Consider the following 72,089-nt stretch of genomic DNA (forward strand, 5'->3'; position numbering starts at 1 on the left):
GGTTAGTTAGGTTTAAGTAGTTCTAAGTTCTAGGGAACTGCTGACCTTAGAAGTTAAGTCCCATAGTGCTCAGAGCCATTTGAACCATTTTTGATGCTTATGAGCGATGTATATCCTATAAAGGCATCATTCATAACCTGACGGACCTTGCATCATACCATGAACATTTGTACAGGATAAAGAAACATGCGAAAATTGTGTGTGCATCTGGCGGTATAAGTAAAGCAGACTATTTTGTAATAGCGTCCAGCCTACCAAGATTTTTAGACTGAAATAACGCTTTGGTACAGTAAGTGACACTGTTATAAACAAAGACGAAAAGCACTCGGTGAACGAGATACCAAATAACATACATGGGAGAAATCTTAGAACATATTTAGAGTCTAACCAAATGTGATAATACTGAAATGAGTAATGCGATTAAATGAATGTTACCGAGGATTCACCAACCTCTGGGTTAATTGTCACACAGAGAACAACCAGAAGCAGTGGAAATGCGACGAACAATGTGGCAGCTATGGCAGGATCGGCAGAATGAATGGGAACTTACAGGTGACTTACGTAGGTCTCCCAACAATAGCTGGGTCCGGGGGTTTGAGTTGTGAATCAGGTAGATTCTATTGAGACAGTGGCGCTAACTCACCCGTGATTCCATCTCATGGCTAACGTGCTGTAGGTTCGAGATTATATATGGATGGTATGGGTTTCCTGCGACTCGGTTGTAGAGATATAGCGTACTGTCCCCAGCGATCGGGAACTCAGTCGCACAGAAGTAATGGTAGCGTGAGTAACGCATGTAGAATTTAGCAGCAAAGGTTTCCTGAAGAATATATCTTCCTTATCCCGATGTTTCCCAGTGGTTAATGTTGGAAACTGACAATAAGCCATCTGCTGCGATTGAAGTGTAGCTGGTTAACAAACGTAGTATCATGGTTTAAGAATTTAGGGTGTTCCACTTTTCATTTATTACTTTACAAATTTTCTGTTTTCTTTGTAATTCATTTCACTAATTACTAAAAATGCTTAAATTAAATATCTTCAAGTTGCATGTAACTTTTTATAGCTACGTGAAAATGCGAGTCACATCGAATTCTAGTTGTTGGGTGTTGAAATTGTAATCAATAATAAATAAAGAAAACCAGCATTGCGAAGTTAGTTTCGTAAATGGCCGTCTACTCGGCGCCATTAGTATACGGTTCACTTTCGACTTTTTGTGTGCACCGAAGCACCATTTTCATTGCTGAAATGAAAGTTGTGGCCCTTACGTAGACAGTGGTGTTCAGACTTATCTGCTTGAAATCAGAACAAAACAGTAAGAATAAACGTATTTGATTTCGCGACTGATTAGGGACAGAATGTCAGTTGAGGTGCTCGGTGGCGAAAATTAAGCATGATGTTCCAGAATTTGATTCAACCATCTAATAATGGCGTCAGAACAATTCACGGGTCTTGAGAGTTCTATGAGTTCGAGATGCTGATGCGTGAACCATTATCGTCAAAACTGTAACTGGAAACAGTTTTTTTAACGAGTGATCTTTTTTTTTTCATTCTTCACCCTATAGTACCCGTATCACTTTCCAACACCCATAGTTGTCAAATTTGAAACGAACGTTCATGGCTCCACCTATTTAGTAAATTTCTTAGCTAAAACTTTCGGACATGAAGTTTTTCGCTTTGTACTTGTTAAATTTTCTGTTTGCAACGTTGGAACAATCTTTTCAGGATGGCATTATGTTGAAAGAACAGCATCTACAAGAGCTACCAAATTCAGAAAGCAATCTTCATTAATCATAGATGTCTTGTTTCTTACAGAGTTCCGAAACCGTCAATACTTAGATGTTCATATAACGAAGAACTGTCTGAAGTGCAACGTTGCATAACACTTTCTTCTTGTAACGGTAACCATTAATGCCTCACAAGCACCAGTGCAAACCACAACTGGCCAAACAACAATAATTTTCTCATTTCCTTACTTAATTCCGCAGCTGATTGTTTCATTCGTGAAAGTTAGAATGCACTGAAACAATAGTTTCGCCCCAACGACTTTCGTAACACAAACTTAGCTTCGCAATGTATTGTCTCCGTGTGAAACAGATTTAAAGGAGTTAACGCGGAGGATGTAGAGCTAAAGCAGGTGCAGAAAAATTACTAAAGGCGGCTACATACGAGCAGGTAGAACTGTACAAGTTTACATGTCAGATAGCTATGACATCTGGTGAACACACAACACGATGCAAGTAACTTATCAGTTTGTCGGTTCATCATGGCTCCAACAGACGATACTCCAACGGTACTTGATTTACATTGCTAGTTGTTAAAATTTCTGCTCCAGGAGGGATAGCAAATCACGAAATTCTACTTACTGTACCTTTAAAGTATAGTAGGAAGAGTACTTCATTAAATTTGTAAGGGACTTGAGGGTATGCAAGGTTTGGTTACTGGAGTCGGAAAGGCTCATTTTTAGGTTAGAGCCAGGTTATAGATAGAGTTCCTGAAAGAGGTTACAACAGAAGAGGACCATAATATATGCCATTTATATGCAAAGATACAATTAGTTTGTTTCACCAGAACATTATGGGGTTGAAAAAAGAAGATAGCTTCTTGTAAACAAGAAGGTGTTAAAAATTCTGCAATGATAGTGTTCTGTGTGTCTCTGAACGCCATAAAACCACAGGGATTGAAAAGTTAAATATAATGGACCATAAACTAGCATCATTTTCTTGTGTAGGACTTACAACATACGTAAAAGTTGAACACAATGTCAAAAATATTGACACAAGCAGTTTTTGTATAAATCAGAGCTTTGAAGCAGGTGCTTGTGAATTGTCGCTGCAGAATACTTGTCTTGCAATTGTAACAGTCTGCAGGTACCGTGTAGGAAACTTTCAACTGTTTATGAGAAATCTAGGTGCAATATTGAGCTAGCTTTCAGACAAGAAGAAAGAGTAGTTTGTGGATATTTTAGCGTAGATTTAAAAAAAGAAACGGACAGGAAAAACTACCTGTAGTCATTATTTAGCTGTCTAAATCTTATTTCAGAGGTTAAATTTACAACTCGTGTGCAGCAATATAACACTGATTCACAACATTTTTATAGACAATGCTCAGGCTGAAACCACTAATATATACCCAGTAATTAATGGACTATCTGACCATGATGCACAAGTAATGGAAATAAATAATACGCTTGACACCCCTGAGGCAGGTTCATCAAAGCATTGAGGCTTATTAATGAGAACAGGAAACAGTGTTTTAAGAATTATTTAAGTGGTATATGTAGAAATATACTAATGTCAAATTTATTCCATATAAAATTTGTCAACAACTGAAAGCAGCTTTACTGAAAAGTTATCCAAAAAATCTATTAAAAATCGAAGAAACCAGGGAAAAACTAAGGGAATTAAAATCACGTGTAAGAGGAAGAGGGAAATTTATATAAAGGCCAAAATAAGCCAAGATCCGATATTATTTGCATACAAGTAGTAGTTTTAAAATTTAAGGAAAGTCACCAAAAATTCCAGAAATATGCATTTCGTCAATGAAATTAATAATTCAGATAATAGGATTAAAACTAAATGGGATACTGTCAAATTGGAAACAGGACAGCCATTCTGAACAATCATAACAATTAAACAAAATGCAAGTTGCAAGTACTTTTAACACTCGCTTTCTAAATGCACCACGAAAAGTACGATTAAATAGTTAAGTTGAAGCAGCTACATCACATACTAAAAATGTCATTCAACGAAACTTTAACCAACTAGAAGTAGCAGCAAAATCTTTAACTGAAATCAGTAGAATTATAAAAATTCTAAGAAACAAAGGCTGACATAGTGTTGACGGAATCTCAAGCAGGATTCTGAAAAGTTCTTATAGTTAATAAGAAACATCCGTAGTAAAATATGTAATGGACGACTGGCACAGAGAACTTTCCCCACTCATGTTAAAATATGCAAGTGTTAAGCCTTTTTATAAGAAAGGTGATAAAAAAAGCACAAGTATCGTCCAATTTCCCTACTGATATCCATTACTTAGCATATCACTGTTTCTGTTCCAGATGGGTTAATCAATAAGAACGCGAGTCGCACATTCACCCAACAAATATTGGAAGTCTTAAATAATAAAATATCACCAGTTGGCATTTTTTGTGATCTTTCCAAGGTATTTGATTGTGTATATCATGTTATACTCTTAAAAACTCAAGGTTTATGGAATTGATGGCTTTAGACACAACTAGTTTGAATCATACTTAACAAACAGAATGCAGAAATAATAATAATCCAGACAACGTTGTAAAGGTAGAAAATTTTAGGGCCTGTGTAGAAAGCATAGAGCGAGCCCGCAGCGTTTACTTTTGGGTCAGCCCTATTCCTTATATATGTCATGTAGCGTAAGAACAGGAGTCAGGAAAATGGTAGAATGATCCAAATTTTTGGGTGTACGTATTGATGAAAACTTGAACTGGAAGAAGCATATTAATAACCTTTTCAAACCACTTCAATTACTACTTTCACTCTTCGTACAATTGCTGGTTTAGGAAACAAACGAATCAACCTCTTCACAGATTTTGTATATTTGCATTCAATAATATCTTATGGGGTAACTCATTACTTAGAAAGAAAGTGTTGATTGCATAAATGCGAGCAATAAGCATAATCTGTGGTGTTCAGCTGTGGTCGTCACGTAGGTACCCGTTCAATGAGTTGGGCATTTTAACTGCAGTATCACAACACATATATTCGCTGATGAAATTCGTCATAAGTAATCCCTCACAATTTGAGTAGTGAGATTCACTAGAGGAAAAAAGTGGCCTTTATTATCCAGTATTAAAGTTGTTTGTGGCACGGAAAGGCGGTCAATATTCAGCAGCGAGAATTGTTAATCATTTGCCCAATACCATAAAAGCCTAACAGGCAGCAAATCAAGTTTTAAATCTAACCTAATGCCACTTCTCCTGGACAAATCTTACTATTTCAAGGGCAACTTTCTGATTAAAAACTCATAGCCTGTAAATCAAACCAGTTTTTAAGTGTGGGAAGAAGTGATAAATGTCTTCGTTAATTTTAACACTCATCAAGTATCATGCACTTCATACCTGTAAATTGACTCGTTCCACACAATTTCGCTAAAACTGTCACTGAAATGATCTATGAAACATGTAACTAAAAAACTAAAAAAATTTGAAAATTAAAAATTAATTTAGCACTTCGAGCTGCCATCTCTGCGGCAGTTGAGATTGGATATCAGATCAGGATGTGTCATTTCACACTGTTTCAGCTCTGTGCTAAAGTTCATCAGTTGTAGTGCCTGGCAAAAGGGTGGCATACCAACCTCTCTGCAGCCCGTAGCCAGATGTATCCAATGAGTCGTGGACAGGGCGACAGCCGAATACCCTCTGTACCAAGGAAGGTCAGGACAGCAGGGGCAATATGAGGTCTTGCGTTATCTCGTTGAAGTATACTGTCATGGAAACAGAAAATAGGACACAGCTTCCGGTCTTAACATGTTAGACATGTAACGGCTGCTGTCTAAATTACTGGCTGTGCGCACCAGAGGTGATCGTGATGTGTACCCAGTGGGACATCACACAGTCACGCCACGTGCCGTGCTCGTACGACGATGATGGATGTTCGTTCTCTTTAATGTCTCCACACTCGGATACGCTCAGGCTGTACATGGAATGAGGACTCATCTCAAAATACGAGGTGGTGCCAGTGCTGTGTCAAGTATTTTTGTTGGGCACTTACTGCTAACAAGCCAAGGGGAGCTCCAACGATGGTCGCCGTGCAGGCAATCCGTGCAGCCCAGGCGTTGCAGTACTGTCCACATGGATACTGACAAGACCATTTTCAAGCTCAAGATACGTGACGTGGCTGTACGATCCTCCACAACCGTATGAACAATGTGACTATCTTGGTCATGTTGAGCACCACAGCTGACACTACATCTACATGACTACTCTGGAGTTCACATGTAAGCACCAGGTAGAGGCTTCTTGGGACCACCTTCAGACTATTTCTGTACAATTCCACTAACAGCACACTTAAATCTTTCTGTACGAGCCCTGATTTTTGTTATTTTATTACGATGATCAAATCTCCCTGTAGAGGTTGACGACAGTAAAATATCTTCACATCTAGAGAGCCGCCCGGGGTGGCCGAGCGGTTCTAGGCGCTACAGTCTGGAACCGCTCGACCGCTACGGTCGCAGCTTCGAATCCTGCCTCGGGAATGGATGTGTGTGCTGTCCTTGGGTTAGTTAGGTTTAAGTAGTTCTAAGTTCTAGGGGACTGATGACCTTAGAAGTTAAGTCTCTTAGTACTCAGAGCCATTTTGAACATTTAGAGGAGAAAGTTGTTGATTGAAATTTCGTGAAAATCTCTCGCTGCGACGAAAAACGCCTGTTTAATTATTGCCACCCCAACTTGCTTATCATACGCATGAGACACTCTTCCCTATTTCGCGATAGGGCCTAATACAAAACGAGCTGTCCTTCTTTGAACATTTTCGATGTCCTCCGTCAATCCTATCTTATGCGAATCGCACACCGCACGGCAGTATTCTAGTAGAGTACAAACAAGCATGGTCCAAGCAGTATTTTTAATAGACGTGCTCCATCTTCTAAGAGGTAAGTCAATAAAACGTAGTCTTTGGATTGCCTATCCCACAACATAATATGTGTGATGGTTCCAATTAAAAGTTTGCGTAATCGTATTTAGTTGAATTGGGAGCCTTTAAATTTGTGTGATTTATCGTGTAAGCAAAATGTTACGGATTTGTTTTCGTACTCATGATGAACACTTTTCCTTATTCAGAGATAATAGGCACTTTTCGAACCATGCAGACATCGTACTGTGACATCACAGCCAGACATAAAGAATTTTTCGCCATATCAAGAGAAATAATTACTAAATGACAGTTTAGTATGCTTAAGTCAAAGGCAAACAATATTAAATATTATTGGGTCCAACACCTACGTAATGCAGCTATACTTGAACCTTGTAATTAGTGCTGAGATAAAACTCACGCAAAGATAATACTGTTAGAAAATTATAAAAGAACATGCACGAGTGTGAAAAGCTCTCTTGTTTCTCGCTCTCTTTTTATCTTATGCTCTTACTCTCTTCTTACTGGTCTTGAATGGAATTAGGTCTTGGTCGATGAGCTGTACTAATAAATGTGAAATTTTATTTACGTGCTCGGACTGAATATTCATTTAAGCATAAAAACAAACTGTGTATTACGACTACGTTATTCGAACATCCTTCTTCATTTTAGATAGAAAGAAAAATAGATTTCATTCAGAAGGAAGTTAAATGCGGAAGCGATTATTTCAAAAGTTCTCTTGCATATTACATTTGTTTCTCGATGTTCGATAGTTTCTTTTAATACAGTTAGTACGATAGTAAACTTCATTTCCTTTCAGCAACGGGAAAATACCAAACGAATCGTTTCCAATCTAACTGCGGGCCATAGCCATTTTCCAGTTCAAAAGTAAATGTAAGTTAACAGTATTACGATCATTCTTCATTTTAAAGAAAGTAAATGAGATTAAGCAAAAGAGTATCAGTCCCCAGTTTTCTTACAACGATACCGCCAAAGATAGTTTTCAGAAAATAAATTGCATAACAGTTCATCCTCTTGAATATCTCATACAGAATATAAAACAAATTTCACGCAACTACACGCGGTAATGTTACAGTGTCTAAATCATTTTGCACCTGGTTTTGATCTTCTGATGATTTAACAAGGCGATAAATGAGATCCTCATCTGCAAACCATCTAAGGAGCTGCTCAGATTGTCTCCGAAATCGTTTATGCAGATCAGGAAGAGGAGAGGACCTCCAACACTTCCCTGGGGAACACCGGATATCACTTCCATTTTACTCGATAATTTTCCGTCGAGTACTACGTACTGTGACCTCGCTGAGAGGAAATGACGAATCCAGTCGCACAACTGTAGCGATACTCCATAGGCACGCGATTTGATTGGAAGTCTCTTGTGAGGAACGGTGTCAAAATCGTTTTGGAAATTTAGGAATATGGAATGAAGTTGAGATCCCCTGTCGATAACACTCGTCACTTCGTGCGAATAAAGAGGTAGTTGTGTCGTACAACAACGATATTTTCTGAATCCATGCTATGTGTAAATAAATCTTCGATGCAATTCATTAAGTTCGAACACAGTATACTAAGCTGTATTATTACAGATTTGTTGTGCTACCACCAGTTTCGTTCCTAGAACATCTTCTGAGTACCGAATTAGCTTTAACACAACTCGGCAACTTGAAGATGTTCTAAGAGCGAAACCGGTCGTAGCACAATAAACGTGTAATAATACTCCGCGCACGAGGTGGTTTTCAATAATAGTTAAATGAACGAGTGTTGATACTCCTGGAAATTTTCTTGAAATCCTTTATGATGTTAAATGTGGCTCTCAGAACCATTTGCTTCCATAAACGCTTAACTGTTATTGAATTTCGACGAACGGCAGCAGTAATATTGTGAAACGATGAACCGCAGTCTCTCAATACGCCACGATCCTGCCGCTGTGGAATAACGCCACGTGCTGGTACACGTCTGTCTTTCTTCCACGTGGCATAACAAAATCATCTCACAAACAACATTCAAATGAAATTTCTGAAGGAGATAGCCACTGTGTAATCTTTCCTTGCGTACAAAATGTAGATACCTGCTACGTGCAATTGTCCCGGAATGATAATCATTTGCATATCCAAGCGTGAAACACACTTAACAGTAGTTAGACGCTCCTTGTACGCCCCTTTATGCTGTTGCATTTTTAACGGCCACCAGTGTAGTTGTGGTAAGGCAGGACTGATTTAAACGTAGAAAAAAACGAGTTGTCTGCTGTAAATGAAGAATGCCCTAAAAAGGTAAGCTACGAGAACTGGAAATCTCTCTCAAAGATTGTCATATTATTTACGAATGAATGATGAAACATATTTTAAGCTCCTTTTGCTAGTCCCTCAAGTGACTGAAAAGAAACACAATTTCACAAGAAAATCGCTACTAAAGTCAAAATCGCCTTCACAGTGTTTCGATCGCGATGAAACCTCTCCTTTGAAATATTAATGAATTACTGTGCTGGAAAACCTCTTACGTTATTTGCTTTTCAAACACCTGAGCAGAACTGAACGTACTCAGCCATTACTCTCTTTAATTATTCTGGTCAACACTAAACTGACATACGATATTTTTACCGAAACGCAATCTGACTTTCAAAAATCCCTACAAAAGAATGGCCCCGACTAACAATAATCTATACCTTTCATTAATCACTTACCTCATAAAAATCTTAGTTACTCGAACTACTGCAATACAGCGAGCGCCAACACTGCCAGCTAAATAAAAGATTCTAACTACTGAAGGCACTAACTACTGATAGGCATAGTTAGCAAATGAAAGATTTTGATAGAGAACAAACAATGTACACTCCTGGAAATGGAAAAAAGAACACATTGACACCGGTGTGTCAGACCCACCATACTTGCTCCGGACACTGCGAGAGGGCTGTACAAGCAATGATCACACGCACGGCACAGCGGACACACCAGGAACCGCGGTGTTGGCCGTCGAATGGCGCTAGCTGCGCAGCATTTGTGCACCGCCGCCGTCAGTGTCAGCCAGTTTGCCGTGGCATACGGAGCTCCATCGCAGTCTTTAACACTGGTAGCATGCCGCGACAGCGTGGACGTGAACCGTATGTGCAGTTGACGGACTTTGAGCGAGGGCGTATAGTGGGCATGCGGGAGGCCGGGTGGACGTACCGCCGAATTGCTCAACACGTGGGGCGTGAGGTCTCCACAGTACATCGATGTTGTCGCCAGTGGTTGGCGGAAGGTGCACGTGCCCGTCGACCTGGGACAAGACCGCAGCGTCGCACGGATGCACGCCAAGACCGTAGGATCCTACGCAGTGCCGTAGGGGACCGCACCGCCACTTCCCAGCAAATTAGGGACACTGTTGCTCCTGGGGTATCGGCGAGAACCATTCGCAACCGTCTCCATGAAGCTGGGCTACGGTCCCGCACACCGTTAGGCCGTCTTCCGCTCACGCCCCAACATCGTGCAGCCCGCCTCCAGTGGTGTCGCGACAGGCGTGAATGGAGGGACGAATGGAGACGTGTCGTCTTCAGCGATGAGAGTCGCTTCTGCCTTGGTGCCAATGATGGTCGTATGCGTGTTTGGCGCCGTGCAGGTAAGCGCCACAATCAGGACTGCATACGACCGAGGCACACAGGGCCAACACCCGGCATCATGGTGTGGGGAGCGATCTCCTACACTGGCCGTACACCACTGGTGATCGTCGAGGGGACACTGAATAGTGCACGGTACATCCAAACCGTCATCGAACCCATCGTTCTACCATTCCTAGACCGGCAAGGGAACTTGCTGTTCCAACAGGACAATGCACGTCCGCATGTATCCCGTGCCACCCAACGTGCTCTAGAAGGTGTAAGTCAACTACCCTGGCCAGCAAGATCTCCGGATCTGTCCCCCATTGAGCATGTTTGGGACTGGATGAAGCGTCGTCTCACGCGGTCTGCACGTCCAGCACGAACGCTGGTCCAACTGAGGCGCCAGGTGGAAATGGCATGGCAAGCCGTTCCACAGGACTACATCCAGCATCTCTACGATCGTCTCCATGGGAGAATAGCAGCCTGCATTGCTGCGAAAGGTGGATATACACTGTACTAGTGCCGACATTGTGCATGCTCTGTTGCCTGTGTCTATGTGCCTGTGGTTCTGTCAGTGTGATCATGTGATGTATCTGACCCCAGGAATGTGTCAATAAAGTTTCCCCTTCCTGGGACAATGAATTCACGGTGTTCTTATTTCAATTTCCAGGAGTGTATTTACCTTAACAGTGTCCAAAAGTCATAATATATATCAGTTCATGACAGCCAGTCTTACAAATTTACTCTCTCTGATGGATACACGTCCAGATCATTCGCTCTCAAAACTCCGCCATCTCACGCCCCACACCCACCACTGCTGGCGGCTCACCTCCAACTGCGCAACGCTACGCGCTGTTAACAGCCAACTGCCCAACACTACAATAGTGAATATTCCAACAATGCCAACCAGCCACAGACTGCACACAGCACAGCCAGTGATTTTCATACAGAGCGCTAGGTGACGTTACCAACATAAAAACCTAAACAGCCTACTTACAGTGAAAATACTAAAGATGGGAGTACTAGCTTGGTTTTCAATAAACGACTAACGTGGAAATATATATATATATATAATCCGAAACACTGCCAATAAACTAATGTAATAAGAGAACGTTATACCATGTATGTGTATGGTGTCTGTTCTTTTGGGCATGTCCGAATGAACAGTCGCTCTGGTGGATCATGACAGCCGTGAAGAATGAAAGTTCAATGAATTGCGAACATCAGCTGCGTACGGGGCGTTGATAGAAATCAAGGGGGAGGGTTGAAAATGTGTGCCCACCCGGGATTCGAACCCTGGATCTCCTGCTTACTAGGCAGGCGCTCTAACCTCCCTTTTTTCTGATCTCATTTTGTTCGCTGTTGTTCGTTGCATTTGTTCGGGGCGGACGCCCCATGACACCGGTTCAAGATCACCGTTGATCCGTTCACTCAGTATTATTATTATTATTATTATTACAGAGGGCAGCTAACCCTCTGACTGAACACGCTGAGCTACCGTGCCGGCGACACCTACGCCACCGAGGACATAGGAATTAGCGCGGCTGCGCTGACGTATCTCAAGCACGCCCCGCAGCAGACCCACACTCTCAACTTACTCCACACACTACGAAAGTAGTGCTCCCTGTTCATTAATCTCAGTGATCGTGGCAAGCCCTATTCCTGCACGAGTTCGAGCGTATATGTGCATCCGCACAGAAATGATACTTGGCTTGTGATCGCCGTAGTTATATGTGTATGCTGTCGTGATTCACCATGGTATGTGTTCTTTAATGTCCGAAAGAACAGACACCATATACATATAATTACGGCGATCACAAGCCAAGGATCATTTCTGTGCGGGTGCACATATACGCTCGAACTCATGCAGGAATAGGGCTTGCCACGATCACTGAGGTTAACGAGCAGGGAACACTACTTTCATAATGTGTGGAGTAAGTTGAGAGTGTGGGTCTGCTGAGGGGGTGTGGCGGGGGGGGGGGGGGAGGGGGGGGACGTGCTTGGGATAAGTCTGCGCAGTCGCGCAAATTCCTGTGTCCTCGGTGGCTTAGGAGTTACAGCGTGTTCGATCAGAGTTAGCTGCCCTCTGTACAAAAAAAACTGAGTGAACGGATCAACGAACTTGAGCAAGCGTCACGAGACGTCCGCCCCTAACAAATACGCGACCGATAACGAACAAACTGAGATCAGCTGAAAAAATAATAAAAAAGGAGACGGAGGGGGGCTAGAGCGCCTGCCTCGTAAGCAAGAGATCCCGGGTTCGAATCCCGGTCGGGCACACATTTTCAGCTCTCCCCGTTGATTTCTATCAACATCCCGTACACAGCTGATGTTTGTAATTCACTGAAATTTCGTTGCGCTATCTGTTTTGCTGGAAATAAAAGAAGAGACAGATTTTCAAAAATATTAAATGAACGACGAGACGGGCCGACTTGGTGTCCGCCACCTTAGTCGGCTGCGCTAACGTCACTGCTCGACGCCTGACGTTCTACACTATCTGATCAAAAGTATCCGGACGCCTATGAGTGGACATCAACTGTTCCTCTGGCGTACGCAGTACACAACACTGTAAGATGTCTTCACATCCTTCCGTATTTAGCGTTTTCTTAAGAGCAATAAGGAGACCAAACCTAAACCACGAAAAAGAAACTCATTCCGCAACACGACCTCCTCTGTGCTTCACTGTTGGTATTGCACACGGTGGCAGATAACGTTCTCCAGGCAATTTTCAAACCCAAACCCTTGAACCGGACTCCTACGGGACACAGTATGATTCATCATTCCAGATCACTCTTATTCAGTTATCTACTGTCCCGTGGCGTCGCTCTTAACATCACCTCAAGCGTCGCTTAGCGTTGACTACAGATGTATGTGCTGCTCGACCACTGCGATCCCTCTCTAGAAATTTGGAAATGACCAAATTGCTGAGGTCATCGGTCCCTAGGCTTACACACTAACTGACATAACTTAGACTAACTTACGCTAAGGACAACACACACACACATATATATATATATATATATATATATATATATATATATATATATATATATATATATCCATGCTCGAGGGACGACTCGAACCTCCGACTGCGGGAGCCGCACAAACCGTGACAAGACGCCCTAGAGCGCTCGGCTACCCAGCGCGACGCATCCCTCTCTTTTTAACTCCCTACACACAATTGCTGTCTTCTCTGGACTGGTGGTAACACTTTGGAACTCACAACCGCCCTTCGCAATGGTCGATAGTCCCTCTCTGTCAGTACGTGAAATCTGTCCAGTCTTGGTTTTTGTTTGTCTGTCTTTCGATTACCAATTCGCAGTCATATCACCAACTACCGACTTGAGCATCTTTAGAAGAGTTGAAATGTGTTCGATGGATTTGTTTCTCGCAAAGGAAACGCCCCATCGCATCCCCCCCCCCTCCTCCAGATTTACTGGTAAGACGTTCCTATGGATAGCTCGTCAAAAACTGAACGCAGATTATACATGAAAACAAGAAGAAGGTGTACTGAACTGTGAAAAAAGAAGCAAAACAGAAACAGTGACAGTTCAAGCTCAACATGTGGAACATCAAGCGAACTGCAAGAACCACGGCGTCATGGTTATGTAGTCACGGTGATGGAGTGAAAAGGGAGAGATCCGTGTTCAAATCTCCCTAGTGCGCCTTTTTGTTCACAAATTTAGAAACTGTCCGTCCAGTCATTGATGTGTCTGTTAACTGTATTCAAATTTGTGTCTGTGTCGTGGTGTAACGTCCATTTGCAACAGCGAGGTGTAGGGATAGGACTTCCAGACGTACATACCTCCTATTTGTTCTACGCAAGTACAACATGTTAGGATTCTTGAGTTCCGCTTTGGAAGTTTCAACTCCTGAATTCCTTTTTTGTAACATAGTTCACACTCGTTTATCTGTTGTTTTCATTTCTGTGAGAGGAAAATGAGCCATCTCGCCTGCTCTCACCATTCATCACATTTATTTGCGACGGTAATACACTACTGGCCATTAAAATTGATGCACCACGAAGAATTTAACCGACAGGAAGAAGATGCTGTGATATGCAAATCATTAGCTTTTCAGAGCATTCACACAAGGTTGGCACCGGTGGCGACACCTACAATGTGCTGACATGAGGAAAGTTTCCAATCGATTTCTCATACACAAACAGCAGTTGACCGACGTTGCCTGGTGAAACATTGTTCTGATGCCTCGTGTAAGGAGGGGAAATGCGTACCATAACGTTTCCGACTTTGATAAAGGTCAGATTGTAGCCTATCGCGATTGCGGTTTATCATATCACGACATCGCTGCTCGCGTTGGTCGAGATCCAATGACTGTTAGCAGAATATGGAATCGGTGGGTTCAGGAGGGTAATACGAAACACCGTGCTGGGTCCCAACGGTCTCGTATCACTAGCAGTCGAGATGACAGGCATCTTATCCGCACGGCTGTAACGGATCGTGCAGCCACGTCTCGATCCCTGAGTCAACAGATGGGGACATTTGCAAGACAACAACCATCTGCACGAACATTCCGGCGACGTTTGCAGCAGCATGGACTATCAGCTCGGAGACCATGGCTGCGGTTACCCTTGACGCTGCATCACAGACAGGAGCGCCTACGATGGTGTACTCAACGACGAACCTGGGTGCACGAATGGTAAAACGTCATTTTTTCGGATGAATCCACGTTCTGCTTACAGCATCAGGATGGTCGCATCCGTGTTGTGCGACATCGCGGTGAACGCACATTGGAAGCGTGTAATCGTCATCGCCATACTGGCGTATCACCCGGCGTGATGGTATGGGGTACCATTGGTTACTCGTCTCGGTCACCTCTTGTTGGCATTCACGGCACTTTGAACAGTGGACTTTACATTTCAGATGTGTTACGACCCGTGGCTCTACCCTTCATTCGATCCCTGCGAAACCCTACATTTCAGCAGGATAATGCACGACCGCATGTTGCGGGTTCTGTACGGGCCTTTCTGGATACAGAAAATGTTCGGCTGCTGCCCTGGCCAGCCAATTCTCCAGATCTCTCACCAATTGAAAACGTCTGGTCAATAGCGGCCGAGCAACTGGCTCGTCACAATACGTCAGTCACTACTCTTGATGAACTGTGGTATCGTGTTGAAGCTGCATGAGCTGCTGTACCTGTACACGCCATCCAAGCTCTGTTTGACTCACTGCCCAGGCGTATGAAGGCCGTCATTACGGCCAGGGGTGGTTGTTCTGGGTACTGATTTCTCAGGATCTATGCACCGAAACTGCGTGAAAATGTTATCACATGTCAGTTCTAGTATAATATATTTGTACAATGAATAGCCGTTTACCATCTATATTTCTTCTTGGCGTATCAATTTTAATGGCCAGTAGTGTATATTCTTATTACATTACCCACATTCTCTAACCAATGTATAGTATGACAATTGCCAGGACTACAGATACGTCAATAACCAGATGGAAACTTCACAATTGTGTAACAAAAATGGCGAACGAGGAACCACTTGGCAGTCCATCACCTTGACCACACAAACACGACACCGTGGTTCCTGCAGTTCGCTTGATGTTGCACATCCTTAGCTTGAACCGTCCACTGTTTCCGTTTGTTCCTTTTTTCACAGTTCAGTGCACCTTCTTATTGTTTTCATGCTTGATCAGTGTTCAGTTTTTGATGAGATATCCGGTTGGCCATTTTACCACTAAATCTGAGAGGGTTGCAATGGGGAGATTCCCTTGTTAGTGACCAAGCCATTCTGCTGTTACCGCTCCGCTACAGACAACTCAATACTCCCCGCCTCACTTTATACTGGCGGCCCACCCCTCGTGACATCTAGTGGTCACTTCGCGTTACATAGGGGTGTCAGGGTACTTTTGACCAGGTAGTGTATGTTCGGAAAATGGGCGGCGGTTCTGCAACAAAGTAATTAGTGCTGCTACATTACGTTACATGCTTATAATTTTTTCCAGTTCATAAAATATGTTCAGAGAGCCCATCACGTCGTTTCACTGACTGTGCCACTCTTTCGAATGTTCCAGGGTGTAGCTGAATCACGGACGGGCTGCACGCACATCTTGTTCAAAGTATCTGAGAATCAGATGCCTGCAAAAGTATGAAAACCGTGAGGCTTAAGTCTGATAGTGGAACTGGCCAAGCGCAAGGGCCTTCTCGTCCTAACCAACTCCTGGGGTAGATGATGCTGAGGTGTTGACGAAAGAAGGTTAGAAAGTCGCCTGGTTCTCCCTTGTGCGGCAGCCACATTATCTGTCTTATTACTAAAGGTACATTCTCCAACAAAAGAGGCAGAGAGTTCTGCAACAACTGAACATACTTGCAGCCTTTAAGAAGACGTTTTGACAAAACAAATGGCCCAAATATTGATGGCAAACCGTTGCTGACGGAACGATTCAAGCACTTTCCCTAGATTTTCTGTATCCTAAACATGACGGTTGTGTACCGGGTGATCAAAAAGTCAGTATAAATTTGAAAACTTTATAAACCACTGAATAATGTAGATAGAGAGGTAAAAATTGACACACATGCTTGGAATGACATGGGGGTTTATTAGAACCAAAAAAACACCCCATATTGCTAGACGCGTGAAAGATCTCTTACGCGCGTCGTTTGGTGGTGATCGTGTGCTCAGCCGCCACTTTCGTCATGCTTGGCCTCCCAGGTCCCCAGACCTCAGTCCGTGCGATTATTGGCTTTGGGGTTACCTGAAGTCGCAAGTGTATCGTGATCGACCGCCATCTCTAGGGATGCTGAAAGACAACATCCGACGCCAATGCCTCACCATAACTCCGGACATGCTTTACAGTGCTGTTCACAACATTATTCCTCGACTACAGCTATTGTTGAGGAATGATGGTGGACATATTGAGCATTTCCTGTAAAGAACATCATCTTTGCTTTGTCTTACTTTGTTATGCTAATTATTGCTATTCTGATCAGATGAAGCGCCATCTGTCGGACATTTTTTGAACGTTTGTATTTTTTTTTTTTTTTGTTCTAATAAACCGCCATGTCATTCCAAGCATGTGTGTCAATTTGTACCTCTCTACGTACATTATTCCGTGATTTATTCAGTTTTCAAATTTATACTGACATTTTGATCACCCGGTACTTCTATGATGCCATCTGTACCTAGGGACGGTTAATCATCGGAAAGTACTGACAAAAGAAATCCTATAAATATGGTGGAGTACTGCAATAAAAAGCGCCAAAAGCTTTCCTGTGGAGAAAAATCTGCTGCCTATAATCTATGCACACGTTGAAGGTGCTAGGGCCAGCATCGTATTTCATGCAGGATACAAAACACTCAATGCCGGCAGGCAGCGTGCCTCGGGCGTGTAGTGATGTTGCTCGCAGGATCGCTTAGAGCCTATTGTTTGAGACCTAGTGTAGCAAAATTTCGCGGCCGCCCAGGTTATTCATCTAATTCTTGGAAAACATCATTAGCATACTCGTACGACTGGGTGTTCAAACGTAATTCCTCCCAACCCTTCGAGCTTTTTAAATGAAACAAAAGTTGTTAACATTCTACATCTTAATACTTCCTGTCTACATATTTTCAGACCTCTGCCGCTAAGGGCTCCGAATTCTAGCGTGTAGCATGGCGGTGTGTAACCTAACTAGGCTGCTGTGTGAGAAACAGCGTGGTGTAATCGAGTTTCGAATTCGGAGAGTTCGTCCACACATACAGCATCCTGTCCTTCAGCACGGCAAAGCCAGATCACACATGAGCGCTGCGGCGTTTGCAACCATCTGACGCTTCAGGTTTACTGTCATGGCTCATTCTCCATACAGTCCCGACTTGGACCCGTCCGATTTCCATCTGTTCCCAAAACGTAAAGAAATCCGTCTAGGACTTCACTTTGATAGTGATGAAGCGGAGGTGAGGTTGTGGCTCCGTCACGAAAGTCAAAAATTATACAGTGACAGAATCAAAGAACAGGTTTCTCATTGGGAGAGATGTGTTCGTCGCTGGGGTGACTACGCTGAGAAATAAACATGCAGACATGAACAATAAAGTTGTAGAATGTTAATAATGTTAGTTTTATTTAAATAACTTTAAGAGTTTCGCATCGCAGACATTACTTTTCAGCACGCCCTCATACTAGTTACTAGTTGCTTTAAAGGTTACTATTATCAGTACCTTATCGAATTAGTGAGTTGCTGTCTTCAGTCGAAAGACAGGTTTGATGCTGCTCTCCATGCTAATCTATGCTGTGCAAGTCGCTTCATCTCTCCATAACTACTGCAGCCTATATTCATTTGATCCTGCTTACTGTATCAGAGCCTTTGTTTCCGTGTACAATTTCCCACCTCCCCCCCCCCCCCCCCCATCCACCAACACTTCTCTCAGTTATTAAACTAACAATTCCTTCATGTCACAAAAGGTGTTCTGCCAACCGATCCCTTGTTTTAACCAAGTTGTACCACAAATTTCTTTCTACCCAATTCTATTTAGTACCTCCTCATCATCAGTTACATGATCTACCCAGTTAGTCTTCAAAATTCTTCTGAAACACCACATTTCAAAAGTTTCTATTTTCTTCTTTTCTGAACGGTTTATTCTCCACGTTTCACTTCCGTTCAACGCTCACTGCAGATAAACGGCTTCAGAAAGGTCTGCCTAACATTTCGAAGTTAGTAAATGTCTCTTTGTCAGAAATCCTTTTCTTGCTGTTTCTAGTCTGTATTTTATATCCTCTCTAGTCCGACCATCATCAGTCATTTTTGAGACCAAGTAGTACAATTTCTTGACTACTTTTAGTGTCTCATTTCCTAATCTAATTCTCTCAGCATCGCCTGATTTAATTCGACTACACTGCATTATCCTTGTTTTACTTTTGTTGATGTTCATCTTACAACATTGCTTCAAGACACTACTCATTCCATTGAACTATTCTTCCAAGTCACTGGCAAACCTAAAGTTTCTGTTTCTTCTTCCTGAATTTTAAGTGCCTTTCCTAATTTGTCATTAGTTTCCTGAGGCATGAATAATTGTTATAACTGGATCGAGCTGCGTTTCGATTGTCCACTGCGTTTGATCTAAATTCTTGTGTGTTACGTCTATGGAGAGTGAGTACGTGAAAATTGTACTTTGATTTTTTTTTTCAGTAGCTCCAACTACACAAACTGCTTTGTTTATTTCCCTGCTTTGACATATTTTACGTATTATTTATGCAAATTTTATGGATGTTCATGCGCTCTATCCTGAGCCCATAAGCATACATACACTGTCATATCAGCCATCGCCTTTCTCCATTGGGCTTTTTCGCGTGTGTATACTTTTCTAAAACGGAGAATATTAGCACATTCACTTGGCGTCTGTGTCTGACTGCGTGAGATATACAAACTGGCCGAATAGCCACACACAAACATAACCTGGGGCCGTTAAGTGCGTAGACTGCACTGACGGAGCAACAGGTTCCGTCCCCCCTGACCCCAGCTGCCGGCAGACGTGTACAAATGTGCAGTGTGCAGCCTGTACTCTGTCATGCTGGAACCACGTGTTGCTGCTCTGCGTGAGGTGCTCATTCCCCAAGATTGGCAGGGAGGAGCTGTTTCTTAAATACTAGGCAGGAAGTAGGTTGCTAAATAACATCTACCTACTCATGAGCCAAGAAATCACAGTTGTAGATTCTATTTTACAATGATTTTCTTCAAATGAACCTACTGTCTATGAGTATTTTGTGAAAATCTTTTGTTTGTAATACTGTTGGATCTTTTTTTGCTGGTGTACAAGATAGATACAGGGTGGTCAGAAACGGTCTGAAAACTAGTAAGGGTTTGCAGGGTAGATCCCGTTGAGAAATAATTGTTACGCAAAAAATTCAGTCCGTTGCCCCGTTCCGAGTTAATTAGCATTGAAGTTAGCCAATCAGACCGTCGCACGTGCAAATTCAAGCGGCACACCAGAGATGGTGTCGCCAAACGTATTCTTCGTTTGGTTTCCTAAAATCGAACAAGAGAGCGACGTAAAAAATGGACATGGGACGGTAGTGCGTAGCGAACCCTAACTAGAGGTTGAGCAGTCTAGTGCGCTATCATCTACGGGAGAAACAACTGATACTATTCGTATCTGGTGCGCAGCTTGAAATTTCGCACGCAACAGCCTAATTGGCTAACCTCCTTAGCAATTAACTCGGAAATAGCGCAACATACCGAATTTTTGTCTTAACAATTATTTATCAGCACAACCAGTCCTGCAACAACCTTACAAGCTTTTCAGACTGTTTCTGACTACTCCATATCGACAGAAAACAAACTCTCACATTCAAGCTGAATGTAGTAATGACAATTCCAAAGAAGGCAGGTGCTGACAGGTGTGACTATTACAGAACAATAAGTTTCAATAAGTCATGGTTGCAATATATTCACAGGAATAATGCACTGAACAATAGAAAAGAACTGGTGAGGCCGATCTCGGGCAAGATCAGTTTAGGTTCCGGAGCAATGTACTAACACGCGGGGTAGTTCTGAACCTGTGACATATCTCGGAAGACAGGTTGAAGAAAGGCAAACCTACGTTTATAGCATTTGTAGATTTAGAAAAGGCTTTTGAGGCTGTTGACTGGAATATATTCTTTGAAATTCGTGAGGTAACAGAAGAAAAATGCACGGAGGGAAAGCTCGCTACAGCTTGGATAGCAACCAGACTACACTCGTGGGAGTCGAACGCGATGTAAGGGAGGCAGCAGTGAAGTGCGTACTGAGACATGGTTGTAGCCTATGCCGCATGTTATTAAATTCGTCCACCGAACAAAGGAAACTAACGAGAAAATTGGAAAAAAGAATTAAATTTCAGGGAGAAGAAGCAAAAATTCCGATGGCATTGTACTTCTGTCAGAGATGGAAAGAACACTATGTGATTAAAAGTATCTGGACATCCACAAAAATATATGTTTTTCCTATTAGGTGCATTGTGCAGCCACCTACTGCCAGGTACTCCAGTCAGTCACCTCAGTAGTCATTTGACATCGTGGGAGAGCAGAATGAGGCACTCCGCGGAACTCACGGACTTCGAACGTGGTCAGGTGATTGATTGTCACTTGTGTCATACGTCTGCACGTGAGATTTCCACACTCCTAAACATCCCTAGGTCCACTTTTTCCGATGTAATGGTGAAGTGGAAACTTGAAGGGACACGTACGCACAAAAGCGTACAGGCCGACCTCGTCTGTTGACTGACAAAGGCCGCCGACAATTGAAGAGGAGCGAAATGTGTAATAGGCAGACATCTGTCCAGACCATCACACAGGAATTCCAAACTGCATCAGGATCCACTGCAAGTACTATGACAGTTAGACGGGAGGTGAGAAAACTTGGATCTCATGGTCGAGCGGGTGCTCATAAGCCACACATCACGCCAATAAATGCCAAACGACGCCTAGCTTGGTGTAAGGTGCGTAAACATTGGTCGATTGAACAGTGGAAAAACGTTGTGTGGAGTGACGATTCACGGTACACAATGTGGCGATCCGATGACAGGGTGTGGGTATGGCGAATGCCCGGTGAACGTCGTCTGCCAGAGCGTGTAGTGCCAAAAGTAAAATTCGGAGGCTGTGGTGCTATGGTGTGGTCGTGTTTTTGATGGAGGGGACTTGCACCCCGTGCTGTTTTGCGTGGCACTATCACAGCACAGGCCTATAGTGATGTTTTAAGCACCTTCTTGCTTCCCACTGTTGAAGAGCAACTCAGGGATGGCAATTGCATCATGCAACACGATCGAGCACCTGTTCATAATGCACGTCCTGTGACGGAGTGGTTACACGACAATAACATCCCTGTAATGGACTGGCCTGCACAGAGTCCTGAACTGAATCCTATAGAACACCTTTGCGATGTTTTGGAACGCCGAATTCGCGCCAGACCTCACCGAACGACATCGACACCTCTCCTCAGTGCAGCACTCCGTGAAGAATGGGCTGCCATTCTCCAAGAAAACTTCCAGTACCTGACTGAAAGTATGCCTTCGAGAGTGGAAGCTGTCATCAAGGCTAAGGGTGGGCTAACACCATATTGAATTCCAGCATTACCGATGGAGAGCGCCACGATTTTGTAAGTGCTTTTCAGACAGGTGTCCGAATACTTTTGATCACACAGTGTAAATTGGAGGAGAATTGAGCTGGACTGCATAGTGCCATGAAAATAAGTTATAAGATAAATACTAACAAAAGTAAAGCAATGGTAATGGTATGTAGGCCACCCCTTAACCGAGCGGTCAGTGCCTCTGACTGCCATGTAGTGGGTCCGGGTTCGATTTCCGACCGGGTCGGAGATTTTCTACGCTAGGGGACTGGGTGTTGTGTTGTCCTCATCATCATCGACACGCAAGTCGCCCAATGTGGCGTCGACTGAAAAGACATGCACAACATTGGCCGAAACTTCTCATATGGGGACTCCCGGCCATCAATACCATACGATCATTTCATTTCAGTTAAATGTAGTAGAATTAAATTGGGTAATTCGGGGCGAATTATATTAGGAAATGAGACAATGAAGGTATTAAATGAGTAGTGCTATTCAGCAGCAAAGCGACTGACGATGGATGAAGTACAGAAAATATAAAATGCAGATGAGCAACAGCGAAAAACATTTAGTCGGACATATACTTGTCAGGAAGTTTTTTCTGAAGGTATTTTTTTGTAGTGTAGCCTTGTACATGGGTGAAACGTCGGTCATAAGCAAATCAGACAAGAAGAGAACAGAAACTTAAAACGTGGTATTACAGAAAAATCTTGAAGATTATGTGGTAGGTCGAATAACTCATGAGGCAACAAAGAATCTTCAATATGGTAATCGACAGAAGTATGGAGTATAAAATTGTAGAGGAAGAGCAAGGCGTTACAACAGTAAGCGGATTTAAATGTATGTGGGTGGCAGTAGTTATGAGATGAAGAGGCTTGTACAGGAAGAGACTAGCGTCGGGAGATGCGTCAAAATAGTCTTCAAATTGCTCTCTAGAATACGATAAGGCAAAATATCTAGCATGTAGTGATTCTTCCAAACAATTATTAGTGAAAGCAAGCGCGCTGGGAAGAACTGCTTCCGACAAGAATAGCTTGCTCTTAGTCACTATTACGATCCTGTACCTTCATTAAGGCCGGCGACGTAAGAGCTGCACTCGTGAATGGAGGCGAGAAGTAGTTTGGTACCACGCGAGATTTCACATGTGTGGCGCTTAGTTAGTTGCAGTGAACCGGGTGGATATATATATATATATATATATATATATATATATATATATATATATATATATATATATATATATAATGCCTCTTCATGTAAACTAATTAAGGAGCTGCCACGAAATTTTGTGAAGGTAGCCATACTGGCGCAGTGTCTTCTGGAAAACAGCACACTCTTGAAAATTAAAACTTATCCAAGTTGTATAAGTCAATTGCCTTCTTTTTCAGTACCTAAAAAATTTGTAAACTGGTACGCCAAAATATCATGACCAAGCCCGCCGCGACATTGGATGCCGCCTGGTCGTTGCGGGCACGTGACGCGGTAACAAAAGTATGTAAGCGGAGCAGACACCGACGGGGGATCACCCTTGCGAAGATATGGGCTACAAAAGGGGAAATCCATTGACATACACCAATGGAAGATTATTACTGCGCAGAGCCTGTGAACGAGTATCTCGAAAACGGCGAAGCTGGTCGAATGTCCACGTGCTACTGCCGTGAGCATTTGCGAAAAAATGTAGGACAGTGAAACAACCACTAGGCGCTAAATGGTTGGACGTCCACGATTCTTCGCAGAACGCGGAGTTCGGAGGCTTGTCTGCTCCGTAAAGTAGGATAGATGGTGATCTGTGGCTTCTCTGCCGAGAGTGCACAATGCCAGGGCGCGCACAAGTGTTTCGGAGCACACCGTTCATCGTAAGTTCTTGAACATGGGATCTCCACAGCAGACCACCCCTACGTACTCACGTGTTTACCCAACGACGTCGTCAGTTACGATTGCAGTGGAAACGGGACTATCGGGATTCGACTGTTGAGCAATGGAAACATGTCAGCTCTTCGGGTAAATCACATTTTTGCTACACTAGGTCGCTGGTCGTCTCCACAAACGCCGCCATTGAGGTGAATGGTGGGTCGAAACGTGCAGCATGGCACGGACGTAGGCTGGTGGGAAAGGTATTTTGCTATGGGAGGCATTCTCCTGCACTTGCGTGGAACCTGTGGTAGTAATCAAAGACACGCTGACAGCTACGAAACCACCTGCATCCCTACATGAATGATGTCTTCCCTCGGCGTCGATGTCATCTTTCAGCATGTCTCGGAGCCAAAGCCGCGCTACAGTGATTGGAGAAGCATCACAGTAAACTCGCGTTGATGCCACGGCGACCAAATTCGCTTGATGTAAATCCTATGGGACCCATCTGGGTCGCTATCGGGTGCCATCACCACATACGCAAATCAGTGGCCCGTTATTTCCGAGAATTACATGACCTATGTGTATACATATAATGTCACATACCTCCAAAAACCTACCAACAAATTGTCGGATCCCTGATACGCAGAATCAGTGATGTATTTCATTCCAAAGACGGACAAATAAGCTATTAAGCAAGTGGTCATAACGTTTTGGCTCAGGTGTGTATATGTGCAACTACGGAAAAAAAGAGGCTGAAAAAGGATGAAGACAAAATGTAAAACTTATCACTTCTCCCATGGATCGTTTCTTCACTGATCTCTGAGCTTCAAGCGAAACCTCTAGCAGTGCTTGGGAATGATCCGTCTACCTATGAAAAGTTCTCGGGCTTCCGGCTGCGTGATAGTGTTAACTCCCGACTTCGTCGTATGACATTCGTCGAAACGTCACGAAACTCTGCCATACCCGAGAGCTTTCAAACAGTGTGTACACTGGGATAGCCTACATTCATACAGGCGTCTGTCTTACAAGGGGAGGCCGCCAATTGTGAAATTGAGATTCGATTCATAGCGCGCATAATAAAAGCTCATGGCCAGAGGTGTAATGTGGCAAAGCACCAAGATGCACTTCTCAGCCGTTGTCGAGAAAATCGACAGTTAAAAGAAACCGTTGCGGTGAAATACACTCTACGATTAATAATTTTCTACAGCCTTGGGGTGCAGCGGTAAGTGCTCGGGTTCGTAATCCGAAGGTCGCCGGATCGAATCTCGCGCCATGCAACTTTTTTTTAGTATTTGTTTTTTGTAATTCAAATATATATATTCCCGGCAATCATTTGCAACAATTATGCATATAATAAGTTGTTGAAAGTCGTTTGTCGTGGAAAAACTGGCGACTTCGAACATGATTATGTTTTCCGCAAACATAGTTGTATTTCACAAATGTTATTAATTGTCCTCATAATGTTTACACGTGTAGTTAACGGAAGACGTAGGAACGATATTCCGAAACGAATACGTATAGTATAAGTCAAACGTTCGAATTAGAGTAGAGACCCACGATATATATTATATATATATATATATATATATATATATGAATTACAAAAAACAAATACTAAAAAAAAAAAGGTTGCATGGCGCGAGATTCGATCCGGCGACCTTCGGATTACGAACCCGAGCGCTTACCGCTGCGCCACGACGCTGTAGGAAATTATAAATCGTAGAGAGTATTTCACCGCAACGGTTTCTTTTTACTGTCGATTTTCTCGACAACGGCTGAGAAGTGCATCTTGGTGCTTTGCCACATTACACCTCTGGCCATGAGCTTTTATTATGCGCAGTATGAATCGAATCTGAATTTCACAATTGGCGGCCTCCCCTTGTTAGTTCTTCAAACATAATACACTCTCTCTTTTACACATCCGGATAGCAGTGGGCGTTTGCTCCCTATACGGAGACTCATTTGACCTGGCCACGGTTTTGCAGTCGTCTAGGGTCCAAGCTATTGGTCACGAACCCAGGAGAGGCACTGCAGGCGATGTCGTGCTGTTAGCAAAGGCACTCACGTCGGTCGTCTGCTGTTGTAGTCCATTAACGCCAAATTTCACCGCACTGTCCTAAGCCTTATGTTCGTCGTACGTCCCACTTTGATTTCTGCGCTTATTTCACGCAGTTGCTTGTTTGTTAGCACTGACAACTCTAAGGAAATGCCACTGTTCTCGGTCGTTAAGTGAAGGCCATCGGCCACTGCACTGTCCGTGGGGAGAGGTAATGCCTGAGAGTTGGTATCCACGGCACACTCTTGGCACAGTGGACCTGTTAATACTGAATTCCCTAATATTTCAGAAACGGAATGCCCCATATGTCTAGCTCCAATTACCACTCCGCATTCAGAGTCTGTTAATACTCATAGTGCGGCATTCACACGAATCACCTGAGCACAAAGAGAAGATCCGCCAGTTGACTTTCCTTTTATACCTTGTTGTACGCAACACTAGCGCCGTCTGTATATGTGTTTATCGTTATCTCGTGGCGTTTGTCAAAAATGGTTCAAATGGCTCTAAGCACAATGGGACTTAACATCTGAGGTCATCAGTCCCTTAGACTGTTGTTGTTGTTGTGGTCTTCAGTCCTGAGACTGGTTTGATGCAGCTCTCCATGCTACTCTATCCTGTGCAAGCTTCTTCATCTCCCAGTACCTACTGCAACCTAAATCCTTTTGAATCTGCTTAGTGTATTCATCTCTTGGTCTCCCTCTACGATTTTTACCCTCCACGCTGCCCTCCAATACTACATTGGTGATCCCTTGATGCCTCAGCACATGTCCTACCAACCGATCCCTTCTTCTAGTCAAGTGGCTCTGAGCACTATGGGACTTAACATCTGAGGTCATCAGTCCCCTAGACTTAGAACTACTTAAACCTAACTAACCTAAGGACATCACACACATCCATGCCCGAGGCAGGATTCGAACCTGCGACCGTAGCAGCGGCGCGGTTCCGGACTGAGCGCCTAGAACCACTCGGCCACCGCGGCCAGCTTCTTCTAGTCAAGTTGTGCCACAAACTTCTCATCTCCCCAATCCTATTCAATACTTCCTCATTAGTTATGTGATCTACCCATCTAATCTTCAGCATTCTTCTGTAGCACCACATTTCAAAAGCTTCTATTCTCTTCTTGTCCAAACTATTTATCGTCCATGTTTCACTTCCATACATGGCTACACTCCATACAAATACTTTCAGAAACGACTTCCTGACATGTTAACAAATTTCTCTTCTTCAGAAACGCTTTCCTTGCCCTTGCCAGTCTACATTTTATATCCTCTCTACTTCGACCATCATCAGTTATTTTGCTCCCCAAATAGCAAAATTCCTTTACTACTTTAAGTGTCTCATTTCCTAATCTAAGTCCCTCAGCATCACCCGACTTACTTCGACTACATTCCATTATCCTCGTTTTCCTTTTGTTGATGTTCATCTTATACCCTCCCCTAGACTAGAACTATTTAAACCTATATAACCTAAGGACATCACACACATCCATTCCCGCGGCAGGATTCGAACTTGAGACCATAGCAGCAGCGCGGTTCCGGACTGAAGTGCCTAGAACCGCTCGGCCATAGTTGCCGGCTGACGATTGTCACCTCAGTGTAGAATAAGCCATTTCAATGCACTGGCACATTGAAGATTGATAGTATGATTTGCTAAAAGTTATATATCACTTAATGACATATCGACAGTTTAAAGTATTCAGGACAGTTAGGCATTGTATTCTAGTGATAAAGCTCCTACGTGGAAACCGAGAGGTCACAGGATCGAATCCCTGTGGAACCAATGAAATTTTAAATCTGCCTTTAATCTAACCTTGACCTCTGAAGGATGAGAGCTGTCGCCAAGACCAACACACGAAGGTTGGAACTTAAATAGTGGGAACTATTTATTCACAACAGATACAAAAGAATTACATGTTTGCACCTGTTACTGTCCTTCAAAGTAGTCACCAGTGTTGTGTAGAACCCGTTGTCAGCGATGTGGAAGGCGCATTATACCGTTAACAGAGTGTGTTCTGTTGATGGTGCGAATGGAGCGGTCTACTGCCTGTCGAATCTGTGGAACAGTTCTGAAGCTAATGCCACGAAGTGGTTCCTTCATCTTCGGAATCAAATCAAAGTCACAAGGACTTAAGTCTGGGGAGTATGGTGGATGGTACAGTACTTCCCAGTCCCATCGACCGAACAGAACAGCCACAGCTTGCACTGTATGTGCCCACACATTGTCGTGCAAAATGATGGGTGGGTTGCGCAGAAAGTGTCGCCGCTTCTTTTGAAAATCTGGTCGCAGGTGATGCTCCAAAAACGAACAGTAATACTGTGCATTGACAGTCTGCCATGGAGGAATGTAATGCATTAGGAAAACGCCATCACAGTTGTACATGAGAATCACCATAACTTTAGACCGCTCCATTCACACCATCAACAGAACAGGCTCTGCTAACAGTATACTATGCCTTCCACATCGCTTGCAATGGGTTCTACACAACGCTGGCGACTACTTTGAAGGACAGTAACAGGTGCAAATATGTAACTCTTTTGTAACAGTTGTGAATAAATCGTTGCCACTATTTAAGTTCCAACCCTCATATGTTTGGTTTCCAAGTAAAACTGTAGATCGCCTTTCCCTCATTTTACAACTCATGTAAATTAGGGACAAGCAAGTTATCGAACCAGCGTCTTATTGAAAGACTTGCACACGGCCATTGATCCACACGCAATTATTATCATAAAATTAAAGATGTAGACTAAGGTAATGTATGCCAGACACAGCAGAGTGGGTAGAGACATTGATTGGGACAAGAGAAATTGTTGGTTCACGTTCTGATTGCTGCAAATATTTCTTCACTATAGTGGCCAGCACGAAAGTGGAGTCCTCAAGGTCACGGCTGCTGCCTGCCGCCAGCAGAGGCTGCAGGCTGTGATTCGCCCGTGTAGGTACCGTTAGCGGTGCGGTAGGTCAGAGCAGCTGAAAGCTCAGTGCTACTGTGCTATGACGGGTGTTCATGTCTGATCTGTGTCCTACTGTCTCTAGAAAGGTGCTTTGATGTGTATTCAGTGGTGAACAACAATACAGGAGCGGTCGGTGTGCGTAAAGGGCGGAAAGACATTCGTAAACAATCGAAAATTATCATATCGATGTACTCAAAGTTTTTACTGATCTGGCCGACAATGAAGAAGCGAGGAATAACTTAAATTTTGCGCAAATTCATAAACTTACTGCTAAAGCGTGTGTTTTCTCCAAGTCAACTGTAGGCTGTATTAGCAAATCTGTGTCATTGGCTGAATCTCCAGACATGAATGAGTGTTTCAATTCTCCAAGAAACGGGTACAAACGTGAACGGAAATCAGTCGAATTTGATGATTTTAACAAAGAGATCGTACATAGAACTGTACTTGGGTATTACGACAGAGGAGAGTATCCAACGGCTAAAAAGTACAGGCTGACCTCCGTGAAAAAATTAATTACTCGGGCTCAGAGACCTCTGTTATCCGTCTTCTCCGCTCCCTTGGTTTCCGATTCCATAAGTGTAATAACGGATGGAAATTCTTAATGGAACGCAGAGACATTGCAGCAGCAAGAGCGAAGTTTTTGGGTACAATGTACTTCTTGCGTGCTAAAGACACCAGGCCTGTTGTGTACTTGGATGAAACTTGGGTTTCACAGAACCACACCAGTAAGTATATATGATACAACTCCAAAGGAAACGGCGGTTTGAAAGTGCCTACTGGTAGAGGTGGCTGATTAATCATCGCCCACGTTGGTTCATTAACTGCAGGCTTCATACCAGAGGCCAAACGTAGTTTTCGTGGTGGAAAAAGTTCTTGCCTATCCGATTACCATTCAAAAATGAATGAAGAAGTTTTTAAGAATTGGTTTATTCGACGGTTGTCTGCGCTGGAAGAAAGGTCCATTATCGTGGTGGATAACGCCAACTACCACTCCATTCAGATAGAAAAGCTGCCACGTTTAAATTGGCGCAAGCCAGATATTATGGAATGGTTAAAGAGAAAGAATGTTTCATTTCCAGTCGATGAAACGAAGGCTGAACTCCTGTCTAAGGGAGAAATCGTAGGTGCCAAAAAGACTTACGAATTAGATCAACCGGCAAAGGAAATGGGACACCAAGTGGTACCTCTACCACCATATCACTGCCAGTATAGTCCCACTGAATTGATATGGGCCCAAGTAAAGCGAGAAGTAGCGAAAAGAAGTACTATTTTCAAACTTGCTGATGTCGAGAAGCTAATACACGAAGCTCTTGACAATGTTACTCAGCAGGACTGGGAGAGGTGCGTAAAACACGCAGAAGCATTGCAATAAACTGATTTCTTGAACCAGGATTTAAGAGACACCATACTGGAATATGTGATGATACACCTGGCTGAAACAAGTGACAGTGAATCTGAAGACATGGAGCCAGGAGATCCTTCAGTTTAGGTAAGTGCCGTCTATGTAAAAAGCTAACTAGATTTAAATCTTTCAGTCATAGAGGACATACTGCGAACGTTTTTCCCTTACAGTAGACGTCTGATAAATTTATCACAAGTGGTGGCGATTAGTTTACTCGACAGTAACTGTAAATTAAAATAAGATTGTCAATTCTGCATTAATTAACAACAGTTTCTCCGAAAAACCTCTATCGAATGTCTTTACATTCGGATATAATCTTACTGCATTCGGTTTACTTGTACATTCGAAATTCAACTCCTTTTTTTTCATAGAAAGAGTTACTGGCTGTTTCGTAGTAAGGGTAATGCAGTTCATAAAACGACAAAACGTTGTGGTGCTTCTGTATCGACTGTGTATATAAACAGTGCAGAAACATCAGAACTGTCCCAGCACCTATTCTGATTCTCCAAGAAGAGCATAGATATCTATGATATTTGACGACTTTTACAAAAAGCTAGAACGTAGAATTGTATTACTTTAGTATGGCAGAGGATAGTATCCGATGGCTAGAGAAATACAGGAAAATGTCCGTGATAAAACTGATTATTTTGGCCAGTCACTTCAATGCACTGTCTTCTCCGTCCACTTAGTTTTTAATTCAGAAACTGTAATGATGGACGAAATTTGTAACACAAGACAGGTACATTGGAGTAGTCAGAACGAGGTTTTTGTGTACCAAGCACGTATTGCGTGCTGAGAATTATAGGCTTACAGCAAATGTAGATAAAACTTGGGTTTCATAAAACCTTTCGAACAAATATTTTGCTCGACTTCAGTGAAAATATTGGCTTCAAAATAACTACAATTACTTTTGCGTAGCGTATATTGGCGTTTTGAGTGATGGATGAAATGACGAAGGATATGTGTTAGCTGCCAGTAAAATATTTTCTGGAAGTTGGTAATATTCTCGGTCATGTTAAAGCGAGCCGTCCGAACAAAATTCTTGGCGACGGTCTACAACGACTCGCGCGCTGCTCTGCACGGAATATCGCGGAAGTACTTTGCCTCTGTACGTGATACGATACCATAATGATGTCTGAAATGTTACCAAAAATAATTTTGTAGTTTTCTTAACAGCGTTCTCGCAGGAAGTTTATTCGCAGTCCTACAGAACTAAAATTCATCAGCTACTACATGTTTCGCTACGCAGTCGGCACAGTTTCACACCTCTTATAATATTTTATTTTTTATCTGAGAATACTTTTATGTTTCCAGAATAAAAGACTCTGCATATGCATCTGTAAACTTTGATGATGTTCACTTTTTTCAGTCCAATTACATTAGTGATTCTGTTACTACCTCAGGTTGAAGTAAAAAATTATTTTCCTCCAAAATTTCTTGTAACATTAGTTTTCACTTTTTTCCTAGCAGCTAGTGAGAAATTTATTTTGGAAAGTACTCCATCATAACCTAGATTAAAAATTGAGTTGCTCAATTTTTTTAAGTTTTACGAACATTTGAAATTATCACTATAAAAAAACTGGCAATGCTGTAAGATGGAGACATGACCTTGAAGCCCTATTTTCGTGCCGGCCACTTTAGCTAAGAATCCAGTGTTGCCCATTTATGTATTTTTTTTCAATTTCCATTAGTTCATCTCCTCCTTCCCCCTCTCTGTCTAACTGTCTCTTCCTCCCCCTTCTCTCTCCACGTTATCACCTCACCCCAACAGAAGGTTGCTGTCACTTACTCCCACAGTTCTTCATTCCAGATAGTATGTAATATGTGTATCAAGTTTGGTTGAAATCGACACGAGGGTTTAGAAGGGGCTTTTTGCTCATGACTTTACCCTTACACGCACATGTCACATATATTTAACAGATATCATATAGTTTTGTACACAAACACTGAAGCGCCAAAGAAACTGGTATAGGCAAGCGTATTCAAATACAGAGTTATCTAAACAGGCAGAATACGGCGCTGCGGTCGGGCAACGCCTACATAAGAGAACAAGCGTCTGGCGCAGTTGTAAGGTCGGTTACTGCTGCTACAATGGCAGGTATCCAAGATTTAAATGAGTTTGAATGTGGTGTTATAGTCGACACACGAGCGATGTGACACAGCATCTCCGAGGTAGCGATGAAGTGGGGATTTTCCCGTACGACCATTTCACAAGTGTACCGTGAATATCAGGAATTCTGTAAAAAATCAAATCTCCGACATCGCTGCGGCCAGAAAAAGATCCTCGAATACCGGGACCAACGAAAACGGAAGAGAATCGTTCAACGTGACAGAAGTGCAATCTTTCCGCAAATAATGCAGATGTCAATGCTGGACTATCAACAAGTGTCAGCGTTCGAACCATCGAACGAAACATCATCGATATGGGCTTTCGGGGCCGAAGGCCCACTCGTGTAACCTTGATGACTGCACGACACAAAGCTTTATGCCTCGCCTTCGGCCTGTCAGCACCGACATTGGACTGTTAATGACTGGAAACATGTTGTCTGGTCGGACGCATCTCGTTTCAAATTCTATCGAGCGGATGGACGTGCACGGGTATGGACCGAACCTCATGAATTCATGGATCCTGCATCTCAGCAGAGGACTGTTCAAGCTGGTGCAGGCTCTGTAACGGAGTGGGCCGTGTACAGTTGGAGTGGTATGGGACCCTGATAGATCTAGATATGAGTGTGACAGGTTACACATACGTAAGCATCCTGTCTGATACCCTGCATCCAATCATGTCCATTGCGCATTCCGACGGTCTTGGGCAATTCCAGCAGTACAATGTGACACCCCAAACGTCCATAATTGCTACAGAGTGGCTCGTGGAACACTTTTCTGAGTTTAAACACTTTCTCTGGTCACGGAACTCCCAAGACATGAGCATTATTGAGCATATCTGTGATGCCTTGCAACGTTCTGTTCAGAAGAGATCTCCATCCCCTCTTACGGATTTATGGACAGCCCTGCATGATTCATGGTGTCAGTTCCCTCCAGACATTAGTCGAGTCAATGCCATGTCGTGTTGCGACACTTCTTCATGCTCGCGGGGCCCCTACACGATATTAGGCACGTGTACCAGTTTATTTGGCTCTTCAGTGTAGTTAACCTGTATCCCTAGCGAATTTCGCCCTGCAGATTCGTTTTCAGGCAGCTCAATGTTTATTACGTCATATCTCCAGAACTGTGTCTCGTACAGCGATGTACTGGATGTCTCAAAATAAATACGCGGTTTTAAGGCTGTGTAGCATTTATTGCATTCAGCTTACAACAACGATAAGGACGTATTTGCAAGCGTCTTCTTAAAAATTTCCACAAAGGTGTCACTGGAATTGCTAATTCACGACTACCCTTTCCGAATTGATTTCGTGTGGTACGTGTGGAAGACTGTCACTCGTTCAACACGTATGGCTCGCTTATTGACTCGATGTGTGCTGCTTGACGAACTGTGCTCACACTGAACACTTGCAAGAAATACTGAACCGTTGTTCTTTCATGTGATGTATTATTTATAATTGTAAGTTGAATCTAATAAATGCTACAAAGTCTTAAAATCCCGATATTCATTTAAAAATCGCCTATCTTTTTTTTTTTTTTTGGCAAATACATTCAGTGATATACGTGAATAACGTGCACAAAATGTGTTGCAAATACCGTTATTAGTAAAGAAGTAATGAACTAAAAGGTCGTGCCTCATGCGACGGTTTTACTGCATGAACATCAAAAATGTAGCAAACGATAACCTTTTTTTCCTTTCATTGGAGGTATGAATTAAACAATACCTTCAGTCACAACTTTTTCGAGTTTTATTAACCACACGATGCATTTCCGACCCTGTGCGTCCATCGTGAGGTGTACATGTTTTATTTCTTCTCCTGAATGAGGTGAAATGCATATTCCACATAATCCAAGGAAAGCATTTTTAACGCTTTAGTACAGGCAAACATTCTTTTCTCCGTCGTTTTAGTACATGTCACTTCATTCAAGATGTACACATTTATAAATATGTGTGTGCAAATGTACATCTTGAATGAAGTGACACGTACTAAAACGACGGAGAAAAGAATCTTTGCCGGTACTAAAGCGTTAAAAATGCTTTCCTTGGATTATGTGGGATATGCATTTCACCTCGTTCAGGGAAAAAATAAAACATGTATTGATACAAATTACACCTGACGATGGACCCACAGGGTCCGAAATGCATCGTGTAGTTAATAAAACACGAAAAGTTGTCACTGAAGGCGTTGTTTATTTCATACCTCCAATGTTTTTGAATTCAGTCACGGTTTAAGCTGCAAAATATGGATAAAATTAAATTTTTTCCTTCCATCATTTTATGAGGCAATGTGAGCGAGAAAAAGTCTCGTAAAGGTTTGACGTTATGTGTAAAGTTTGTTGCAAGTCACTAAGTGCTCTCATTGTCAAATATTGGATAAACGTAGTGTGGATAGCTATTTGCGCGTCTTTTTTAGTTCCACCTCCAACCCTTTGAGAGGTAGATGGTTCTTATCCCGACAGCTACTCCTTTCAGGCAGTAAGTGATACCTGTAACAAGTTTAGCTGAAACCGATCCAGTGGTTTAGGAGGAAATGTGGGACACACATTCATACACTTTTATAATATGTATGGATTCAACTTCTTATTTTGTTAAAGTTTTTGGCACTTTCTTACGTTGATGGAATAGGATAGAAACTTGCTAGTCGTAGTAAGAAATTCCCTCTGCCCTATACTATACAGAGGCTTGAACAGTGTAAGGGTAGCTGCAGAATGTTCGTTCAACTCAGTCTGAAGATTTTCATCGCAACGAAAGTAAGAAGTGTTCTCCCGAAAAGAGAGCAAAGGTAAGCCAGGGAACCGCCAGTGGCTGGAGCTCTCTGAGTTTCTCGTGCACGAAGAGCAAACAGAGTGAGTCGTGCTGTTATGCATTCGTCTCAAATGTCGAGTCTGTAGAGCTCGCCCACAAAGGCCGTTGCCTTTCCGCGTGACATTCTGAGTCCCGCAACGGTCGCCGGTTAGCTGCGTGCCATCCGCAGAAAATGCCATAACAGCGAAAGCAAGACAAGATGAAAGACAAACGCCCCCACCGCGTTTCCTGCGGTTTGTATTCGTATGCTGCAGTCACGTGCATTACACAAAGTCAACCGGCACAGCGGCCATATCCGCTTGTCGTTCGGAAACGTCGCTGAGAGGTAGAGAGCGTAGCTTCCCAGCGCCTTTATGTCGCTAAATAAAATGCCGGCCAACAAAATTACTGAACATTCTGCAATGATTCCGTTTCACACATTACGTTTACATGATCAGTTATGCTATGAGTATCTTATCGTAGTGACAGAATTATGAAATACCTCGAATAATTTCCATCTACTCATACATAACTAGCATGGATTCAGAAACTATCGTTCTTGTGAAGTAATGAGTGCTATCGGCTGAGATATCTTTTCACCCTGGATCTTAAGCACACTTTTCAACATTTCTTTTATTTTCTTCATTACTTCTTGAATGTGCAGGTTGATCAAGTAAGAGAAAGGCTTTAAATCAACTTTATGCTCTTTTTAATTCGAACACTTACTTTTTGATATGCTTGATATTGTGCTTTCTTGGACGTAGGCATAAAGAACATTATTCCTCTATCCCTACAACATATATCAGTTTTGGTGGGGGGGGGGGGGCTTTAAATACCATACACCACTTTACGTTGTCAGTAATACTCGGCATCTAATCTGCTCGTGTCAGTATTGTTACATTATCTTGTTATGCGTGAAAATGAAAATCAGCAACTTGAGAATACAATATGATCATCACTCTGAAGGAGGGAAGGAAGAGGGGGAGGAAGGAAGGAAGGAAGGAGGGAGGGATAGAGGAACCATTAGCGTCGTCTGTGACAAGGTCCTTGAAGACGCAGTATAAGCTCGCTCTGGGATGGAATGGGGAAAGGAAATCAGTGGCAGCATTAAGTAGTCAACCTGGCATATACCTTAAGCTGTAATGGACCCTCCTCCAAGATCTGGGTCCATGCCAGTTTCTCCTCGTTCCTCTCTGGCAATAATTATTGAATAACTAGTCTTTTCCCCAAGTGCTGACATGCATACACGTTGGACACACATGTTGCACCATGTCTTCCTCCTCCCACTCTGTGTCTACCATATCCTACCCCCATCTCTCTGTCCACCTCATCCTCTCGCCGCTATCTGTACATTCTGTACATCTCCTCCTCGCCTTTATCTGTCCATCACATCCTCCTCCCTCTCTCACTACCCATCCCCTCCATCTCTTCTCCACCCCCCCTCCCGTGTTCATACATGCCCATCTGCAAGTGCAGCCCCAGCAAATACAACCTGCACAATACCCTTCTCTCTGTCCATTTCCTCCTCTCCACTCTCTGACCATTTCATCCTCCCCCTATCTCACTGTCCATCTCCTTTTCACCATCTTCCTAACAATCATCTTCTCACCCACTCTATCTTCCTGTCCACTCCCTTCTCCCCATTTCTCTGTCCACCTCTTCTTCCCTCCTTTCTCACTAACCACCTCCTCTCCCCTCTTTATGCTCTCCTGTGCCCATCCATACGTGTAGCCCCTGTAGAGCATGCTGATACTACTCACATGATGTCCCTCTTGTGCAGAGCAACCTAAATGTCAGAGATGAAAACCCATTTTTGCCCACATATCTGCTCCTATGGCACCTAGGAGGTTCTAACCCCTACAGTACTGATTCACATGCAGTAAGCAGTACGTGTACCAACATTTGCTGAAATCGATCCAGCACACACACACACACACACACACACACACACACATACATACATACATATGCATATTCACATGCATCCCCTTTCATATACATACTAGCATTTCCCCATCATTTTGATTGCATATGTGTTTAACACACATATTGCACACACCACCTAAACCACTATATTCTATCATCTTTTCATCCCCCTCTCTCTGAGCATCTCCTCCTGGCCCTCTCTCTACTCACCTTCCTAGGCCCCTTTCTGCTCATCACCTCCTTCCCTCTCTCTGCTCATCTCATTGTGCCACCATCTGTCCATGTCCTCTTCCTCCTCTGTGCTCATCTCCTCTCCCACTCTCTGGTTTCTATATTCTCCTGCTCATCCATCTCCTCCTCATCTTTTCTCTCTCTCTCCCTCTCTCTCTCTCTCTCTCTCTCTCTCTCTCTCTCTCTCTCTCTCTCTGTATCCTCCTGTCTCTCATCCCTGTGTCCATCTTCTCCTGCCCAACCTCCCTATTCATCTCCTCCTACCCCCTATCCATCTCCTCCTTATCCCTTTACGTATTCATATCCTCCTCCCCCTCTCTCTGTCCCTCCCCTCATTTCCCCCTTTGTGTGCCCATCCCCATCTGCCCTCTCTCACAGCCTTTCCTACATGTCCCCTCTCTCTGTCCATCCCTGCTCAACCCATCTCAACCTTCCCCCAGTTATGCCACCACTACATGTAGCTACTGCTAAACAGATCGATAAAGCAGGCAAACACTTCTTTTTTTTCTGATGAGTAGGAGCCCTGCAAAGAAGGTCAATAAAGATATACTCGTGAGGCCTGCAGTTTCTGTGACAAATCATAATAATGTAGATGGCTTAACTCCTACCTGCTCTGTGGGGTTGAACTGGAATTCTAATCATTGTCGCATGGCGCCTTCATGGCGTTTCACATTTAAGATCCAGCAGACCATTTAAAGAACCTGCAGATGATGTCTGCAGCCCTATGAGGCTATTCACAGTTGGTTCAGTTAACCCTTTTGTGTTAGAAATTTATTTTACACAGATTTGAAAAATCAAAGGTCACAAACTGTCTTCCGCTATGATCACTAACACGCTTTCACTACCAAAAACTGTTTAAGTTGAATAGTTTTGAAAAATTGTGACGTGGGATACGTTTTCGTGTTAACCCAGAATTTTCAAATTTACAATTTTCTTTGTAGAGGGAATCTATCAGGATTGCATTATGGAAAAGTAGTAAAACAAACCAGTATCAAAACACATTTAGTCTAGTAACAGTTAAAAACATTGAATACGGTACACAAATATTCAACATAAAATTTCAAAATAGCTTCGACATAACATTTGCCATTGTTTTCTACAATTTATGGAGTACGCTGTGGCATATACGTCTCACTAAACAAAAATTATGTACAATGCAGTAGAATTAGTGAGGCATGCCTATGATAAATAAGAAAACACTATTCATTACTTCGTAAAACAGACGCCCTTTTCGAGCTATAGACGCACGCCATCTTGTTTTATCGGTCGCTATCTTCTGCATGTCGGCCCTATAGTCCATAGCACTTTTCTCGTAGTTCCGAAATCTCCTTGCTGGACAGTAGCACTCCACAGATATGAGATACAAACGTCCCAGCACTCAAAACTGCGTATTATTTTATTAGGATATATGTGCCCAGTCAGCCATGAAAGGTTTAAATACAGGGAGATGACATCGTTGCAAGCTTGTTACGAACTGCAGAGACAGACAAGATCCGCAGCTGAGTCTGAATATAAATGATGTCCAGTATCGTTTGACGAGCCGATTGGCGATCAGTACCTAGAATCAGTCACAATTTTGCAGAACCTAAATGTTTTTGTTTGGCGTGGCTTATGGTGGAATGACTGCATAAATACAACGATAGACAAAACGTATACGATACATTCTTTTCGGAATAAAGTTAGGGGTAATTATTACTCACCCAGGAAAGAGCCTTTGTTCGGCAAATTATTCAGTGGCTTTCGTCGGTATGGGCATCTTAACCAGTTGGATTAATGGAAGACGTACAAAAGATCCAAAGAAGACATTTATTATTCGTCTTCGGTTTATTACCTCCCCCTCCCCCCTCCCCCATGAACCATGGACCTTGCCACTGGTGCGGAGGCTTGCGTGTCTCAGCGATACAGATAGCCGTACCGTAGGTGCAACCACAACGGAGGGGTACTGGTACTGCGAACGGCTGAAAGCAAGGGGAAATACAGCATTAATTTTTCCCGAGGGCATGCAGCTTTACTGTATGGTTAAATGATGATGCCATTCGGATCTCCGGGCGGGGACTACTCAGGAGGACGTTGTTATCAGGAGAAAGAAAACTGGCGTTCTACGGATCGGAGTGTGGAATGTCAGATCCCTTAATCGGGCTGCCACCATACCACAGACAGGTGTTGTAAAGTTTGACGATAACCACCCCTCGTAAAGGTAGGCACATCTGTGAGTAGAATGGATGACAGAAATCCCAGCACCGATGTGGGCTGTTCGACGAACCAGCGACAGAACTATCGCAACGGAGGTTCGCCTGCACACGTTGCAAGCCATATGGATAGTGGCAGTTGTCATAGAGAATGTTTCCCACAGTCGTCTGGCTTACCCCATGCCGGCGGGTCACCTGCCTGCTGCTGATACCAGGGCCATAATCTACAGTGTTGAATCCCTGTCCCTCCAAAGCGTGTATATCTACCGGGTAATACATTCCTGTGAATGAGCCTGGCTCACACAAACGACAAAGCACTGTTGCAAACAGTCTTCGGTGTGTCTGCTGTTAGAAGGGATACTTTTCCCTGTACAATCGTACTGTCGCCCGGCCGTTGCCTTTTGCATGTCCGTATGTAAAGATCATTTCAGCGTGTCCCTGGTTGGTATAGCGGCCATGGTCTCTCGGCGCTGCACTACACGACATACGTCGACACCAAAGTGAGTCGACAATAGCAGTGAAGCGAATCCCCGCTAGTACCGATGTGTGTGCGTGCCGCATTCTTGAGTGTGGAGTTCAAACACTAGTACAGACAGGACATTCCCATTGCCCTGGTATATTCTCATGTATGTTTTCAGTCATTGAAACCTACACTGTCAAGATTTTTTATCTCTACCTTCAAGTGGTGTACGTCTCTCGGAACGCATTTTCGGCCATCGAACTTTTTTCCTCCTCATCCATTCAAAGTTTCCTCCAGTTCGCCTCCATTTATCAAAATCACACTGTACACAAAAAAGATTTATCAAAAATGGCTCTGAGCACTATGGGACTTAAGGGGCTCCGGAAAGGCTCAAAATCATGAACAGTTCAATTTTTACTTTTTTGCGTTTTCTGAATCTGCAGACTATTACCTTTTAATAGATATATAATTTATTCAATTCTGAAGACTACAACTATTTTTAAATTTTTTTTGAAATGTGTTCTACATGGGCGTGACCCACTGTGGCGCTGTTAAACTGCTGTCAAATGGTGTTATTATTAACGTCCGCGTTCATCAGGTACATTTTAGTGATGTGAGATAAAGTATGTGTTGTGGCTAACCTGTGATGGTTCACTATATATCGCTGGTGTGATTGTCGATTGTTTCATGTTTACTTACTCTATCGTTATCTCGAAAATATTCGTAATTGATTCTGTTTCTTGAGTCTCTGTTTTGTTGAAGTATAATAATGAGTAAAAGTAAAGTTATTAGAAATCCTCTGAAGGCTTTTAAGAAAAGGAGAAATGTTGGAAAGCCAAAGGTATGTGTTATTACTGTAAACAATAAAGACGATGAAAATCCCCAACATAGCTTGTGTCCCAAAGAAGAAGACAGTTGGTGTAAATATAACAAAGGATTGCTAACTGGTCAAGTGTACACTCATAAGCATAGTCTGCCTCATGCAATAATGGAGGTGATAAAACCTATTTTCAGAGACTTAGCAGCACCTGAACTGTTGGAAAAGTGTATTCACGGAAAAACTCAAAACCCCAATGAAAGTGTAAATAGTGTTATATGGTCGAGAATCCCCAAGACTGTATTTGTTGGAATAGAAACACTCCACTTTGGTGTGTATGATGCTGTTGCGACTTTCAATGATGGCAACATTGTAAGGTGCAAGGTATTTAGAAATATGGGAATGAAGATAGGTTCTAACATGGTACGAGCGATGCTTGCTTTAGACAAGGAACGCCTTCGGGCTGCAGACAGGGCTGTAAAGAGTCTGGAAATACAAGCAAGAGTAAACAGGAGGAGGAACAAGAGGAAGCTGGAGGAGGAGTTTGCAGAGGATGAAGATAATCCATCCTATGGACCTGGAATGCACTAAAAAGTTAATACAATCTTTGTCGCTCGATTCCCAAAACTTTTATTTTCTCATACTAATTACATGTTTTCTAAGGATCTTCCAAACATATTTGTTTCAAACTTTCAGTAAATGTTACACAGTACCTTCTGCATAATTTAACACAGCCTTTTTTCCAAAAGAACTGTATATTTTTGAATATATAAATAAAAAATTGCAAAAAAATGTTGTGAATTTTCATTACAATTGAAAAAAAATCATCTTTAATAACTGAACTAAAATTTTGTAAAATCCCTGAATTAAGTTGTAGCCCATATTCCAATAAATAATCTGTAAAAAGTTCAACTTCCTACCTCAAATACTTTGTGAGGAAAGATGTAATTTATAAGCGTTATTTTAACATTGCAAGTATAGGGCGTTCCGGAGCCCCTTAACTGCTGTGGTCATCAGTCCCCTAGAACTTAGAACTACTTAAACCTAACTAACCTAAGGACATCACACACATCCATGCCCGAGGCAAGATTCGAACCTGCGACCGTAGCGGTCGCGCGGTTCCAGACTGTAGCGCCTAGAACCGCTCGGCCACTCCAGCCGGCTAAAAGATTTATCGGAAAGCGACACAAATACTACTGAATTGTTTGCTGATGACGCTTTTAAATACAGGTAAGTATTGTCCCTGTATGATCGAAAGTCAATGCAGAATTATTTGGACAAATTTTCCACTTTGTGTAACAAATAGCAACTTTCCTTAAATGAGCATAAACAAGAAATACTGTCTATAACAAAGAAAACTGTCGGATTAAAAGATTAGTGCCGAAGACGTAGGGCATGTTAGATCGTTTAAATGTTTAAAGATTAGTATTAATTCTGTACTTATTGAGATAAAATGCAAAGAACGGAAGGCTATCTACAAGTTTCACAGAAACCAGACTACAGTTATGAGTCAAAGAATATGAAAGAGAAGGGATAGTAGAGAAGGGTGAGAGATAGGGTTGTAGCCTATTCCGGATGTTGCCCAATCTTTACATTGAGCAACTACTAAATGAAACAAAGGAGAAATTTAGAAAGAGAATTGAAGTTCATGGAAGCCCGCCCGGCTAGCCGTTTGGTCTAACGCACTGCTTCCCGAGCGGAAAGACGTGCCGGTCCCCGGCACGAATCCGCTCGGCGGATTAGTGTCGAGGTCCGGTGTGCCGGCCAGCCTGTGGATGGCTTTTAAGGCGGTTTTTCATCTGCCTCGGCGAAAGCGGGCTGGTTCCCCGTGTTACATCTCAGTTACATTATGTCGCAAACACTGCCTCCACGTACTTGAACACCTTGAACACCACAGTTCTAAACCATGCAAAAATTGGGGTTACTCTCGTCTGGAATGAGATGTTCCCGGGGAGGGGGGGGGGGGGGGCGGTCCACTGGGGGCCGAACCGCACATTAAACCAGGGTTCGGTTTGGGGCGGCGGTGAAGTGCGTGGACTGCTGTAGCCTGTTGTGGGGTTGTGTACCACTGAGGGCTATGGCGGGGACGAAGCGTCTCAAAAATGGCTCTGAGCACTATGGGACTTAACATCTATGGTCATCAGTCCCCTAGAACTTAGAACTACTTAAACCTAACTAACCTAAGGACAGCACACAACACCCAGCCATCACGAGGCAGAGAAAATCCCTGACCCCGCCGGGAATCGAACCCGGGAACCCGGGCGTGGGAAGCGAGAACGCTACCGCACGACCACGAGATGCGGGCACGAAGCGTCTCCGTTGCTTCTAGGTCCCCAGTTCAATACTTACATACAAAGTTCATGGAGAAGAAATAAAAACTTTTTTTTGCCGACAGCATTGTAATTTTATTTAAGGCAGCAAACGTCTTGGAAGATCAGTTGGAGGGAATCGATAGTTCCCTGAAAACAGATTACAAAAGTAACAGAAGGAAAATACTGATAATGGAGTATAGTCGACATAAAGCAGGTTATCCTTAGGGAAAAAGGTTGGAAATGAGCGTATGAGATCGTTGGCCGGGAGGCCCCATACGGGGGAGGTCGGCCGTCAAGCGCAACTCTTATTTCATTCGACGCCACATTGGGCGACTTGAGCGCCGGTAATAAGGATGAAATGATGATGAGGACAACACAACACCCAGTCCACGAGAGGAGAAAATCCCCAACCTGGCCGGGAATCGAACCCGGGCCCGCTTACAGGGGAAGCAAGCACGTTACCACCTAGCTAAGCAGACGGCAAGAAAATAATTCTGGAATAGACAAATTTCGTAACATTGAACATAAATCTAAGTATTAGAGGTCTTTTCTAAAGTTTGTCTGGAGTGTAGTTTTGTACGGAAGTGGAACGTGAACGATAAAGATTTCAAAGAAGAAGAGAATACAGGCTTTTTAAATTGAGTGCCATACTACAATTTTGAAGATTAGGTGGATAGATCGGAAGGATCAGAGATTAGGGGTCACCGACCCGTCAACAGCGCGGTCATTAGAGGCGGAGCACGAGCTCAGATACGGAACGATGGGGAAGGACATCGGCCCCGCCCTTTTCAAAAGAACCACCAAAGTCTTTGCCTGGAGCGGTTTAGGAAAATCACGGAAAACCTAAATTTGAATGGACGGACGCGGATCTGAACGATGGTCCTCTCGAATACGAGCCCACTGTGGTAACCAGTGAATAGTTGGATAACCTATGAAGAGGTTCGAAAACGAATTGGGGAGGTTCAGTATACAGAGATAAGAAATTTGTGGCTCTACATAACTAAAAGAAGAAATAGGTTCTTAGGACACACCCTGGGGCATTGAGGAATAAGAAATTTGGAAATGGAGTGAAAAGTTGGATGAAGTGGGAAGAAGGAGGTGAAAAATGTAGAGGGAGCCAAGATTTGACTACAGTAAACTGATTCTAGCGATTGTAGGCTGAAGCAGTTATACAGCTATACAGTTATACAGAGATTAATTGGATAATACCAGTTTTCGGACAAAAAATCTCAGCCATATCACAACGCTAAGAAACAGCATGAAATGGGACTATTATGTAAAATAAGTAGTAGGTAAGGCGAATGAGAGAGTTAGATTTTTTGGAAGGATTTTCGGAAATAGCAGTGTATCTATAAAGGAAATCGCATCGAAGAGGATTTTGCGACCGATTCTAGAGTACTGCTCTAGCGATTGGCAAGACAACAGACGCCGAACGAATTCACACCGCTTTGTCAAGATAGTACCACGTCGGTATAGCTCACACGGAATTGTAAACATAGATGCTCGGTGAACTTAAATTGAAATCCTTAGAAAACAGGCCACGTTGTTGTCGTGATTACGCAACATTTCAGTTGCCTCCATCGCTTACCTTGCCTAGTGATTATGACATTAAGGTACGACAGTTAGGGAGAAATACGGAGTGAAACCGAAGTCCAGCGACAAAATTCGGACATTTTTCAGAGATTTTTTTTCTGAGTATTTTGGTATAAGAGATCAGTGGCTCGTTACAAAGTAATTGTATTTCATATCATTTGTTATCCACATTTAGCTTTCCATCTGTATTGATCAACAAACATGTTCCATACATTCACGGTAGTCGCGGCTGACATCAGTAATGCCCGCTTTACTCTCAGAATCTCAAATTTACATTCAGTAGAGCCCATGAACCATGGACTTTACCGCTGGTGATGAGGCTTGCGTGCCTCAGCGATACAGATGGCCGTACCGTAGGTGCAACCACAACGGAGGGGTATCTGTTGAGAGGCCAGACAAACGTGTGGTTCCTGAAGAGGGGCAGCAGCCTTTTCAGTAGTTGCAGGGGCAACAGTCTGGACGATTGACTGATCTGGCCTTGTAACACCAACCAAAATGGCCTTGCTGTTCTGGTACTGCGAACGGCTGAAAGCAAGGGGGAACTACAGCCGTAATTCTTCCCGAGGTCATGCAGCTTTACTGTATGATTAAATGATGATGGCGTCCTCTTTGGTAAAATATTCCGGGGGTATAAGAGTCCCCCATTCGGATCTCCGGGCGGGGACTACTCAGAAGGACGTTGTTATCAGGAGAAAGAATACTGGCGTTCTACGGATCGGAGCGTGGAATGTCAGATCCCTTATTCGGGCACGTAGGTTAGAAAATTTAAAAAGGGAAATGGAGAGTGGGAATTAGTGAAGTTCGGTGACAGGAGGAACAAGACTTCTGGTCAGGTGAATACAGGGTTATAAATACAAAATCAAATAGGGGTAATGCAGGAGTAGGTTTAATAATGAATAGGAAAATAGGAATGCGGGTAAGCTACTACAAACAGAATAGTGAACGCATTATTGTGGCCAAGATAATACGAAGCCCACGCCTACTACAGTAGTACAAGTTGATATGCTAACTAGCTCCGCAGATGACGCAGAGATTGATGAAATGTATGATGAGATAAAAGAAATTATTCAGATAATGAGGGGAGACGAAAATTTAATAGTCATGGGTGACTGGAACTCGGTAGTAGGAAAAGGAAGAGAAGGAAACGTGGTAGGTGAATAGGGAATGGGAGTAAGAAATGAAAGAGGAAGCCGCCTGGTAGAATTTTGCACAGAGCATAACTTAATCATAGCTAACACTTGGTTCAAGAATCATGAAAGAAAGTTGTATACATGGAAGAACCATGGAGAGAGTAGTAGATATCATACAGATTATATAATGGTAAGACAGAGATTTAGGAACCAGGTTTAAAATTGTAAGACATTTCCAGGGGCAGATGTGGACTCTTACCACAATCTATTGGTTATGAACTGTAGATTAAAACTGAAGAAACTGCAAAAAGGTGGGAATTTAAGGAGATGGGACCTGGATAAACTGAAAGAACCAGAGGTTGTACAGGGTTTCAGGGAGAGCATAAGGGAACAGTTGACAGGAATGGGGGAAAGAAATACAGTAGAAGAAGAATGGGTAGCTTTGAGGGATAAAATAGTGAAGGCAGCAGAGTATCAAGTAGGTAAAAAGACGAGGGCTAGCAGAAACCCTTGGGTAACAGAAGAAATAATGAATTTAATTGATGAAAGGAGGAAATACAAAAACGCAGTAAATGAAGCAGGCAAAAAGCAATACAAACGTCTCAAAAATGAGATAGACAGGAAGCGCAAAATGAAATGGCTAAGCAGGGATGGCTACAGGACAAATGTAAGGATGTAGAGGCTTATCTCACTAGGGGTAAGATAGATACTGCCTACAGGAGAATTAAAGAGGCCTTTGGAGAAAAGAGATCCACTTGTATGAATATCAAGAGCTCAGATGGAAACCCAGTTCTAAGCAAAGAAGGGAAAGCAGAAAGGTGGAAGGAATATATAGAGGGTCTATACAAGGGCAATGTATTTGAGGACAATATTATGGAAATGGAAGAGGATATAGATGAAGATGAAATGGGAGATATGATACTGCATGAAGAGTTTGACAGAGCACTGAAAGACCTGAGTCGAAACAAGGCCCCGGTGTAAACAACATTCCATTAGAACTACTGACAGCCTTGGGAGAAGCAGTCCTGACAAAACTCTACCATCTGGTGAGCAAGATGTATGAGACAGGCAAAATACCCTCAGACCTTAAGAAGAATATAATAATTCCAATCCCAAAGAAAGCAGGTGTTGACAGATGTGAAAATTACCGAACTATCAGTTTAATAAGTCACAGCTGCAAAATACTAAAGCGAATTCTTTACAGACGAATGGAAATACTGATAGAAGCCGACCTACGGGAAGATCAGTTTTGGATTCCGTAGAAATGTTGGAACACGTGAGGCAATACTGACCGTACGACTTATCTTAAAAGAAAGATTAAGAAAAGGCAAACCTACGTTTCTAGCATTTGTAGACTTAGAGAAAGCTTTTGACAATGTTGATTGGAATACTCTCTTTCGAATTCTGAAGGTGGCAGGGGTAAAATACAGGGAGCGAAAGGCTATTTACAATTTGTACAGAAGCCAGATGGCAGTTATAAGAGTCGAAGGGTATTAAAGGGAAGCAGTCGGTTGGAAGGGAGTGAGACAGGGTTTGTAGCCTATCCCCGATGTTATTCAATCTGTATATTCAGCAAGCAGTAAAGGAAACAAAAGAAAAGTTCGGAGTAGGTATTAAAATCGATGGAGAAGAAATAAAAACTTTGAGGTTCGCCGATAACATTGTAATTCTGTCAGAAACAGCAAAGGACTTGGAAGAGCAGTTGAACGGAATGGACAGTGTCTTGAAAGGAGGGTATAAGATGAACATCAACAAAAGCAAAACGAGGATAATGGAATGTAGTCGAATTAAATCGGGTGATGCTGAGGGAATCAGATTAGGAAATGAGACACTTAAAGTAGTAAAGGAGTTTTGCTGTTTGGGGAGCAAAATAACTGATGATGGTCGAAGTACAGAGGATATAAAATGTAGACTGGCAATGGCAAGGAAAGAGTTTCTGAAGAAGAAAAATTTGTTAACATCGAGTATAGATTTAAATGTCAGGAAGTCGTTTCTGAAAGTATTTGTATGGAGTGTAGCCATGTATGGAAGTGAAACATGGACGATAAATAGTTTGAACAAGAAGAGAATAGAAGCTTTCGAAATGTGGTGCTACACAAAAATGCTGAAGATTAGATGGGTAGATCACATAAGTAATGAGGAGGTATTGAATAGGATTGGGAGAAGAGAAGTTTGTGGCACAACTTGACTAGAAGAAGGGATCGGTTGGTAGGACATGTTCTGAGACATCGAGGGATCACCAATTTAGTATTGGAGGGCAGCGTGGAGGGTAAAAATCGAAGAGGGAGACTAAGAGATGAATACACTAAGTAGATTCAGAAGGATGTAGGCTGCAGTAGGTACTTTGAGATGAAGAAGCTTGCACAGGATAGAGTAGCATGGAGAACTGCATCAAACCAGTCTCAGGACTGAAGACCACAACAACAACAGAGGTCGGCCCCGTGTCATGTTTTGTTTTTCAGGCACTGTTAGTGGTACGAAACGGTGATACGCTGCTGTAGGTTTTACTGATGGGTTGGCCGACATGCACGTCGTGTGTCGATTCTCTAAATGCAATGGGAGAGCGGTACAACGACGCTATGCTGACAAGCGGATCGTACCAACGTCTCACCAATTCGATTCCTGTTGACAGGATGTGTGGTGTACGACTACGACTTCAACATATGTAAACCATTTTAGAGAAAATTGAGTTTGCGAATTTTACGCGTATTTATATATTTTATAATGGCCGCAAGTACAGAAGTGGAAAAAAAGCGTGTTAAGTGGTTAGTTTCAGGCGCTCGAGGTCCATGGATGGAATATCGCTGCTTGTACTTCTTTTCTTTTCCTTCCCACGTAATTATTATGACTCAGCAGACTGACAATGTTGAATGATTCATTTCTTATTTTCATGTAATCTCTATCGTGGTAAAAGGAGGACAAATGTCGTAATGACATTGGAAAAATAGATGCACAACAACATTCAACCAAATCAGTGTAGTCGTTTTATTTATATTAATATTAAAAGAAAAATCTTCCTAATGTTCTGCAAAATTATATTTATTTGGTCACGAACCGGCTTTCGGCTTCTCAGGCCATTACCAGGTGACAACTGAATGTCGCAAGCACAGAGAAACGTGTGTATGTTGCGCTTCATGTTTATCTGTGTTTGCGACATTCAGTTGTCACTTGACGATGGCCGGAGAAGCAGAAAGCCGATTCGTGACAAAATAAATATCGTTTTGCTGATAATTAGAAAATGTTTTCCATTTTAACATTACTACCATTTTCTGCCAAGCACCGATGCAAAATTCAGTTAATGTCATTTATACTATTTCATTTACGTGTGTGGCAAGCATAATGCGTGACCTTTGGAGTACTGTACGAATGAGGAGGATACTGATCGTAGAAACATGAGAAACAATAATTATTGCGATTTACAGCACTTCAAATGAACGCCGAATCTTTCTACGTGCATGATTTTTTCAATGTGTCTATTGCAAAACAAACTTGGGCTATATTCATTCGTAAGCGATTCTCGCTCATCACACGATTCTGCAGCGTACAACGCGTATCTGTAACTGGAATTATGTGTGAAAGAAATAGAAAAAGAGTATAGGAAGCGAGATTCGATCCACAGGTCTCGCGCTTTTGAAACTAAGCGCTTACTCGCTTGGCTGCGGAATCCTTGGTTACTAGCGACGTACGAATTACACTGAAGCGCCAAAGAAACTTACATAGGTATGCTTATTCAAATACAGAGATATGTAAACGGGCAGAATAAGGCACTGCGGTCAGCAACGCCTATATAAGACAAGAAGTGTCTGGCGCAGTTGTTACATCGGTTACTGCTGCTACAATGGCAGGTATCCAAGATCTAAATGAGTTTGAACGTGGTGTTATAGTCGGCGCATGTGCTATGGGACACAGCATATCTGAGGTAGCGATGAAGTGAGGATTTTCCGTACGACCGTTTCACGAGTGCACCGTGAATATCAGGAATCCGGTAAAACATCAAATCTCCTACATCGCTGCGGCTGAAACAAGGTACTGCAAGAACGGGACCAACGACGACTGAAGAGAGTCTTTCAACGTGACAGAATTGTTGCAGATTCCAATGCTGGGCCGTCATCAAGTGTCAGAGAGCGAACTATTCAACGAAACGTCATCGATATGGGCTTTTGGAGCCGAAGGCCCACTTGTGTACCCTTGATGACTGCACGAGACCAAGCTTCTCGCCTCGCCTGGACCCATCATCACCGACATAGGACTGTTGATGGTCTGAAACATGTTGCCTGGTCGGGGGAGTCTCGTTTCAAATTGTATTCAGCGGATGGACAACTACGGGTACGGAAACAACCTCATGAATGCATGTACCCGGTCTGTCAGCAGGGGACTGTTCAAGCTGGTGGAGGCTCTGTAATGGTGTGGGGCGTATGCAGTTGGAGTGATATGGGAGCCCTGATACTTCTAGATGCGACTCTGACAGGCGGTACGTACGTAAGCATCCTGTCTGATCACCTGGGTCAGTTCATGTCGATTGTGCATTCCGACGGACTTGGGCAATTCCAGCAGCACAATGGGACACACAACATGTCCAGAATTCAAATGGTTCAAATGGCTCTGAGCACTATGGGACTTAACTGCTGTGGTCATCAGTCCCCTAGAACTTAGAACTACTTAAACCTAACTAACCTAAGGATATCACATACATCCATGCCCGAGGCAGGATTCGAACCTGCGACCGTAGCGGTCGCGCGGTTCCAGACTGTAGCGCCTAGAACCGCTCGGCCACTCCGGCCGGCTGTCCAGAATTGCTACAGAGTGGCTCCAGGAGTTAAAACACTTCCGCCGGCAGCTGAACTCCCCAGACATGAACTTTGTTGAGCATATCTGGGATGCCTTGCACCGTTCTGTTCAGAAGAGATCTCCGCCCCCTCTACTCTTACGGATTTATGGACAGCCCTGCAGGATTCATGGTGTCAGTTCCCTCCAGCACTACTTGAGACATTAGTCGAGTCCATGCCACGTCGTGTTGCGGCTCTTCTGCGTGCTCGCGGGGGCCCTGAACGATATCCGGCAGGTGCATCAGTTTCTTTGGCTCTTCAGTGCATGTAAGCACACGTAAAATGTTCAAATTCGATTTTTGTCGAAAATGATCGAAGGTTGCGCCTTGCTGTTTACGTATGTTGACGTCCTAGTCGTGCCCTACACAGAAAGTCAGTATGAATCAAGTCGGTGAGGGAAGTTCGTACGGTCTCCTTGTTAGATGTTCCCACAGCGACGGCAACCACATCACAGTACTTTTATTTCTGTACACGGCTTTTGCATTTTGAAGTATTTGTTTCAGTGATTACATATTGCCGAGCTTTTCACTGTTGCCAAGGTGTTTCCACAGAAACAAATGTAATTGGGGCAGCAAACCGAAGAAATCAAAATTGCTCTGTATCGATTATTCCTGAACGAGGTACAGATTTTCCAATTCACTCTGGAGATAGACAATTTTCCTCGCTCTTTGTGAGATAGGACAAACAATCACTAATATTGCTATAAAGTACCCTGCACCACTTACCGTGAAATATTTTGCGGAGTATAAATGTGGATTTAGATGGGGAAAAAAATAATCGTGGCACAATATTTTCACTCCACCAAACTCCTTCCGACGGGTCATAGCAGATAAATGTGAATGTAGCATATTCCCATGCCCCAACAGTGTGTAGTACAAGGAGAAGCCTCGATATACGGCGCTATTAAAGGTACCATTTCTGCACATTGCACTGCAACTGTAGCAAAGATAGTAGAGAGGTAACTGTGTACAGGTGCAAATATGGTAGGTCAGTCAAGGCCAACGGACAACAGCGACTGGATTCGACCGAACGTCGGTCGCCAATACACTGGCATTCGACTTCTCATCTACACCAACCGAAGAGCTTGGAGCCAAGGATCACAGCCGTGTGATTTCTGTTAATTTGCCGATGTTGCTCCATTATGTGATTATAATAAAGTAGTGTTTTAATCACAACTTCACCGACCGAAATTACGAGGGAAGGAGAGAATTTAGCAGTCGTCGCATGTGCAAGATTTATTTTACTCCAAGAAGCTGATCATCAGAAAAAGAAGAAAAAGAGACAACGCTGGTGGACGACCTCCCTTTTAAAAAGTAGGTAGCAGTGTGGTGGGACAAAATTAGTGTCTGGTCTTAAAGCTGAATTGTAATGGACTATGACATACCGTCTTTTAGCGGTGTTCAGTTTTGACGAACAACGAATTTGGGTAAAAAGATTCCGAGCTTTTCCGCTCTAATGTTTTAATCATATGTTCACCTGAAGATGTGGCTTTTACTGTCACGAAACCGGTAGTGATCCAGTAATGAAGGACTGAATAGAGCTGAAGCAGTTATTAAGACCCAAGATGAATACTCATAGCTGTGGTTACTCCACCTACAAGGTTGTCTGAAAATTTCGAGTTGTTATTGAATTGTGCAGGCCCTAAAATTTGCAAAGATGATATCTCTTTCAGAAGTGCTGTACCTGCAGCAGAAAGTTAATAGTCACTCGAAGTTTTGTTTGTTTCTCTTTGGCGTTCACTGCGAAAATATGTCAATAAAGTAACCATTTTTTTTCAGGTCGTACATTTCACTTTTTAATAACTGAGTTATTTCCCTCAAGCGTCTAGCCCTTTCGGTTTGTTTTTATAATCGCAGTTCGTAGGGACCCATAAAGAGTCCCACTCACGATAAACTCTATCAGCTTTGATACTCTCTTCATATTCCACTCGATACTCTAATATTGTATAAATACACATTCTCAGGGAGAGCAGGCATTGCCCCTAGGGAAAACGACGACTGCTGAAATTAAGTTCTTCAGTGTAAATTTCCTTTACTTCTCGTCTATGGTCACATTTTTTGTCATCAGACTACCGGTTTCGATTTATAATGACCATCTTCAGTTCTGTTTTGTAAAAACATGTCCTACAAAACAGATCTGAAGATGGTCATTATAGACCGAAACCAGTAGTCTGATGACAAAAAAATTGTGACCATAGACGTGAAGTAAAGGAAATTTATTGTATATTCGCTTCACTGTTCAATTCGTGACCATGTCGCAGCTTGTGTAAGTTTTTCAGAACAACCACAACTCGCACTCAGTATGTTTTATTGACAGGTTTCGCTCTTTAATTTAACAGCCAGCTACTGTACTTCAAACTGTAAACCGAGCGGTCTGAGGCGCTGCAGCTATGGACTGTGCGGCTGGTCCCGGCGGAGGTTCGAGTCCTCCCTCGGGCATGGGTGTGTGTGTTTGTCCTTAGGATAATTTAGGTTAAGTAGTGTGTAAGCTTAGGGACTGATGACCTTAGCAGTTAAGTCCCATAACATTTCACACCCACTTTTTTTTTTTAAACTGTAAATTCCAGAGTTTCTGATGAAGCTCTTGTTACATAAAACAGCGAACTCGGTCAATAAAACGTACTAAGTACGACTTGTGGCTGTCCTGAAAAAATTAAATACACAATCTTTCTAGAGACACAACAGATGGCTACTGAACCAATGAACATTCCACCCGAGGTATACGCTGGCAGATGGGTCGCAACGCCAACCAACCGCCAACGCTTTGATGTTACCACCAGCAGACCGAACCACAACGGAGGCCAACCGGTTCGTCGGCTCCGATTTGCCGACTGACCGTACACATTAAGCAAATCTCGGCCAACGAAGCGGTTGGCTGTCGTCCGCTGGGGTAGTGTGTCCGCGCCAGTGTGTCTCTTGACGCAGGTGGGCGCCTGCAGCAGCTGGCGCAGCGCAGAGCAGAGCCCCCTACCTGTGGGAGCGGGACGGCGGACGGCGGGCGGCGGTGTCTGCGGCGGCGCGCGTCGCCAGCAACTGGTGCCGCTCCAGCAGTCCAGCCGCCCGGCCGCCCCAGCCTCCCTGGACCCGCGTCGATGCTACGCCTGCGCAGTCCGCAACCACCAACGCTCTCCTCCGCGACGAAGCCCACGCGCCTGTTTGCTTCCCATAAACGGCACACCGGTCACAATATCGCCGCTGTTGCGGTGTCATCCTCCAGACCAGGGCTTCCCAACGTGTGGTCCGCGGACCCCTTACGGGTCCGCCGGCTCTTTCTAGGGGGTCCGCGGCTACCTTTCACCAAATCGTGTAAAATAATGAGTAAAATTAGTAAATAAAAACGTGAAAATCAACTTCATCACTATTTTATTTTTCGTGTGAAAAACATGTGTACTTTTACTTCAGGTCGTATTCCCAAGCAGCCTTTGCGGTTCCTAGGTGAGAACGCATGCACAGTTTAGTGCCAGAGAATGCGGCTTCTCTGATCGACTGTTTCGCAACAATACGGGGGTCATTTGTGCGCCGGCTCACGGCGCTAGATGCGCTGAAACCACTTACGCATGCGCGGAGCGATCTTTGTCGACCAATCACAGCGCTCGCTGGCACGTAGGCGGCCCCAGGCATCACTAAATGTTAAACTTGCTTTGTCAGTGCACTACCTATTTCATAAGTCGATTTTTGATCAGTTTATTACTTCTAACATGGATCGGTGGCTCAAGTCAGGATCATTGAAGAGGGGTGCAGTTTCTCCATCGCCTTAACAACAAGGGAAGATAACAGTTGAAATGAATGATGAGGGAGGACGACCAAAGGAAGAACAATCACAAGAAGCTCCACAGCCGGATTTGTTATGTGAAAATAACCTCCTCTGCCAGAATTGTTTCCTTTGAGAAAAAAAGTCTTACGTTCTGTGAAGTGATTTGTCTTCTTATATAGGAATAAGAGAGTCTGTTTGTTTGTTTTCCTAATTTGTTTACAGTCGAGGCCGACTGCCACGATATAGTGTCCAAGTAGTAGTTGAAGTTGTCAGCTGTGGCTAAACTGTTGCCACGCCGCCTGCCAGTTGCCAGCTACCAACTGACAGTTGCAACGCCGCCTGCGAGCTGCCGGCTATGGACTGACAGCTGCCATTCAATAGATACGCAAAGACGTAAAAATAACTAGACTTTCCGAGCTGTTTACATGGGCACGAAAATCGATTGTGGAACTGGAATCCAGAATCGATTTTGAAGTGTTTACCTTACCAACCAAAAGCGGAACTGGGACATCGGCTTACGAAATCCGCTTTTAAAAACGCACGTAAACTGGGTGAATGTATTCCCACACATTGCACAACAGATGTCACAATAGTCCTTTAAAGGCAATTCCTTGGCCTCTTTCCTTTCATGATGTGTTTGTGTCCCGAATCATGGGTCTGCCTCTTTTCTTCACAGCCGCGCGGAATGGCCGAGCAGTCTAGGGCGCCATGTCGTCATGGATTGCGTGGCCACTCCCGCCGGAGGTTCGAGTCCTCCGACACACACACACACACACACACACACACACACACACACACACACACAAACGACTGTTACGAAATATGCATGCTCCTTACACAACAGCAGACAAACAGTGGAAGTGAACAGACCACAAGCGACAGCTTGTCAACAGCAAACAGTTTGGACGTGACGTTGATTGCTCTTGGAGGAAGGCAGCTCCAACGTGTGAAATGTCAATTACCAAGTAATTTTAATCAGGCTATAGTGTGTTGAACGAAGGGAGTAAATCCACTTGTAAGTGTCTGGATACAGTGGGAATTCAAATTGGATCGTTAATTTCAAGTTGTTTTCATTCATCTCTAAACCAAAGACTATTGATACTTCGGAGTGCGGGGGGGGGGGAGAAGGGGGGGAGATGGGGGGGGAGATGGGGGGGTCATTGGGAACATGGCATTTGCATTAAGAAGCTTTCGGCTTTCAGTTCCCATGGGTTTCGCTCTGAAATTTAAAGTTACTGTGCTCTTGACTGACTAGGGGTGCGCCACGCATTTTCAACTGAAGAAGGGGTCCGCCAGCTGAATAGGTCGGGAAGCCCTGCTCTAGACTAACCAATATCTGCGCCAGAACCTGGAGAAATGTAGCCCTCGCCCTGCCCCCTTCCACCCATTTCCCACTAAACGAAGGGTGAAACTGGAGAACGTTGTAAGTGCCATTTTATCACAAAAGGCGTTCACAGTGCTATTGTGTTCTCGGCACTCTGAGCACGTTTCTGGAGTTGATTCAAGGTTCAAATCATAGAGAAAATGAGCCAAACTTTCATTAGTAAATGTTGCATGGCCTCTGACCCGAGCAGTGCTTTCCAATGGCGTTCCAAGAGCCATGCTTCAAGGTCTATCCCCTATGCATTAATTCATTCGTGTTCCACGTTGCCGTTTCATTCACTACCTCTTGTTTATCTTACGATACCTTTCACCTTCACAATCTGAAAGAGAGTATTCCAGTCAACATTGTGAAAAGCTTTCTCTAAGTCTACAAATGCTAGAAACATAGGTTTGCCTTTCCTTAATCTAGCTTCTAAGATACGTCGTAGGGTCAGTATTGCCACACGTGTTCCAATATTTCTACGGAATCCAAACTGATCTTCCCCGAGGTCGGCTTCTACTAGTTTTTCCATTCGTCTGTATAGAATTCGCGTTAGTATTTTGCAGCTGTGGCTTATTAAAATGATTGTTCGGTAATTTTCACATCTGTCAACACCTGCTTTCTTTGGGATTGGAATTATTATATTCTTCTGAAGGTGGCAGGGGTAAAATACAGGGAGCGAAATGCTATTTACAATTTGTACAGAAACCAGATGGCAGTTATAAGAGTCGAAGGGTATGAAAGGGAAGCAGTGGTTGGGAAGGGAGTGAGACAGGGTTATAGCCTTTCCCCCATGTTATTCAATCTGTATATTGAGCAATCAGTGAAGGAAACAAAATAAAAATTCGGAGTAGGTATTAAAATCCATGGAGAAGAAATAAAAACTTTGACGTTTGCCGATGACATTGTAATTCTGTCAGAGACGGCAAAGGACTTGGAAGAACAGTTGAACGGAATGGATAGTGTCTTGAAAGGAGGATATAAGATGAACACCAACAAAAGCAAAACGAGGATAATGGAATGTAGTCGAATTAAGTCAGGTGATGCTGAGGGAATTAGATTAGGATATGAGACACTTAAATTAGTAAAGGAGTTTTGCTATTTAGGGAGCAAAATAACTGATGATGGTCGAAGTACAGAGGATATAAAATGTAGACTGGCAATGGCAAGGAAAGCGTTTCTGAAGAAGAGAAATTTGTTAACATCGAGTATAGATTTAAGAGTCAGGAAGTCGTTTTTGAAAGTATCTGTATGGAGTGTAGCCATTTATGGAAGTGAAACATGGACGATGAATAGTTTGGACAAGAAGAGAATAGAAGCTTTCGAAATGTGGTGCTACAGAAGAATGCTGAAGATTAAATGGGTAGATCACATAACTAATGAGGAGGTATTGAATAGGATTGGGGAGATGAGAAGTTTGTGGCATAACTTGACTAGAAGAAGGGATCGGTTGGAAGGACATGTTCTGAGGCATAGAGGGATCACCAATTTAGTATTGGAGGGAGGCATGGAGGGTAAAAATCGTAGAGGGAGCCCAAGAGATGAATACACCAAGCAGATTCAGAAGTATGTAGGTTGCAGTAGGTACTATGAGATGAAGAAGCTTGCACAGGATAGAGTAGCATGGAGAGCTGCATCAAACCAGTCTCAAGACTGAAGACCACAACAACAACAACCTTTCACCTCACTCTCAGTTTCTGGTCTGCATCTCCTATCCCTGGAATAACTTATGGACTCCCTTGAAAAGGTTCCAACCATCCTACATGCACAATTATAGTTATCTCGACAGTGAAATCTTGATATTTTCTGGCAATGTAGCCTGTAACACTTTGAAACACCCCGTTGGAAAATTAATGAATTACTGAGCTGGTAAACCTCTAACGTTATTTGATTTTCAAACAGCTGAGCAGAACTGAAATTACTCAGACATTTCTCTGTTTACGTATTCTGATCAACACTAAACTGACACACAATATTTTTTTTTGCGCAATGCAGTCTGACTTTCAGTAATCCCTACAAACGAATGGCCCTGACTAACAATAACCTATACCTTTCATGAATCACTTAACTCACAGAAATCTTCGTTTCTCTAATTACTGCAATACAGCGAGCGTCAATACTGCCAACTAAATAAAAGATTCTAACTACTGAAGGCACTAACTACTGATAAGCATAGTTCGCAAATGAAAGATTTTGATAGAGAACAAACAATGTATTTACCTTAATAATGTTCAAAAGTCATCATATATATATATATATATATATATATATATATATATATATATATATATATATGATGGTCGAAGTACAGAGGATATAAAATGTAGACTGGCAATGGCAAGGAAAGCGTTTCTGAAGAAGAGAAATTTGTTAACATCGAGTATAGATTTAAGAGTCAGGAAGTCGTTTTTGAAAGTATCTGTATGGAGTGTAGCCATTTATGGAAGTGAAACATGGACGATGAATAGTTTGGACAAGAAGAGAATATATATATATATATATATATATATATATGTGTGTGTGTGTGTGTGTGTGTGTGTGTGTGTGTCCTCCGATTTCGCGATAGTCACATAGTAGTGGCCGTAGTAGTGCCACACACTGTGAGCATTACTTACCTTTGAGATTGGATGTGGTAAGTTAATGTTAGTCAAGAAAGCTTTTAAGGCGACAAAGACGCCATTATCAGCACTCACTGAGTTTGATAGAGGTCGTATAATAGGACTAGGAGAAGCTGGATGGTCCTTCTGCGATATTGCCGGCAGGAATGTAGCCACTGTACATGATTGCTGCCGGTGGCGGTGGTGGTCACTAGAATGTACGATCACAGGAAGACTCGGCTCCGTACGGCCACGTAGCACTGCCGAGAGGGAAGACCATCACGTTTGGCGTATGTCTTGGCGCATCTGCAGCAGCAATTCCAGCAGCAGTTGGCACCACAGACACAACGAACTGTTACAAATCGATTACTTCAAGAACATCTCCGAGCCAGACATTTCTCTGTTTACGTATTCTGATCAACACTAAACTGACACACAATATTTTTTTTTGCGCAATGCAGTCTGACTTTCAGTAATCCCTACAAACGAATGGCCCTGACTAACAATAACCTATACCTTTCATGAATCACTTAACTCACAGAAATCTTCGTTTCTCTAATTACTGCAATACAGCGAGCGTCAATACTGCCAACTAAATAAAAGATTCTAACTACTGAAGGCACTAACTACTGATAGGCATAGCTCGCAAATGAAAGATTTTGATAGAGAACAAACAATGTATTTACCTTAATAATGTTCAAAAGTCATCATATATATATATATATATATATATATATATATATATATATATATATATATATATATGATGGTCGAAGTACAGAGGATATAAAATGTAGACTGGCAATGGCAAGGAAAGCGTTTCTGAAGAAGAGAAATTTGTTAACATCGAGTATAGATTTAAGAGTCAGGAAGTCGTTTTTGAAAGTATCTGTATGGAGTGTAGCCATTTATGGAAGTGAAACATGGACGATGAATAGTTTGGACAAGAATATATATATATATATATATATATATATATATATATATATATATATATGTGTGTGTGTGTGTGTGTGTGTGTGTGTGTGTCCTCCGATTTCGCGATAGTCACATAGTAGTGGCCGTAGTAGTGCCACACACTGTGAGCATTAGTTACCTTTGAGATTGGATGTGGTAAGTTAATGTTAGTCAAGAAAGCTTTTAAGGCGACAAAGACGCCATTATCAGCACTCACTAAGTTTGATAGAGGTCGTATAATAGGACTAGGAGAAGCTGGATGGTCCTTCTGCGATATTGCCGGCAGGAATGTAGCCACTGTACGTGATTGCTGCCGGTGGCGGTGGTGGTCACTAGAATGTACGATCACAGGAAGACTCGGCTCCGTACGGCCACGTAGCACTGCCGAGAGAGAAGACCATCACGTTTGGCGTATGTCTTGGCGCATCTGCAGCAGCAATTCCAGCAGCAGTTGGCACCACAGTGACACAACGAACTGTTACAAATCGATTACTTCAAGAACATCTCCGAGCCAGACATTTCTCTGTTTACGTATTCTGATCAACACTAAACTGACACACAATATTTTTTTTTGCGCAATGCAGTCTGACTTTCAGTAATCCCTACAAACGAATGGCCCTGACTAACAATAACCTATACCTTTCATGAATCACTTAACTCACAGAAATCTTCGTTTCTCTAATTACTGCAATACAGCGAGCGTCAATACTGCCAACTAAATAAAAGATTCTAACTACTGAAGGCACTAACTACTGATAGGCATAGTTCGCAAATGAAAGATTTTGATAGAGAACAAACAATGTATTTACCTTAATAATGTTCAAAATTCATCATATATATATATATATATATATATATATATATATATGATGGTCGAAGTACAGAGGATATAAAATGTAGACTGGCAATGGCAAGGAAAGCGTTTCTGAAGAAGAGAAATTTGTTAACATCGAGTATAGATTTAAGAGTCAGGAAATCGTTTTTGAAAGTATCTGTATGGAGTGTAGCCATTTATGGAAGTGAAACATGGACGATGAATAGTTTGGACAAGAAGAGAATATATATATATATATATATATATATATATATATATATATGTGTGTGTGTGTGTGTGTCCTCCGATTTCGCGATAGTCACATAGTAGTGGCCGTAGTAGTGCCACACACTGTGAGCATTAGTTACCTTTGAGATTGGATGTGGTAAGTTAATGTTAGTCAAGAAAGCTTTTAAGGCGACAAAGACGCCATTATCAGCACTCACTGAGTTTGATAGAGGTCGTATAATAGGACTAGGAGAAGCTGGATGGTCCTTCTGCGATATTGCCGGCAGGAATGTAGCCACTGTACGTGATTGCTGCCGGTGGCGGTGGTGGTCACTAGAATGTACGATCACAGGAAGACTCGGCTCCGTACGGCCACGTAGCACTGCCGAGAGGGAAGACCATCACGTTTGGCGTATGTCTTGGCGCATCTGCAGCAGCAATTCCAGCAGCAGTTGGCACCACAGACACAACGAACTGTTACAAATCGATTACTTCAAGAACATCTCCGAGCCAGACATTTCTCTGTTTACGTATTCTGATCAACACTAAACTGACACACAATATTTTTTTTTTGCGCAATGCAGTCTGACTTTCAGTAATCCCTACAAACGAATGGCCCTGACTAACAATAACCTATACCTTTCATGAATCACTTAACTCACAGAAATCTTCGTTTCTCTAATTACTGCAATACAGCGAGCGTCAATACTGCCAACTAAATAAAAGATTCTAACTACTGAAGGCACTAACTACTGATAGGCATAGCTCGCAAATGAAAGATTTTGATAGAGAACAAACAATGTATTTACCTTAATAATGTTCAAAAGTCATCATATATATATATATATATATATATATATATATATATATATATGATGGTCGAAGTACAGAGGATATAAAATGTAGACTGGCAATGGCAAGGAAAGCGTTTCTGAAGAAGAGAAATTTGTTAACATCGAGTATAGATTTAAGAGTCATGAAGTCGTTTTTGAAAGTATCTGTATGGAGTGTAGCCATTTATGGAAGTGAAACATGTACGATGAATAGTTTGGACAAGAAGAGAATATATATATATATATATATATATATATATATGTGTGTGTGTGTGTGTGTGTGTGTGTGTGTGTGTGTGTGTGTGTGTGTGTGTGTGTGTGTCCTCCGATTTCGCGATAGTCACATAGTAGTGGCCGTAGTAGTGCCACACACTGTGAGCATTAGTTACCTTTGAGATTGGATGTGGTAAGTTAATGTTAGTCAAGAAAGCTTTTAAGGCGACAAAGACGCCATTATCAGCACTCACTGAGTTTGATAGAGGTCGTATAATAGGACTAGGAGAAGCTGGATGGTCCTTCTGCAATATTGCCGGCAGGAATGTAGCCACTGTACGTGATTGCTGCCGGTGGCGGTGGTGGTCACTAGAATGTACGATCACAGGAAGACTCGGCTCCGTACGGCCACGTAGCACTGCCGAGAGGGAAGACCATCACGTTTGGCGTATGTCTTGGCGCATCTGCAGCAGCAATTCCAGCAGCAGTTGGCACCACAGTGACACAACGAACTGTTACAAATCGATTACTTCAAGAACATCTCCGAGCCAGACATTTCTCTGTTTACGTATTCTGATCAACACTAAACTGACACACAATATTTTTTTTTGCGCAATGCAGTCTGACTTTCAGTAATCCCTACAAACGAATGGCCCTGACTAACAATAACCTATACCTTTCATGAATCACTTAACTCACAGAAATCTTCGTTTCTCTAATTACTGCAATACAGCGAGCGTCAATACTGCCAACTAAATAAAAGATTCTAACTACTGAAGGCACTAACTACTGATAGGCATAGTTCGCAAATGAAAGATTTTGATAGAGAACAAACAATGTATTTACCTTAATAATGTTCAAAAGTCATCATATATATATATATATATATATATATATATATATATATATATATATATATGATGGTCGAAGTACAGAGGATATAAAATGTAGACTGGCAATGGCAAGGAAAGCGTTTCTGAAGAAGAGAAATTTGTTAACATCGAGTATAGATTTAAGAGTCAGGAAATCGTTTTTGAAAGTATCTGTATGGAGTGTAGCCATTTATGGAAGTGAAACATGTACGATGAATAGTTTGGACAAGAAGAGAATATATATATATATATATATATATATATATATATATATATATATGTGTGTGTGTGTGTGTGTGTGTCCTCCGATTTCGCGATAGTCACATAGTAGTGGCCGTAGTAGTGCCACACACTGTGAGCATTAGTTACCTTTGAGATTGGATGTGGTAAGTTAATGTTAGTCAAGAAAGCTTTTAAGGCGACAAAGACGCCATTATCAGCACTCACTAAGTTTGATAGAGGTCGTATAATAGGTCTAGGAGAAGCTGGATGGTCCTTCTGCGATATTGCCGGCAGGAATGTAGCCACTGTACGTGATTGCTGCCGGTGGCGGTGGTGGTCACTAGAATGTACGATCACAGGAAGACTCGGCTCCGTACGGCCACGTAGCACTGCCGAGAGGGAAGACCATCACGTTTGGCGTATGTCTTGGCGCATCTGCAGCAGCAATTCCAGCAGCAGTTGGCACCACAGTGACACAACGAACTGTTACAAATCGATTACTTCAAGAACATCTCCGAGCCAGACATTTCTCTGTTTACGTATTCTGATCAACACTAAACTGACACACAATATTTTTTTTTGCGCAATGCAGTCTGACTTTCAGTAATCCCTACAAACGAATGGCCCTGACTAACAATAACCTATACCTTTCATGAATCACTTAACTCACAGAAATCTTCGTTTCTCTAATTACTGCAATACAGCGAGCGTCAATACTGCCAACTAAATAAAAGATTCTAACTACTGAAGGCACTAACTACTGATAGGCATAGTTCGCAAATGAAAGATTTTGATAGAGAACAAACAATGTATTTACCTTAATAATGTTCAAAATTCATCATATATATATATATATATATATATATATATGATGGTCGAAGTACAGAGGATATAAAATGTAGACTGGCAATGGCAAGGAAAGCGTTTCTGAAGAAGAGAAATTTGTTAACATCGAGTATAGATTTAAGAGTCAGGAAGTCGTTTTTGAAAGTATCTGTATGGAGTGTAGCCATTTATGGAAGTGAAACATGGACGATGAATAGTTTGGACAAGAAGAGAATATATATATATATATATATATATATATATATATATATATGTGTGTGTGTGTGTGTGTCCTCCGATTTCGCGATAGTCACATAGTAGTGGCCGTAGTAGTGCCACACACTGTGAGCATTAGTTACCTTTGAGATTGGATGTGGTAAGTTAATGTTAGTCAAGAAAGCTTTTAAGGCGACAAAGACGCCATTATCAGCACTCACTGAGTTTGATAGAGGTCGTATAATAGGACTAGGAGAAGCTGGATGGTCCTTCTGCGATATTGCCGGCAGGAATGTAGCCACTGTACGTGATTGCTGCCGGTGGCGGTGGTGGTCACTAGAATGTACGATCACAGGAAGACTCGGCTCCGTACGGCCACGTAGCACTGCCGAGAGGGAAGACCATCACGTTTGGCGTATGTCTTGGCGCATCTGCAGCAGCAATTCCAGCAGCAGTTGGCACCACAGACACAACGAACTGTTACAAATCGATTACTTCAAGAACATCTCCGAGCCAGACATTTCTCTGTTTACGTATTCTGATCAACACTAAACTGACACACAATATTTTTTTTTTGCGCAATGCAGTCTGACTTTCAGTAATCCCTACAAACGAATGGCCCTGACTAACAATAACCTATACCTTTCATGAATCACTTAACTCACAGAAATCTTCGTTTCTCTAATTACTGCAATACAGCGAGCGTCAATACTGCCAACTAAATAAAAGATTCTAACTACTGAAGGCACTAACTACTGATAGGCATAGCTCGCAAATGAAAGATTTTGATAGAGAACAAACAATGTATTTACCTTAATAATGTTCAAAAGTCATCATATATATATATATATATATATATATATATATATATATATATATATATATGATGGTCGAAGTACAGAGGATATAAAATGTAGACTGGCAATGGCAAGGAAAGCGTTTCTGAAGAAGAGAAATTTGTTAACATCGAGTATAGATTTAAGAGTCAGGAAGTCGTTTTTGAAAGTATCTGTATGGAGTGTAGCCATTTATGGAAGTGAAACATGTACGATGAATAGTTTGGACAAGAAGAGAATATATATATATATATATATATATATATATATATATATATGTGTGTGTGTGTGTGTGTGTGTGTGTGTGTCCTCCGATTTCGCGATAGTCACATAGTAGTGGCCGTAGTAGTGCCACACACTGTGAGCATTAGTTACCTTTGAGATTGGATGTGGTAAGTTAATGTTAGTCAAGAAAGCTTTTAAGGCGACAAAGACGCCATTATCAGCACTCACTGAGTTTGATAGAGGTCGTATAATAGGACTAGGAGAAGCTGGATGGTCCTTCTGCGATATTGCCGGCAGGAATGTAGCCACTGTACATGATTGCTGCCGGTGGCGGTGGTGGTCACTAGAATGTACGATCACAGGAAGACTCGGCTCCGTACGGCCACGTAGCACTGCCGAGAGAGAAGACCATCACGTTTGGCGTATGTCTTGGCGCATCTGCAGCAGCAATTCCAGCAGCAGTTGGCACCACAGTGACACAACGAACTGTTACAAATCGATTACTTCAAGAACATCTCCGAGCCAGACATTTCTCTGTTTACGTATTCTGATCAACACTAAACTGACACACAATATTTTTTTTTTTGCGCAATGCAGTCTGACTTTCAGTAATCCCTACAAACGAATGGCCCTGACTAACAATAACCTATACCTTTCATGAATCACTTAACTCACAGAAATCTTCGTTTCTCTAATTACTGCAATACAGCGAGCGTCAATACTGCCAACTAAATAAAAGATTCTAACTACTGAAGGCACTAACTACTGATAGGCATAGTTCGCAAATGAAAGATTTTGATAGAGAACAAACAATGTATTTACCTTAATAATGTTCAAAATTCATCATATATATATATATATATATATATATATATATATATATATATATATATATATGATGGTAGAAGTACAGAGGATATAAAATGTAGACTGGCAATGGCAAGGAAAGCGTTTCTGAAGAAGAGAAATTTGTTAACATCGAGTATAGATTTAAGAGTCAGGAAGTCGTTTTTGAAAGTATCTGTATGGAGTGTAGCCATTTATGGAAGTGAAACATGGACGATGAATAGTTTGGACAAGAATATATATATATATATATATATATATATATATATATATATATATATATATGTGTGTGTGTGTGTGTGTGTCCTCCGATTTCGCGATAGTCACATAGTAGTGGCCGTAGTAGTGCCACACACTGTGAGCATTAGTTACCTTTGAGATTGGATGTGGTAAGTTAATGTTAGTCAAGAAAGCTTTTAAGGCGACAAAGACGCCATTATCAGCACTCACTAAGTTTGATAGAGGTCGTATAATAGGACTAGGAGAAGCTGGATGGTCCTTCTGCGATATTGCCGGCAGGAATGTAGCCACTGTACGTGATTGCTGCCGGTGGCGGTGGTGGTCACTAGAATGTACGATCACAGGAAGACTCGGCTCCGTACGGCCACGTAGCACTGCCGAGAGGGAAGACCATCACGTTTGGCGTATGTCTTGGCGCATCTGCAGCAGCAATTCCAGCAGCAGTTGGCACCACAGTGACACAACGAACTGTTACAAATCGATTACTTCAAGAACATCTCCGAGCCAGACATTTCTCTGTTTACGTATTCTGATCAACACTAAACTGACACACAATATTTTTTTTTGCGCAATGCAGTCTGACTTTCAGTAATCCCTACAAACGAATGGCCCTGACTAACAATAACCTATACCTTTCATGAATCACTTAACTCACAGAAATCTTCGTTTCTCTAATTACTGCAATACAGCGAGCGTCAATACTGCCAACTAAATAAAAGATTCTAACTACTGAAGGCACTAACTACTGATAGGCATAGTTCGCAAATGAAAGATTTTGATAGAGAACAAACAATGTATTTACCTTAATAATGTTCAAAAGTCATCATATATATATATATATATATATATATATATATATATATATATATATATATATATATATATATATATATATATACCAGCGCGATTAGGGACGTCATCAGATCTGTCTGCAATTGAACAGATATCGGATATCATCGGTCAACTCCAGACTCATCCGCAACCAGCATTAACTGTCATATTTACCTACGAAGAGCAATAGCCATGGAACTCTATCCCACAAACTGACATCCCGCACCTGTACAAGACAATGCATGCACATTTGCATGCTTGCATTCAGCATCCTGGCGGTTGCACCAGCTTTTTCACATTTGCAATGACCTTTCTCGCGCTTATATTAACCTGTGATCTCGTAATGCTACTCACCTACATATGTTACCTAGATAAATGTCATCAATCGTCTACTGGTTTGATGCGACCCGCCACGAATTCCTATAATGTGCCAACCTCTTCATCTCGGAGTAGCATTTGCAACCTACGTCCTCAATTATTTGTTAGAGGTATTCTAACCTCTGTTTTCCCCTACAGATTTCACCTTGTATAGCTCTCTAGTACCATGCAAGTTATTCCGTGATGTCTTAACAAATATCCAACCACCCTCTCCCTTACTCTTGTCAGTGTTTTTCATACGTTACTTTCCTCACCGATTCTCCAGAGAACCTCTTCATTCCTTACCTTATTAGTCCATCTAATTTTCAAAATTCTTCTGTAACATGGGATCTCAAATGCTTCAATTTTCCACATTTTCGGTTTTTCCATAGTCCATGTTTCAGTACCATACAATGTGCTTCAAACGTACATTCCTAGAAATATCTTCCTCAAATTAAGGCCAATGCTTGACACTAATAGAGCCGGGTCAGGGATTTTCTCTGCCTCGTGATGACTGGGTGTTGTGTGCAGTCCTTAGGTTAGTTAGGTTTAAGTAGTTCTAAGTTCTAGGGGACTGATGACCATAGATGTTAAGTCCCATAGTGCTCAGAGCCAACTAATAGAGCCGGTCGCTGTGGCCGAGCGGTTCTAGGCGCTTCAGTCCGGAACCGCGCTGTTGCAACGGTCGCGGGATCGGATCCTACATCGGGCATGGATGTGTGTGCTGTCCTTAGGTTAGTTAGGTTTAAGTAGTTGTAAGTCTAGGGGACTGATGACCTCCGATGTTAAGTCCCATAGTGCTTAGAGCCATTTGAACCATACTAATAGTCTTCACTTGGCCAGGAATGCCCTTTTTGTCAGCGCTAGTCTACGTTTTTATGTCTCCTTGCTCCGTCCGTCATGGGGTATTTTGCTACATAGGTAGCAGAATTCCGTAACTTCATCCAAATCGTGATCACCAATCCTGATGTTAAGTTTCTCGCTCTTCTCATTTCTACTACTTCTCATTACTCTAGTCTTTCTTCGATTTACTCTCAATCCATATTCTATACTCATCAGCCTGTTCATTCCATTCAGATAATCTTGTAATTCTTCTTCATTTTCACTGAGGATAGCAATGTCATCAGCTAATCGTATCATTGACATCCTTTCACCTTGAATTTTATTTTCACTCTTGAACTTTTCTTCTGTTTTCGTCATTGCTTCTTCGATGTACGGATTGAACAGACTTCATCCCAGTCTTACACCGTCTTTAATCCGAGCACTTCGTTCTTGGTATTCCACTCTTATTGTTCCTTCCTGGCTCTTGTACATATTGTACGTTACCCGTCTTTCACTACACCTTACTCCTAGTTTTCTCCGAATTTCGAACAGCGTGCACCATTTTACACTGTCAAACGCTTTTTCCAGGTCGACAAACCCTATGAACGTGTCTTTGTTTATTTTTAGTCTTGCTCCCATTATCAACAGCAATATCAGAACTGCCTCTCTGGTGCCTTTACCGTTCCTAAGGCCAAACTGATTGTCATATAACACATCCTCAATTTTCTTTTCCATTCTTCTGTATATTAGTCTTGTTAGCAACTTCCGTACATGAGCTGTTAATTCATAACGAATCCTGCTCCAGTGATACCAGTTTCTGCGGTTTTTGATATTACCCTATACTCATCTGACCAAAAATACCTGTCCTCTTCTGATTTCACTTCACTAACCCTCACCGTATACATAGCCATTGCATTTCCATTTTTCAAATTTTCTGCTTTCCCTTCAAACTCCTTACATTCCACACCCCGACCAGTAGAACTGCAACCTCGCCTTGGTTATTCAATCGTTTTCTCATGGTCACCTCCCGCTTGGCAATCCCCTCCAGGAGATCCGGATGGGGGACTAGTCCGGAATCTTTTGCCAATGTAGAGATCATCATGACACTTTTTTCAGTTACACGCTACATGTCCTGAGGATACGCATTATGTCTATTTAATGCAATGGCTTCCATTGCCTTCTGCATCCTCATGCCGTTGATCATTGCAGATTCTTCCGATTTTCGGGGTAGTTTCCCACCCAAAGGCAAGAGAGTGCCCTGAACCTCCATCCATCCTCTGCCGTTTTTGACAGGGCCTTTGGCACCTTAAGCCGGAAATCTTAGACTGCCATTGCTGATGAAATTTCTTTGCTCTAAATTAATTTTTTTTTTTTTGCGTCGCGATATTTTTTCCGTCAGTGTAGCTGTATATAAATTCTTACGCTGCAGCAGAAGACCAGAAAAATGTCCATTCATTCAAAAGAGGAAATACCACAGCAGCTGTCTGCCAACCTCATTTCGCTGGAAAGACCAACCATCTTTATCAGTTGCAACTTAGAAAGACCTTTTGACGATATCGCCATTTCTTCCTCAATAATACTGGGAATTGTACAGCAAACTTTCTAACATCTGACCCCATGAATGGAGTTGTGCAAAAACATGAGCCAGTAACGAAATATTGTTTTTCTGAATTTAATTCTGATATTCGTTGGATGGTAGCACCATCGGCTGTGATCTGGTTTGTTTGCAATGCTGCTGGTGGCAGTGGCACGATGGGCGCTAGACTTCGACGTGATACTGAAACTGGGACCATCTCCATGTCAGGGTACCTTGGCGCCGGAGGTGATCTGATGCTGGACCTAGCGCCTGTGGCGTATGCTGTGGCGCAGAACAGCGGGGTGAAGCGGGTGGCCACACCGTAGGCGCCACTGCGGGCCATTTTAGTGTAACAGCTGCGGAATCTGTCTCTTGCCTGCCGTGTGGGGCGGCTAGACCATGATGTTCCTCTTCGTACAGTACCAGTATTGGAGCCCACAAGAAACATGGCTCTCCCACATTGTCTCAAAACACTTCCCTGTCCCCCCCCCCTCCCCCTGCGATCGTCCGTGTAGAGGCGATACCATCAGGCTGACCATACTTAAAAATGACTCACAGAATCCGAATATGTTTCATGTACTTCATAACAGGTATAGTTGCCGCAGTGCCTATTCTTTCGGGCACACGTGCTCTGCAATTTCGTGTCCCAATACCACGCAAGCGAATTTCAACTAAAATTTCTGCCCTGTACATGAATATGAATAATGAATGTATGAGTGCAGGTTGTAGACACATGGACGATGCCATTTGGAAGTTTGGGTCTGGCCTTGAAACGTGCTCGGATAGCTGAAATGTTTAAGGCACCGCTCGCGCCAGGCGGGCAATTCTGGTTCGAGTACGGGTCCGGCACACAGTTTCAATGTCGTCATTCCATTATACAGCTAAAGGTTGTCCACATTCGGAACTGCGAACACATTTTATCAGTTACAACTTAAGTGATCTCTCAGGTTGTCTCGGTGTTATACATTAATAGTGTAATTCCGAGAGTTCAGCCGAGTTTTTGTTCTCCTTTTCATCGCTGCACTCTGCTTAATGGCGTACTCTCAGGTATTCAACCCATTTGTTGTTGCATTTTTTTTTACTTTACTTAACGGTAATTCTAGTTAATGTTGTACTTTTGGGTATTCAGTCAAGTTGTCGTTTCCATTTTTTTACTTTACTTAATGACACTTTTAGTTTGTAGTGCACTTCCAGGTGTTCAGCCAAGTAGTTGTTTCAGCTTTTTTACTATACTTCACTTAATGGTAATTTTAGCTAATGATGTACTTTTGGGAGTTCTTCTGAGTTTTTGTTTCAGTTTCTTCCGGTTCATTAAATGGCACTTTCAGCTAACCAAGTACTTGTAGTTCAGTCAGTTGTTGTTTCCATTTTTCTACTTTATTTAATGGCACTTTTAATTTCGGGTATTCAGTCGAGTTGTTGTTTCAATTTCTTTAATTTATTTAATGGCACTTTTAGTTTACGGTGTGCCTTCAGATGTTCAGTCATGTTGTTGTTTCCATTTCTTTTATTTCACTGAATGGTAGTTTTAGTTGCTGGTGTAGTTTCAGGTATTTAGGTGACTTGTTTCCATTTTTTAAACCTTACTTTACTTATTAGCAAAAAATGTCCAAATGTGTGTGAATTCCTAAGGGACCAAACTGCTTAGGTCATAGGCCCCTAGACTTACACACTACTTAAACTAACTTATGCTAAGAACAACACACACTCCCATGTCCGAGGAAGGACTCGAGCCTCCTGCGGGACCAGCCGCACAGTCCACGACATGACGCCTCAAAACGGGCTGCCACTCCGCGCGGCACTTATTAGCACCTTCAGTTAATGTTTCAAGCGTTCATTTGGGTTTTTGTTTCAATTTTTATAACTTTACTAAAAGGTACATTTTGTCAGCGGTGTACTTTCGGGTGTAGCCAAGTTGTTGCTTTCATTTCTCTGCACGTCTTCTTCAGTTGTTGGGAGCTGTGCACTTACTACCTAGACTCTAACCAGACTGTGATGTATTGTTCGGTGTTGCACCGCTATTTGTACCCGAGTTAGACTTACAACATTCGGAATGCTGTGTGATACTAATTTGTTTTTTAGAGCCGACACTGCTATTACATGTAAAAGCATTCTCCCAAAGTACTCCATCTCTGATGAATGAGATGAGCCTTGCCTAAATAGTAGCCTCTGTTCCAATTTATTAGTTTTTCTGACATACTTATTTCATTAAACTCTCTAATTACACTGTCACAGAGACTTCGCTGTGCTCCACGATAACCATCTCATCATATTTAATTTTTGCAAATGTAATCTCATTTATGCATATAGAGCGCTATATGTAACAATTAAAAAAAATCATTTCACTCTCTCTCACACACACACACACACACACATACATACACACACGCGCACACACACACACACATATTACGAATCTGGACTCTGATGTTGACAATTCAGAGCACTTATAAATGAATTTTACTGCTGTTTTAGTTAATTAATATTACTTAAAGCATTACACTGTAGGAAACACTACAGTCTCATTGACAAAAACAGCTACGGTATTCTCAAACCAATATGGATAAAATAAAACTTAAAACATCGTTTTTA

The sequence above is a fragment of the Schistocerca nitens genome, chromosome 6 (assembly GCF_023898315.1).
Source record: "Schistocerca nitens isolate TAMUIC-IGC-003100 chromosome 6, iqSchNite1.1, whole genome shotgun sequence".
Classification (NCBI taxonomy): domain Eukaryota; kingdom Metazoa; phylum Arthropoda; class Insecta; order Orthoptera; family Acrididae; genus Schistocerca; species Schistocerca nitens.